At 52.7% G+C, this 69,762-nt stretch overlaps 2 protein-coding genes and 1 long non-coding RNA gene across 10 annotated transcripts; 1 reads left to right on the top strand and 2 right to left on the bottom strand.

Annotated features, from left to right (window-relative positions):
- Positions 1-4,698: 4,698 nt before the first annotated feature.
- Positions 4,699-9,774, bottom strand: MRPS16 (mitochondrial ribosomal protein S16). Of its 6 annotated transcripts, none has more exons than XM_039494989.1 (4): positions 9,729-9,774; positions 7,090-7,120; positions 5,496-5,756; positions 4,699-4,986 (listed from the first exon to the last, which is right to left on the bottom strand). In XM_039494989.1, the coding sequence occupies exons 2-4, from the start codon at positions 7,100-7,102 to the stop codon at positions 4,868-4,870; spliced, it is 393 nt and encodes a 130-aa protein (XP_039350923.1). In that variant the 5' UTR covers positions 7,103-7,120; positions 9,729-9,774; the 3' UTR covers positions 4,699-4,867. The 6 variants fall into 6 exon arrangements, with proteins under 6 accessions (XP_039350923.1, XP_039350922.1, XP_039350925.1 ...); XM_039494988.1 differs by having other exon boundaries at positions 9,619-9,763; XM_039494991.1 differs by lacking the exon at positions 9,729-9,774 and adding an exon at positions 9,425-9,492.
- Positions 9,775-19,857: 10,083 nt separating this feature from the next.
- LOC120374790 (prolactin-releasing peptide-like) lies at positions 19,858-53,760 on the bottom strand. 3 transcript variants are annotated; one of them, XM_039495057.1, is made up of 3 exons: positions 53,482-53,760; positions 22,863-23,023; positions 19,858-21,132 (listed from the first exon to the last, which is right to left on the bottom strand). In XM_039495057.1, exons 1-3 carry the CDS (start codon positions 53,559-53,561, stop codon positions 20,969-20,971), a joined length of 405 nt encoding a protein of 134 aa, XP_039350991.1. In that variant the 5' UTR covers positions 53,562-53,760; the 3' UTR covers positions 19,858-20,968. The 3 variants fall into 3 exon arrangements, with proteins under 3 accessions (XP_039350991.1, XP_039350993.1, XP_039350990.1); XM_039495059.1 differs by lacking the exon at positions 53,482-53,760 and adding an exon at positions 30,016-30,131; XM_039495056.1 differs by lacking the exon at positions 53,482-53,760 and adding an exon at positions 24,852-25,365.
- LOC120374794 lies at positions 48,912-49,904 on the top strand. Its single transcript, XR_005586249.1, has 3 exons — positions 48,912-49,054; positions 49,403-49,545; positions 49,631-49,904. It is a non-coding gene; the product is annotated as an uncharacterized LOC120374794 (long non-coding RNA).
- Positions 53,761-69,762: the final 16,002 nt, after the last annotated feature.

The following is a 69,762-nucleotide window of genomic DNA, read 5'->3' as shown; positions in this document are numbered from 1 at the left end:
TACACCGGTTCTGTTAGGGGAGTGGGAGGTAGGCTGCGGTTTCTTATCTCAGTACATGTGCTCTCTGTCTGCTGTTCTCTGTTCTCTCCACAGGTATACCAAAGATTTGCAGCCTCTCCCGCTGGATGCCCCTGTCCACTCCCTGCAGCCTGGTGACTCCGTTCTCGTTCGTACCTGGAAGAACGAGCCTCTCCAAGAGAAGTGGAAGGGACCTCACACCGTCCTGCTGATCACCCACACAGCAGCAAAGGTCGAGGGATACAAGAACTGAATCCACTACTCCCGTCTAAAAGCAGTGCCAGCTCCTGAACGGTGGACCGTCCAGCCTACGGAGAAGACTGCCAACGACGATCTGGAACTTAAGCTGTTATTCAGGCGACAGTAAGGCCTGCTGGGAATGCCCTGTGATCCCTTTGGACAGTTACAGCGCACTCCCCGTGAACACTCTGAGCGTTGGCTGTGTTTATTTTCACAGGGCCAGCCTAACCTGTGGGCCTGGTCCCTTTTGTTTTTAATCTGCTTGTTGTTAGTGGTAGTAATTTTGTGGGTATTTGGGGAATTGTAATTGTTAGGCCTTAGAATCACTGGCCCAGTATGGATCCAGGCCTAGGGTTTGCCACAATGTTACTCTTTGCTATGGGAACACTCCTCTCGTTGACTCCCGTTTCTCCCCAGGCACATGCGGAATAAAGGGGAGTCCCTAACAAATTAAAGTCAAATACGTATAAAAACCTAAAAATTTGCTTTGCCCAAAAGTTTAATCTCTCTAACTGCTCCTCCGTAAACTTTGTACCCCCCGTGCCCCGAAGGTCCCTATGTACCCTCTCATTGACAGCCCCAGCTCCATAGAACTCAATTACGTTTTGTCCACAGTATATGAGAACACTCAGCCAAAGGTTTGTTGAGTATTCTCAAAGGAGGGAATTGTTGGTGGCACCAGGCATGACCCAGTGTTGACAGAGGGGTGGAAAATGACAGTGCCAATAAAGGCTCCCTGTATTAGGCCTCTGCTTGTCCGAACCGCGTCCATGTTTAGACTTTAATTAACTCCACAGGCTAGATGGAAAGAATGGAATGTGTGGCAACTAGTTATCAGTACCAGGAGGCAATTATACAGCCTGCTTGCACCTGGCTAAAGGGAGTGAAACAGAATGACCGGTCAAGAAAAGTTACTAACGAGATAATATGTTTTTTGCCAAGTATGATCTAACCTGTTTAGAGTAATTGCTGCTTCATAATGTATTTGCTGTATGGGAACTGAAAAGGAGGGAGAAGAGGGGGGGGAGGAGGGAGCTGGGCATTGGGGGTAATAGACATGCTTAGCTAAGATCATGTATAAAGACAAAGAGCTGCTTGTCTGGGGTGTGCTTAATCTGAGGTGTGTTCCTCCAAGCATCCTGCGCTTTAAAATCTCAAATAAACCTTTTTTTTTGCTTCTCCACCCTGGTGTGTCTAATTGGAGCGAGGCACTCCGGGCAACAAATCACTGTTTGCTGTAGCCTCAGGCCTTGTGCCGGCAACAACATCTTACCCCCCACTGCCTCCCCCAGCCCCCATGTATCATCCCAAGCCCCCACTGCCTTCCCCGGTTCCACATCTTACCCCTCCCGCCCATTGCCCCAACCCCCACTGCCTCCCCCAGCCCCCATTTATCACCCTGAGCCCCTACTGCCTTCCCCGGTTCCACATCTTACCCTCCCCATTGCCCCAACCCCGCTGCCTCCCCGGCCCCCATTTATCACCCCGAGCCCCACTGTCTTCCCTGGTTCCACATCTTACCCTCCCCCATTGCCCCAACCCCACTGCCTCCCCAGCCCCCATTTATCACCCCGAGCCCCCACTGTCTTCCCTGGTTCCACATCTTACCCCTCCCGCCCATTGCCCCAACCCCCACTGCCTCCCCCAGCCCCCATTTATCACCCTGAGCCCCTACTGCCTTCCCCGGTTCCACATCTTACCCCTCCCCCCCATTGCCCCAACCCCCCGCTGCCTCCCCCGGCCCCCATTTATCACCCCGAGCCCCCACTGTCTTCCCTGGTTCCACATCTTACCTCTCCCCATTGCCCCAACCCCACTGCCTCCCCAGCCCCCATTTATCACCCCGAGCCCCACTGTCTTCCCTGGTTCCACATCTTACCCTCCCCCATTGCCCCAACCCCACTGCCTCCCCAGCCCCCATTTATCACCCTGAGCCCCTACTGCCTTCCCGGTTCCACATCTATTCCCCCCCTCATTGCCCCAGCCCCCCGCTGCCACCCTCGCCAAACCCTGCATCTAGGGCTTTATTTGTCCCGGGGCTTGCTGAGAAAAGCGATATAAATGAACATGCAAGTGTCACTTTTCCCAGCACACTTACTGGCTACCTGGGAGGCTGTGAAAAGTGATACTTGTATGTTTGTTAATGTCACTTTTCACAGACTCCCAGCTAGCTACTAAGTGTGCTGGGAAGAGCACTATTAAACATACAAATATCACTTTTCACAACATTATTATTGTCTGAAAAAACCCGACATAAATAAATGACAATGATTTGGACCCGTGTATGTGCATATTTGTTTTTCCTAATGTTTAAGTATTTTAGGAAGAAGTGTCAGTGCAGCCACCAGCAAGAACTGGTGGTCACATGCTGAGGCCACACAAGCATTTGTTGTGAGAACCCCTGGTTTAAGTGTACTCCCAGGCAAAATCCAAGCCAGCCATGTCTGCCTGAACCTTTGCAGGCAGGACTTCAGGTAGCACCCAAAAGATCTTACTTTTCTTTGGTTCTGTGTATACATTTGCTCAAATTTTACTTCTCCATTGAAAAAGTAACCAATTCCCAGCTGCCTGTCAACTGAGAGCTGGCTGCGTTTCCACGGGTCTCCTTATAGGGGTGGTGCCAAGGGAACAATGAATCTTCTCAGCCATTTCTCTTGCTATGAGCTGCCCCCCTTTTGAACCCCCACCAGCTTCCTCGCGTGCAGGAACAGCAGCAGACTGCCATCTTGGAGCAACAGCTGAGGAAGGCGGCTTTTCTGTCAGCACTAGAGTGGACTATTGGATTGTGCTCTTCTTAAATAAGCAGGATACTGTGATCTTCAAAAAGAACAAGGAGTATTTGTGGTACCTTAGAGACTAACACATTTATTTGGGCTTAAGCTTTCGTGGGCTAAAACCCACCCTAAAGTGGCCATTCTTCAACAAAAAACCTTCAGAAACAGACTCCAATGAGAAACTGCAGAACTGGAATTAATTTGCAAACTGGACACCATCAATTTAGGCCTGAATAAAACTGGGTCATTACACAAACTAAAAAATATTTCCCCATGCTAATTCCCCCCCGCTCCTGTTACTCACACCTTCTTGTCAACTGTTTGAAATGGGCCATCTTGATTATCACTACAAAATCGATTTTTCCTCCTGCTGCTAATAGCCCAGTTTGATTTGTCTCATTAGAGTTGGTAAGGCAACCCCCATCTTTTCATGTTCTCTGTGTATATGTATCTTCCTACTGTATTTTCCACTCCATGCATCCGATGAAGTGGATTTTAGCCCACAAAAGCTTATGACCAAATACATTTGTTAGTCTCTAAGGTGCCACAAATACTCCTTGTTCTTTTTGCTGATACAGACTAACACAGCTACCACTCTGAAACCTGTGATCTTCAAGTGTGTCTCAGCTTTGTTACGTCAAGTCTTTAAAAGGTGTGATGTGCTGCACGGTGTGGGCTGAGAAAGATCTCATGTGCTCCCCATAGTCAATTCTGAGATTTGCACTGTGAGAGATTGGCGTTAAGGCTTTTGGGGTGACGATTCCATGACTCAAACTCAGTGGCTTTGTTTTGCTACCAAAGTCTGAGGCTGGTGATCTTCGGGGATGGTACAAACCTTACCTAAGACATTTAAGCAAGTTAGAATGAATGATGTGCGAGTTCTTCCAAGTAACAGTGATAGCTGTCTGCCTCTGAACATAGCTCGATTCTTATTGTGCTTATCACACTGGAATATGGGTGGCTGATAACTATGAACATCATGTAGTAATTCCTGGATTTTTAAATTATTGTTTTAGCTGGACACATGTATAATGTTTGAACAAATACTGTTCAGGGAGAAAGGTATAAAAACACCAAAGTATGTGCTGTGCTTAGAGTGGTGATGTTCTGTGGGATACCTTCTGGAAGAACAGTATTGTGGGTAAATAATTCTGGTCACATTCTGTGCTGCACCCCGCACCAAAAAAAAAAGATTTTCTGCTGCTTACGCTATTTGCAGCTTAACTGGGTGAAGATGAAGATAAACAACAGTGGCCACGTCTGAGTGTCCCTCCTCTGCCAAAAATCTTGAAATAGTTAACTGTAAAATTAAAAACCAACTATGGCTGAAGTAATGGCAAGATGACTTTTAGAAGGACAGGGGCATCCAGCACAACTTCCTATACATTAGGCTCTTAGGACAGTCAGTCACGCTCTCTCCACCTCCGCACTAGAGCCATTTAGAACACTGGAGTTTGTATTCCATTTGTATAAATGCTGTCATCTGGAAGGCCCAGATCCACAAAGGTATTTTGGTTCTCGACGTCCACTGGATCTCAGTGCAATTTAGGAGCCTAAATTTTACCTTTGTGGATCTGGGCCTAAGTAAGTGCAGTTTGACATAAACATGAAAGATTACTTCTTATTTTGACACAAATTATTAATTAACAAATGAGGACAATCAGAATCCTTGTCTGAGGCCTCCTAAAGCCTCAAAATATTTTAATGTTCTTATGAAATAATTCACATCCACTATCGTTTTTGCCTATGGTACGTATATTATCTTTTTTAGTTGGCACCCTGTTCTGATCGTTGTCTGTACAGTAATCTTTTGAGTAATTCAGTTCAGATAGATGTTATTGGTCACCTGGAGTTTCTTCCTCAGAAGCTGTTTCAGCCTTCAAGGCTCTTCTCTTCCTTAATCTTTCTGCATTTGTGATCGTCATAGGATGCAATGGGAAAAATCCAGAAAGACCTGAAAGAAAGAGTATTTATGTTTATAACAGGAGTTGCAGTATTACTGTACTAGACTCAGATTCAAAGGCAGCATTGTGATTATCTCATCTGGCCTCCTAGATAACACATAATATAGAACTACCCCAAAATAATTCTCAGAGGAAAAACACCCAATCTTGAGTTAAATTGTCAGTGATGGAGAATCCACCACAACCCTGGGTAAACTATTCCAATAGTTAATGAGACTTTAAGAAATGAGAGTAATTGTCTCTCTCACCAACCCACTAGTGTCTTGAAGTGCCTTTTACTGCTGTCTCGGCCGGCTCAGTGTCTCCATAAACGAGACCCATCCCATTTCCTGTGGCCAAAAGAAGGGTGACTGCATATATAGATATTTTCAAGAATTCATGCAAAGAAATGAAGAAAGGGTCTTTGGTACTCCAAGTATGCGGAGGATCACCAAGGAAAATCTATTATCATTTAAGCGAAATAAGCAAATAGTTCAGATTGAAAAACACCTTGAGTTACCTAGAAGTTTTTCAACTGGTTTTGTGACATGTGCTCCACAACCAATCCAGTGTTTGATCCTCTCGATGTTCAAGCCAACAAGCTTTTCATTATGGCTATTTGGGAGTGGGTCATAGCAGCCCACTTGCTCCAAATACTTGCTGTCCCGTGCTCGCTTGTTATATGCGGCCACTATACGGAAGAAGGGTCTGTTGGCACAGCCGCCAAGAGCCAATCGGATAGCGACGTGTCCTCCATGATAATTTTTCATAAGGAGATGAGCTGAAGGAAAGATCAACAGGTATCACAGTAGATTTGATTATAACAGATGTGTACAGATGTCTAGCCAAAAAATTCCAAAAGGCCTTAGAGAAAAAGTTTGGTTTCACTTAAAATCAATAAAACTGCTGTAACCTTTCCTTACACACCAACAAGAGATTATTTTTTATGATGGAATCGAAGTCTGTACCCTGCCATGAGATTGCTTTAAGACCTCAATTTATTGACAATAAATAAGACAGATTTGCTTTACCAACCCCTAAGAGTTCAGCGGAGAAGGCTGCACATTCTCCACTAAGGCTATGGCTACACTGGCGATTTGCAGCGCTGGAAAGCCTCCACCAGCGCTGCAATTAGTAAGTGGCCACACCTGCAGGGCACTTCCAGCGCTGCAACTCCCTGGCTGCAGCGCTGGCCGTACACCTCACTCAGCATGGGGAATAAGGATTCCAGCGCTGGTGCTGCAGCGCTGGTCATCAAGTGTGGCCACACACCAGCGCTGTGATTGGCCTCCAGGGAATAAGGTGTATCCCAGAATGCTTTTATAAATTACTCTCTTTTGTTTTGTTATGCAGCCTCTCTTTGTTTTGTTGTGAACGAGCTCCGATCGGAGCTCCGTTCTGTACCTGGCTGTAAACAATCAAATGAGAGGCAGGCAGGCAGAGTGAATGAAACAGAACGGAGCCCATCGGAGAGCTCCGTTTGAACTGCTTATCTATAAAAACAAACACTGATCACAGCAAACAGGAGCTATCTGTACCTGGCTGTGAACGATCAAATGAGAGGCAGGGGAAACAGTGTTGGATGCAGGCTGTTAGGGTTCGCAAACATTTTGTGATTTTTCCAATCTCTCTCTTCCCCGCTCCCTGTCACAGTGAAACACGGGGGAGTCCGTGTTGGAGGCAGGCTGTTTGCAATTAGAGTTAAGACTAAGGGCTCATGAACATTTTGTGATTTTTCCAATCCAGGAAGCTAACACACAATGTTGGCTCCAAAAATCCACTCTCTATCTTCCCCGCTCCCTGTCACAGTGCACCACCCTCCACCCCCCTCTTTTGAAAAGCACTTTGGTGCACTTGAATGCTGGGATAGCTGCCCATAATGCAGCACTCCCAACAGCGCTGCAAATGCTCCAAATGTGGCCACACACCAGCGCTGGTAGCTGTGAGTGTGGCCACACACCAGCGCTGCTCCTACACAGCTGGATGACCAGCGCTGCAAACCGTAAGTGTAGCCATACCCTAACTGTAATTGATTTAGAGGGATGCAGAAACTAGGGGTCTGTCAGTACAACATGGTGTGCATGCAACCCTTAACAAACCCTGTCTGCACTTACCAAGGTGCACCATGATGACCCTTGCCTGCACCTGAAAGAGGAAAAAAACCATGAATGAATCCCCTGCCACTCCCAAACACAGAACAAGGGGCCAGCCCACTGAAGCTGTAAATGCTATAGGGTAGACATAGCCTTAGTTGACAGAGATGAGGTATAACTGAAAGTTATAGTTTGAAAATCCTGATGGAAACATGGGTGTTTAATTGCAAGCCCTACCCTGACCCCTGTAGATTCTGTCTCTCATGGCCCATTGGCCATGGCGATCCTGGGAATGGAAGTTTCAAAGCACCTGCCCCCACTCCCACTTTTGTGGTTTGGGGTTTAGGTAACTTTCAACCTCTTAGGAGCACAAGCAAAATTAAATGCATTTTTTTTTTCCTGGTAGCCCTGATAGGCAGCAGCCTCACTGCCTCACCCTGCCTGCTTTTCTGTTTCAATAGCGTTGTTGCTAGGGCAATGCCAACAAGTGCCACATGAGTACATAAAATAACTTGTCATTTTAAGGTAAAAATGTTTGTTTCCACATTATATTGGTGTTCTGAGGATTTGGCGTATATATGTTAGGGCTGTCAATCGCAGTTAATTCACACAATTAACTCAAATCAATTGCGATTAATTGCACTTATAACAATAGAATACCAATTGAAATTTAAAGATTTTTGGATAAATTTTCAATACTGATTTCAATTACAACACAGAATACAAAGTGCACAGTGCTCACTTTATATTATTGTTTTTGATTACAAATATATGCACAGTAAAAATGATAAACAAATTCAGTTCACCTCACACAAGTACTGAAGTGCAAACTCTTTATTGTGAAAGTATAAAAAATGCAGGGTTTTTCCTTTGGTTGCATAACTGCACTCAAAAACAAAACAGTGTAGAATTGTAGAGCCTACAAGTCCACTCAGTCCTACTACTTATTCTGCCAATCGCTAAGACAAACAATTTTGTTTACATTGACGGGAGATACTTCTGCCTGCTTCTTATTTACAATATCACCTGAAAGTGAGAACAGGCGTTCACATGGCACTTTTGTAGCTGGCGTTGCAAGATATGCTAAACATTTGTACGCCCCTTCATGCTTTGGCCACCATTCCAGAGGACATGCTTCTGTGCTGATGATGCTCGTTAAAAAAATAATACGTCAGTTAAATTTGTGACTGTACTCCTTGCAGGGAGAACTGTATGTCTCCTACTCTGTTTTACCTGAATTCTGCATATGTTTCACGTTATAGTAGTCTCAGATGATGACCCAGCACATACTCGTTTTATGAACACTTTTACAGCAGATTTGACAAAATGCAAAGAAGGACCAATGAGAGATTTCTAAAAAATAGCTACAGCACTCGACCCAAGGTTTAAGGATCTGAAGTGCCGTCCAAAATCTGAGAGGGATGAGGTGTGGAGCATGCTTTTAGAAGTCTTAAAAGAGCAACACTCTGATGTAGAAACGACAGAACCTGAACCACCAAAAAAGAAAATCAACCTCCTGCTGGTGATGATGAACCTTCTGACTCAGCTGATGAAAATGAACGTGTCATTGGATCCTTATCAAGCAGAACCCATCATTAGCATGGAAGCATGTCCTCTGGAATGGTGCTTGACGCATGAAGGGACATATGAATCTTTAGTGCATCTGGCATATAAATATCTTGCAATGCCGGCTACAACAGAGTGCATGCGAACGCCTGGTCTCACCTTCAGGTGACATTGTAAACAAGGTGGCGGCAGCAGCATTATTTACTGCAAATTGTAACCAACCTTGTTTGTCTTTGCTCTTGGCTGAACAAGAACTAGGACTGAGTTGACTTGTAGGCTCTAAAGTTTTACATTGTTTTATTTCTGAATGTGGGGTTGGGCTTTTTTACATAATTCTACATTTGTAAGTTCAATTTTCATTTGCACTGCAGTACTTGTATGAGGTGAACAGAAAAATATATTTTTACAGTGCAAATATATATAATACAAATAAACATAAAGTGAGCGCTGTGCACTTTGTACTGTGTTCTAATTGAAATTAGTATACTGGGCAATGTAAACATCCAAACTATTTTAAATAAACGGTGTTCTGCTGTTGTTTAACAGCGTGATTAATTGTGATTATTTTTTAAATCACTTGACAGCCCCCAATACACACACCCCCTGACACAGACACACCCTGACACACCCCCCCTGACACACACCCCCCCCCTGACTTGAGGGTTGCAGCAATTGTTGTTCCCGGGTATTAACTCGCCCAGGGAACCCTCACACCCGGCTGCTGAGCGCAGACGGTTTAAGAAGCAGCCGCGCCCGCAGCTGCCCGGGGGGTGGGGGGGCGGTAATTCACCGGTCCCGCTCGCGGCCCGCGGACCAGTCCCGCCGGCCCAAGGCCGCTCACTCTCCCCCGCGCTCCCCGCTCCCGCGTTGGCCCCGCGCGGCTGGCGGGGCCGAGGGGACGTTACCCCTCCCCCCCCCCGGTGAGGCGGTGGCTCCGGCTCGCGCCGCTCCCGGAGGTGACGCAGCCCCCGCCCCCCGCGGTACCTGCGCGGGCCGGGCCCGGCTCGCGCTCGCGCCGGGCGGGAACAGGCCGCAGCCCGAGGCAGCGGCTGCAGGGCAGAAGTTCGGCGGCCTGAGCCCCGCCCCCTCCGCACCTCACGGGCCGCCGTAGCGCGGCGGCAGGGTCAGGCCGCAACGGTGCATTGTGGGAACTGAGCCCCAGCGCGCCGGCGCCGCGCGTGCCTGCGTCTCGAGACTGCATTTCCCATCGGCCCCTGCGAGGCCTGGTGGCTGTCTGGGGACTACTCCCATCAGCCACTGCGTGGCCCTAGGCACGCTGGGAGACGCAGTGCGCACACGCGCGCGCCCCGCAGGCTCCGTTTCCGCCCCGTCTCTGTCGCGCCGAGATGATGTCACAGCGGGCGACCCCCCCCCCCCAACTTCGGAAAGGGCCACGGGCGCCCTAGCGAGAAGAAGGGGGGGAGGGGAGCCGGGTATTGCGGATGACCCGCCATTTCCCATCAGGCATTGCGGTGCATACGCTGTGCGTGTGGCCCCACCAGGACGTCCCGCTCTCAGAGCGAGGCTGTCGCCGCGGGGAGACGTGACCTCACGGGGGCTGGGCTCCATGGGAGATGTAGTTCGCCTGCGCTAGTCCTCAGCGCATCCCCCAGCGACCCTCCCCACTGGGTGCACCGGGTGCCCCAGGCCGTAAAACCGGGACAACTGCCAGTCCGCGGACTGTACTGGTCTTCCTGGCACCTGCGTAATGAGAGTATTATGGGGAAATAAGTTCCGGTTACTGTTCAGGGGGGACACTTTTAAAGTTCTCCAGAGTAAATGATTTCCGGTCACTGTTCCCGGAGGAACCGTATTAAAGAGCGAGCACACCAGGCTAAATTATTTCCGCTGTGTTCCCTGCGGGACACTATTAAAGAGCACACCAGGGTAAATGATTTCCGGACACTGTTCCCGGGGGGACACTATTAAAGAGCACACCAGGGTAAATGATTTCCGGACACTGTTCCCGGCGGGACACTATTAAAGAGCTCACCAGGGTAAATGATTTCCGGACACTGTTCCCGGAGGGACACTATTAAAGAGCACACCAGGGTAAATGATTTCCGGACACTGTTCCCGGAGGAACGCTGTTCACGAGCGTACCGGGGCACTGACGCTGTACCCGGTCACTAGAGTGGCTCCCCGGGGCAAATAACTTCCGGTCAGTGGCTTTAGTCGAAGACAATTAGCGCGTTTACTGGGCAACTCAGCTTCCGGTTGCTGTCCGCAGCCCGCCGGCCGGGAGGGGCGGGGGCGGGGGTTGCAGGACACGGTGACCCTGACTAGCCACGTGACCCTGCGGGCTGCTGTTTGGGAGCAGGGGCGGGAATTGACGGGCGGGGCTCGAGCAGCTGGAGGCAGCGTCAGGAGAGGGGCTGAAGGCGGGGCTGACCCCTCCCCCCCCTCGCCTGCCGGAGCCGGGGCAGCCGGGCTAGACCGCCCCAACCCCTGGGCGAGCCCCGGCCCGAGCCCCAACCTGAGCCCCAGACCGGCCCGAGCACCGGCCCAGGCCGCTAGCCGGAGCTGAGACCCCACCAGCTTCCGGGGGCAGGGGGGGGAGGAGGAGGTACATGGCGGGGGAGTCTCGTGGGGAAGGGGGACGAGGAGGTACATGGTGGGGGAGTCTCGTGGGGAAGGGGACGAGGAGGTACATGGCGTGGGGAGTCTCGGGGAAGGGGGAGGAGGTACATGGCGGGGGAGTCCTGGGGAAGGGGGAGGAGGAGGTACATGGCGGGGAGTCTCCTGGGGAAGGGGGAGGAGGAGGTACATGGCGGGGAGTCTCGTGGGGAAGGGGGCGAGGAGGGACTTGGCGGGGAGTCTCGTGGGGAAGGGGGAGGAGGAGGTACATGGCGGGGAGTCTCATGGGGGAAGGGGGCGAGGAGGGACTTGGCGGGGAGTCTCGTGGGGGAAGGGGCGAGGCGGGACTTGGCGGGGGAGTCTCGTGGGGAAGGGGGAGGAGGAGGTACATGGTGGGGAGTCTTGTGGGGAAGGGGGAGGAGGAGGTACATGGCGGGGAGTCTCATGGGGAAGGGGGCGAGGAGGGACTTGGCGGGGAGTCTCGTGGGGAAGGGGGCGAGGCGGGACTTGGCGGGGAGTCTCGTGGGGAAGGGGGAGGAGGAGGTACATGGTGGGGAGTCTCGTGGGGAAGGGGGAGGAGGAGGTACATGGTGGGGAGTCTCGTGGGGAAGGGGGACGAGGAGGTACATGGTGGGGAGTCTCGTGGGGAAGGGGGACGAGGAGGTACATGGCGGGGGAGTCTCGTGGGGAAGTGGGGAGGAGGTACATGGCGGGGAGTCTCGGGAAGGGGGAGGAGGTACATGGCGGGGAGTCCCTGGGGAAGGGGGAGGAGGAGGTACATGGCGGGGGAGTCTCGTGGGGAAGGGGGCGAGGAGGTACATGGCGGGGGAGTCTCGTGGGGAAGGGGGCGAGGAGGGACTTGGCGGGGGTCTCGTGGGGGAAGGGGGCGAGGAGGGACTTGGCGGGGGAGTCTCGTGGGGAAGGGGGACGAGGCGGGACTTGGCGGGGAGTCTCGTGGGGAAGGGGGAGGAGGAGGTACATGGCGGGGAGTCTCGTGGGGAAGGGGGACGAGGAGGTACATGGTGGGGAGTCTCGTGGGGAAGGGGGACGAGGAGGTACATGGTGGGGAGTCTCGTGGGGAAGTGGGGAGGAGGTACATGGCGGGGGAGTCTCGGGAAGGGGGAGGAGGTACATGGCGGGGAGTCCCTGGGGAAGGGGGAGGAGGAGGTACATGGCGGGGGGGAGTCTCGTGGGGGAAGGGGGGCGAGGAGGGACTTGGCGGGCAGCAGGGATCTCGGCGGGCGGGCGGGGGGTGGCTGCTGTGCCAGGGGAGCAGGGGCCTTGGGGAAGAGGCGGAGTAGCGGTGGTGAGAGGTGGAACCCAGGTGGGGCTGCCAGGTGTCCAGAGGCGGGTCGGCGGCAGCTGTGCCCCGGGAGGCTTAGCCTTCCTTGGTCTATTAAACCTGCTGCCTGTGCCTGGCCTGGAGTTGCTGTAGGGGGTGGGGAGGCTGCAGGGGAGGGTCAGATTACAGTAGTCTCCCCAGGACTGTTGAACCCCCTTGGCCAGTGACTCCCAGGAGGGCAGCAGCTTCCATCTCCAGTTGACTCCAGCTTGGGGTCTCTCTGATCTGCCGAATGTGGCTTTGTCTACACTATGCACCTTTTAGCAACACAGCTGGGCTGCTGTTCGTCAGCAAGAGAGCGCGCTCCTGTCAACAGAAAACTTCCACCCCCAACGAATGGCGTTAGGGTTGTCAGCAGGAGAGTAAAACTTTTGTCATTTAGGTGTGTGGGTTTTTTTAACACCTCTGAACGACAAAAGCTTTTTCCGACAGAGTTCCAGTGTAGACAAAGCCATAGTGATCTACGGAGGAGCTTTACTCTTGTCCTGGGCAGGTGGCTGTGCTGGGAGTGCCCAACCCAGCTGAAGCAGTTAGCTGGTGGAGGTGCTTTTTCCCTGTTAGACCCAGCTGCCCCAGGGCACCGGCACGGCTTGTTGTGTGAGTAGCTGTTCCCCTGGGGTGGTGCTGTGTCATCGCCATGCAGGGATCCTTATTTAACTAGAGCCTCACCATGTGGCCTCTGAAATGGATTTCTCATTGAGCTACATTATGGTTAATACAAAAAGAGATCGTTGCCAGTATATATTTAAGGTACTCAGTTACCAGACTGTCTCTGATACTCGAGTGTTACCAACTCTCATGATTTTATAGCATGGCTTCAGGTTTGTGGTGTTTTCGTTAAAGCCCCGGCTGCTAGAATCCTAATACAAGAGATTCTTAGATTTCATTCAATAGAGAAAAGTTTGGGGGTGTGAAGCCAGTACATTCTGTGGCATTATGCCCCGTATTCATCATCGTAATATTATCGTGATAAGATTATGGCATAAATATGATGTATTTTACGCGAGATAGGTCATGTAAGATATCATTGAAAAGGTTATGATTCACTGAATATGATTATCCAATTTCATGCATGTATCATTTTGGTATCTGAAGTTAGGCATATCATCTATACGTCGATTACAAATGTGTTTACACGGGGAATGCCCAGTAGGTAGAATGCACTCAGTCCAGATGCCTGGCTGGGAAGGGCCATTAGGGAGAACAATAGGTCTTAGAAGATACTAATCTCCCGACAGGGAACCTTCCTGAGGACGCTACAAGCAGCCTCTCCGTCATGGCTGCTACAGCCCTACCGGCAGGGCCGTCCTTACCCGTATGCAAAGTACGCAGCTGCGTAGGGTACCAGCAAATTTCCTGTTGCCCTGTGCTGCTGCATGCTACTCCAGCCCCTGCCCTGCCTCTTCCCCAGGGCCCCTGTCCCGCCTCTTCCTGCCCCCACTCCACCCCTTCTCCAAGGCTCCTGCCCCGTTCCTGTCCTGCCTCTTCCCGCCCATTGGAAATGCAGCAACCCGGTCCCAGCCGTGCCGCTGGGGAGTGCTGGGGGGCGGTTCTTGCCTGCTCCCCAAGCCAGCCGAGCCCCCACATGCGGAGGCCTGGGGCCCCACAACCCCCCGTGCGGGGGGGGGGCTGCATAGGGCCCCAGAATAACTACGGATGGCCCTGCCTATTGGAACATGTGACCAAGTCACCTGGTACTGGACTCCATCTTGGAATACTAATGTTTTTCCACTGAAAGGGGTGGAACTAAAATTGGAGACAAAGGGTTCCCGCGTATGCAAAAGCTATTTAAGGCAGGAGAGTGACCATCATCATGGATCTTCAGTGACTTCCTGCCGAAGCAGATTGCTGGAAACACCTGAGAAGCAAGGGGAGAAGGGCTATCCCTTATTATCACTTAAAATCTACCTTTTGTGGTTAATAAACTCATTTTGGTTTTGTCTAAAACCAGTGTGGGTGGGCGTCATTACTGGGGGCAAAAAGCTGTATATATTCCTCTCCATGTTGAGGGAGGGGGCCAATGTGATGAGCTTGCACTGTGCAGTTCCCTGTGCAGTGCACAAGGGTGTAACTTGGGGTTTACCCTCAGAGCCGGGGGGGGCAGGGGAGTTGCACTTGAGTAACTGGGCAGCTTCTTAGCTGAGTCTTCAGCATGTGTGTGTAGTTGCGGCTGGGTGTGTCTCTACCTTTGTGTGCGGGAGGGGGTTAGGAGCTTGTCACAGCAGTACAGTGTAAAGGGAGCCTGGGCGGGTGGGTTAGAGAGGCTCACTGGTATGCCAGTTCCAGGTGGTACCCAGGGGAGCCAGTCACACACCCTACAGGCTCAAAAGCCAGAAAGCAAATTTAAAAAAAAAAAAGTTTATTTTGGAAAAAAACTCTCATGATTTCTAAGCCAATCTGATCATTTGTCAGGGGAAACCCTGTCTTTTCCTTGCAGGTTGAAAACAAATGCACCCCAGCACCCAAGTCCCTTATAGTGCCCCCTGTGGTATCCTGCCCCACATCACTGGATACGCATAGAAATCTCAGAAACTGTTCCCAGAGGTCCCAGTTTTACTTCAGCCCACCTCTCCTGTGTTATGCAGAGCGCTGGAGTTAAATTAGAAAATACATGGACATTTCTTTAAGAAAGAACAGAGATTCAAAGAGAAATCAGTATGAGATATGGGAACAAATGGTTACATGTAACACAACCTCATAACACACCTTCTACAGCCCATACTTAGCTAGATACAGAGATTCATAAATTCTAAGGTGAGAAGGGGCAAACAGCGATTATCCAGCCCGACCTCCTGTACAGCACAGGCTGGAGAACGTCTCCAGAATCACCCCTAGAGCAGAGCTGTTAGAAAAACATCTACTTTAGATTTAAACATGGTCAGTGATGGAGAATCTATCACCACCATCGGTAAATTGGGTCTGTGTTCACCATCAAAATGACAGAGAGATCCCCACACTGCCCCTCCCACAGACCCCTGAGCCCCAGGGCCCCATGGCAGAGAGATCCCCACACTGCCCCTCCCACAGACCCCTGAGCCCCAGGGCCCCATGGCAGAGAGATCCCCACACTGCCCATCCCAGAAACCCCTCAGCCCCAGGGCCCCATGGCAGAGAGATCCCCACACTGCCCCTCCCACAGACCCCTCAGCCCCAGGGCCCCATGGCAGAGAGATCCCCACACTGCCCCTCCCACAGACCCCTCAGCCCCAGGCCCCATGGCAGAGAGATCCCCACACTGACCCTTCCACAGACCCCTCAGCCCCAGGGCCCCATGGCAGAGAGATCCCCACACTGACCCTTCCACAGACCCCTCAGCCCCAGGCCCCATGGCAGAGAGATCCCCACACTGCCCCTCCCACAGACCCCTCAGCCCCAGGGCCCCATGGCAGAGAGATCCCCACACTGCCCCTCCCACAGACCCCTCAGCCTTATGGCCCCATGGCAGATGGGCCCCTTCACTGTCCCATCCTCCCTGGGTGTTGCTCCAAAGCATCAGGGACCCACTTCCCAGCAGTTCCCCCCATGCCCCACTGCAGGGGGTGGCTTTGCGACTCCCGCTGAGGTCATTGAGCTCACGTGGCTCAGGCCAGACCCCAGGGCTGGGATCCCCCCAATGACTGTGACAGAGTGACTGGGTGTTAATGGCCCCTTGCTCCTCCCCATGCCCAGGGGGTCTCCTCACCTGCACTGGAGGAGCACTCAGCCTCCGTGTTGCAGGGAGCCTCCAGGGAATGGCCGCTCTCCCCTCTGGCACCAGTTGAGCTCCTGGGGCAGCGATCCCCCATCTCCTGCCCTGGGGATGCCTCCTGCTGGCCCACGCAGCTGGGCTGAGGGCAGGCCTTCCAGCAGAAGCAAACCCAGAAAGTTTATTTTAAAGTAGGGTTGTCGATTAATCACACGTAACTCACGTGATTAAATCAAAAAAATTAATCACAATTAATAGCAGTTTAAATCGCACTGTGAAACAATAGAATACCGATTGAAATGTATTAAATATTTTTAGATATTTTCCTACATTTTCAAATATATTGATTTCAATTACAACACAGAATACGAAGTGCACACTGCTCATTTTATATTATTTTTTATTACAAATATTTGCACTGTAAAAATGATAAAAGAAATAGTATTTTTCAATTCACCTCATACAAGTACTGTAATGCAATCTCTATCATGAAAGTGCAACTTAAAAATGCAGTGGGTTTGTTTTTTTACATAACTGCACTCAAAACCAAAACAATGCAAAACTTTAGAGCCTACAAGTCCACTCAGTCCTACTTCTTGTTCAGCCAGTCGCTAAGACAAACAGGGTTATTTACATTTATGGAAGATAATGCTGCCGGATTCTTATTTGCAATGTCATTTGAAAGTGAGTGAGAACAGGTGTTCACATGGCACTGTTGTATCTGCATTGCAAGGTATTTATGTGCCAGATATGCTAAACATTCGTATGTCCCTTCATGCTTCAGCCTCCATTCCAGAAGACATGCTTCCATGCTGATGACGCTCGTCAAAAAAAAATGCGTTAATTAAATTGTGACTGAACTCCTTGCAGGAGAATTGTATGTCTCCTGCTCTGTTTTACTCGCATTCTGTCATATATTTCATGTTATTGCAGTCTCGGATGACAACCCAGCAGATGTTTGATTTAAAAACACTTTCATGGTAGATTTGACAAAACGCAAAGAAGGTACCAATGTGAGATTTCTAAAGATAGCTACAGCACTTGACCCAAGGTTTAAGAATCTGAAGTGCCTTCCAAAATCTGAGAGGGACGAGGTGTGGCGCATGCTTTCAGAAGTGTTAAAAGAGCAACACTCCAATGCGGAAACTACAGAACCCAAATCACCAAAAAAGAAAATCAACCTTCTGCTGGTGGCATCTGACTCCGATGATGAAAATGAACATGCGTCAGTCCACACTGCTCTGGATTGTTATCGAGCAGAGCCCGTTATCAGCATGGACATGTGTCCCCTGGAATGGTGGTTGAAGCATGAAGGGACATATGAATATTTAGTGCATCTGGCATGTAAATGTCTTGTGATGCCAGCTATAACAGTGCCATGCAAACACCTGTTCTCACTTTCAGGTGACACTGTAAACAAGAGGCAGGCAGCATTATCCCCTGCAAATGTAAACAAACTTGTTTGTCTGAGCGATTGGCTGAACAAGAAATAGGACTGAGTGGACTTATAGGCTCTAAAGTTTTATATTGTTTTGTTTTTGAATGCTGTTATTTTTTGTACATAATTCTACATTTGTGTGTTCAACTTTCATGATAAATAGGTTGCACTACACTACTTGTGTTAGGTGAACTGAAAAATACTATTTCTTTTGTTTTTTACAGTGCAAATATTTGTAATATAAATAAATACAAAGTGAGCACTGTACACCGTATTCTGTGTTATAATCTGAAAATGTTGAAAACATCAAAACATATTTAAATAAATGGTATTCTGTTATTGTTTAACAGTCCTATTTTAAAGCTGATCAACATAAACTCCATTTGAAATAGAAATAATTAAAGTCTATATTGGGAGTCTATTCTCCTATATGCTACTTTTCTCAATGCTTTTGGAGTGAGGTTTTATTTCAGCACTGCTTAATTACATTAAATAACTTTTCAGAATTAGCCACCATTTCCTATAATACTGATGCAAAAAATACCAAAATTAACCCAGCCCCAAACCACAAAATAATTTGTAGTATTATAATTCTGGTTATCACATAATCAGCCTCTTATTCTGTAATAATTAACTTCAATTTTTTATTCCATTATCACTGGTAACAACATATTCAAAGATTACAAAATCTTATCAGATTGGTTAGTTTCCTCTCAGTCCTCATTTCTGCCATGAGCCCTGTGTAATGCTCTGTTCCCCACTCACACGGGTGCCTCCATTTCCGAGAGTTCATTTGTCTCTGGGGTGTGTCTACGCTGAAGCATAGGACCGTGATTGAGCCCAGGCTCAAGCCTAAGCCCCTTTGCATCGTCACTGCAATTGCACTAACCCAGGGCTCGGACCCAGGGTCCCCGGACCCTGCAGGGCTGGAGGGCCCATGCTCGAGTTAAGCTGAGCCCCATTGCTTCGCAATGCAGATGCAGCCCGGCTTCACTGGGGTCCCGGGAGTCAGCTGGAAGTATCCCACAATTCCATGGGACAAATTCCTTAGTCCTCTTTACCACAGGCACCGACTCTGGGGGTGCTCCGGGGCTGGAGCACCCCTGGGGAAAAATTGATGTGTGCAGCTCCCCGCCCCAGCTCACCTCCGCTCCGCCCCACCTCCTCCCCTGAGCGCACCACAGCTCCGCATCTCCCCCCTCCCGCCCAGTGCCTCCCGCCACAAAACAGCTGTTTCATGGTGGCAAGCGCTGGGAGGGAGGGGGAAGAGGGGGAACGTGGTGCACTCGGGGAAGAGGCAGGGCTGGGGCAGGGATTTGGGAAAGGGGTCCAATAGGGGCAGGGAGGGGGTGGTGTTGGGGCAGGGACTCCGGGAAAGGGGTTGGGATGGAGACAGGGCAGGTGCAGGAGGGTGCAGGGTGGGGCAGAAGCGGGGCGGGGCCGGGGGTGAGCACCCACTGGCGCCTGGAAAAGTTGGCGCCTATGCTCTCTACCCCAACAATCTGCAATCCATGCTATTGAATACGGAAGCCATCCCCCCACCCCCCATTACAAATGGCAGCAGCTCAGGTCAGGATTAACCCATTCTCTTCTGACTACGGCTCTGTAAGCCCGCTATCAGAGAGTCTCCTGGCTGTGCAAAGGAGAGCGAACCGATAAAGCCTTTTGCAAAGCAAGATGCTTCCCAACAACAAGCAGGGTGAGCAGTAAATTTTCCCACAGTGCATCATAGTCCCGGAACTAGAGTGACCCCAATTTGGGGGGGGGGAAGGGAACAAGAGAGTCTAAGATGTTACTTTGACTCGGATCTGCGCACTGCCGTGTGGACGCCAGAGCCCTAGGTGCCAGCACAGGTTAGAAAAGTCTAACACAGGGTTAAAATACAGTGCAGACACTCAAGCCCAGGATTTCTTCACACAGGTCATCCGACTCAAGTCCCACTAAGCCTGGGATTACATTGAAGTATAGAAATACCTGCTGTCTCCAGTCTAAAGGAGTTGATAAAGGATGGGAATCACCCCAAAGGGTGAGGGGAAAAAGACAGAGGCAGGCAACTCACGTGGAGCTGAGAGACCACACTGAAGAAAATGGTGCAAACTGTGTGGGAATTCGCTAATGTATTTTACAAAAATCTTTAGGCCCTTGTCAAAACATTTCTGACATTACTCACCTGTGTGGGTTCTCTTACATCTCAGAAAAGCTGAGCTCTGTCTAAAACTCAGGTAAGGTGACCAAATGTCCCGATTTGATAGGGACAGTCCCGATATTTGGGGCTTTTTCTTATATAGGCTCCTATTACCCCCCACCCCCATCCCGATTGTTCACACTTGCTGTCTGGTCACCCTAAGTCAGCATCTTCTAGACTTTTAAGCCAGAAGGGACCATTAGATCATCTGGTCTGACCTGACTAATAGGCAAATCTCATGCAGAGCGGCAGGGGTGGCCCGCAGTGAGTGACTAACAGAGCTGGGAATTAGAGACGCCAGCTCAGGCCTCAGCAGAGCAGTAAGTGTTTGTTGTCCTAGGAGGTGGGTGGAACTGCACAGATGCGCAATGGCAAGATGGCTGCCATCTGGACTGTGCAGAGCCAGCTGTGTGGGGCCTGCTGAAATGGTCATCTTGATTCGCCAGCGTATTACTCCTGCTGGCATGACACATTGGTCAGGGGAGTAGGGCCAGTTATATTCCACCTGCTTTCAGATGGATTCAGAATCCAGACTAAAACGCTGGCTCCTCTGCCCGGTGATCACGTCAAAAGACTTTATTGTGTGGAAGAGAAATTGTTCAGGAAGAGAGACTCAATCTCAGGGGAAAGTGACGCCACTCGGTTCTAAAGATCCTACGGCCCAGGAGAGTTGAGACAAGTCTGATACGTTTCAAGTCACAGCAGACACGTGCCGGGCTCGGTTTCTCAATTTTTTAAATTATTTTTTTGGTTTGTATAAAAGAGCCCATGTTCTAGGAAGATAATTAACATGGGAATTTGTATTTCTTTCCCCCAGCAATTTTCTGGCACAAATCATGTTAGATTTAAGAGCAAAAGCCAGAGATGGGGACAAATGGGGAACAGGGGAGAGAAAAAGAAAAAACAGACAAGAGGGAAATTGTCTGCAAAAATACTGGAGTTATCAACTGCTCTTTGGTTTCTATCATTTATAGCCACAAAGATACTGTACATTGAAATGAGACCAAACATTTTCATGTGCCTAGAAGAGAGGCTGGGATGTGGAAGGGAGAGAGGAGAAGGGTCTTTTCTTATCATCATTCAAATTCATTCTTTGTCTTGGCCATTTCATTCATCTTGAAGGGATTCACTGCTTTCTTCTAGAGGGAAGCAAGCTTGCCTGTGTCCATAGCCCGACTTCCGGGAGCTCTCCACGACAGCTCTCCTCCGGCCAAACCGTCCCACGGGGCTGATCCCACGCCCCGTGTACCAGGAAGGGTCGATATCAGGGTCTAGAAGGCAAAGGCCAGGAAGTCTTTAGAACGTGAGGCTGAGGACTAATTCTCCTGAGCATGTGTCACAGCCACCTGCTTGGGATGGAGAAGGAGGGACTTCCCGAGCTAAAACCATGGACTGGTCCAGCTGGAGTTAAAGCTCCCAAGCTCTAGGCTGTGATCGCTCATATCCTCTGTGGCTCAGGCCCCGACCTGTAACATACACTTGCCAGTGGTTGCATCTGCCTTGTCATTGCCGGTGGTGAGCAGGTGGCGTGGCCTTTGCTTATTTTAAAATGACAATGTCTTTTGCACAGTAATGAAGGAGGGAAGGGGGTAGCCATACAGAGGAGGGACTGGGTGACTCAGGGCACTGGGAATGGGGTGCAACCCTCTTCCCCTGACTGGTTCCCGTTGTGCCAGGCCTATGGCGAAGAACAGGACTCGATTCTCCAGGGACTGCCGTCCAGCCCCTTTCACAACCACCGCTGAAAACCAACAGCAGGCACCCTGAGCCACGCAGCGCAAACAGGGCCCTGCCGGGGTGACGGGAACCAAGGGCCACATTCTCGGCTTGGAGCAGATCCTTTGAAATCAGTGGGGCTCCGCTGATTCACAGCCGCTGAGGATCTGGCCCATGTGCTTAGTTCTCTGGCTCTGCAGTGACTCACTTGCTGACATGCGACCTGTGAATCCTCGCGGCAGTTAGAACATGGGCTTTGTGCTATGAGCACGTGGGGCCCTGTCATCCTGAGACTGCCGACAGCCCGGTGTGTGTATAGGCTGCCCCACCACCAGAGCACCAGGCAACTCCATTGCCCAAGCTAATTCAGGTGGGCTGGGGAGTCAGGAGAGCTGGGTTCTAACCCTGCCTGTGACCTCGAGAAAGTCACCGCCCCTGTGTCTGGTGTGTTTATATTGCAAACTCCTTCAGGAAGGGCTGTTACTGCCAGGGGTGAGGGGGAGGATGGATTGGGTTGCAGAAGATGAGAGGGAAAATGCAGAGGCAGGAGGGGGAAGCTATGCGGAGCAAGAGGGGGATTCTGGAGGGACAAGAACAAAGCCTAGATAATGAAAGGACAGAAAGCTCAGCCATCTCACGCTGCAGCCTCTAGCCTGGCAGTGACCCGCAATGTTGCACGTTCACCGGCAGAGGGCGCTGCTACACAGGCCCGAGCACACTGTGGCTAGCAATGACAGCCTTAACCCAGAGGCCTTTTCAAAAACTTTTGCTGCATTTGAACAACCCCACGTGTTTGGGGTCAGGTTGGGACAAGTCCTTACACAGGTGTGTGCGTGTGTGCAAGGAGACCCTGCTCCTGCCATGCCAGGCCCACGCCCGGCTGCGGTCAGTGTGCACGGGGAGGTACAGGGAGGAGGCAGAGCGTCTTGAGCTGCTCTGAGTGCGGGCAGGCTTCATACACACACAGCGCTGCTCCTGCACCTCGGCACTACACCCTGTTCAACGCCTGGGCGCTCTGGAGACTCTCCACCCTGTGACTAAACCAGGCTCTGAACATAGGCTACCATGGGAGAGAGACAGGAGAAGCCTCTCTATTAAACACTGACCCTGCCATGCCACCCACTGATACCGTCACCGACCTCCTAGGCTCTTCTGTGCTGGGTCCAATTATCTGGGGGAGGGCAGAGATAACGGGGTGGGGGGCAGCAGAGCCATTTGGGGTGGCTCTGTGCCAGTCTGCACCAGCTGAGGAGCTGGCCTGGCTGCTGCAGTTACAGGGACTTACTCCTGATTTCCATGGATCGCTCGTGGAGTCGGCATTCGGCTTTGGGCAGGGCCAGACAGGTGAGCAGCAGGTACATGAAGCAGGCAGCCAGCAGTTTCATTCCCTTCAGCTCCCCCAAGGCTTGTGGCTGGTGCCGGAATTTAGCAAGGTGTGAGTCCAGCCTGCAGAAACAGAGACCAGGAGAGTTAATGAGACGTCATCTTGGGTGGGGGTGGGGTGAGCAAATCAATCCACTCTCTGGAGAGACACTCACTGAATAACAGGAATTACAGCTGTTCCCAGGAAACTGGAGGAAACATGGAAGTGCCAACGTTCTGAAACGGGTTTTTGTTCCAAATTGGACTGAAAAGCTGAAATTGCCCGCAAAATAAAAAATTCCAAGATTTTTTTAAATTTGGAACCATTAAAATGTTTTGTTTAGTTAATGTCAAAGCAATACACACTATTAAACCATCAATCTTAAATACATTACAATTAATGGTTTAATATAAAAGTCAAAACGAAACAAATGAAAATGAGGAGATTCAAAATGCTGTGTTTTGACTATCAATATGAACCACTTCAACATTATCGAAACAAAACCAGAAAGTCAAAACGGTTCATTTTGGTTCTTTATGCATCCAAAATGTTGTCAGAATTGACACATTCCCGCAAAATAGTTGGACTTTGACAAAACTGCATTTTCCAATGGAAAAAAGGTTCCCCTGAAAGTGTTTTGCCCAGCACCAGTGGGAACGGATGCATGATCAGCATTGTCAACCACACCTTAGTCATTCAAAAGTCATGAGTCAGGTTTCTGAGCTGCTACAGTGCACTTGGGTTATATTTTCAAGCTTTTCTCCTCAGCCAGTAGATCGAAAAACCATTTTTGATGAAAGCCAAGACTCTCGTGCGATCTCTGGATTCCGAAAACTGGATAAAACATCTCGAGAGTTGGCATCACTCTCAGCAGTGAGTGAGTAGCTGCCTTTTTGGAGTTGCAAGTAAACCTGAGACCTAAACTTACCTGTGAAACCACACACAGGTGCACACCTGAGCGTCTCCTCTGTGGGCATGTAACAGGGCGGCTTGCCTGGGTTCTGGAGTCTGGGCTAAGCCAGGCCGGAGTACAAGAGGAGCCTCACCTGAGCGGATGCAGGTGATTTAACATAAGAGGCAGGTGTGTGGCTGGCTGAGAGGGAGGAAGGAGCAGGAGGGCAAGCAAAGGAGCCAGAGGGCTGAGACCCGGTGGCTTTGGGTACAAGACTCTCTGGGGTGATTAAGGGGCCCATAAGGGGCTGCTAGAGGCAAGACACTGCAGAGGCATCCCTGGCCACAAGGGGGCTTCGGCAGCAACACTCTAGGGCAGCAAAGGGCAGTGAAAGGGCTGCAAGCCGTACCACCAGAGTGACACGGGCACCGATGCCTTGAGCTGGTAACTGCATCTGTGACATGGGTCCAAGGAGCTGGCTGGGGTAGAGGCAGGCAGTGGGGGGGGGGGCAAAGGGGGCAGTGGGCAGGCCAGCATTGTCCCACCCATTTGCATTGCTCATGGCAGAGATGTAACACAGCCAGGGCTAATACGTTTCTGCTGCCCATCCATCCGTAAAGCCGCCGAGTAGCTGCTGGCTTTGGAAGTCCTGGCAGTGCAGCCACTGGGGAGATCCGTGACCTTTGCTCCCTCCATCAGGGGTGTTGGTGCGAGTGAATGCCCTGGGCCCAGAGTTTTGAGAGTACTCTGCCCTGGAGATGATTGAGCCCTGCACCAAAAGCTACATATTTTGAAGGCACCAAGGACCATAAAAACTCTCTGAGCCCTCGTCATCTCTGGCCTCGATCCTGCAACCTCCTTTCCAGGCCTCCCCGACAGCCAGGTCAAGCCCCTCCCTCCTGTCTGACGGCTGGGATTGTCTTCTGACCTTCTAGCTATGACCACGTCACCCTGCTTCCCTGCAGTCGGTCAAACGTCTTGTTCTCACTGTTAATGTCGTTCATGGCTCGGCTCCTTACCTGCGCTTCTTTTTGTCTGGGCCTACTGCCTCCACTCTGCCGACGATGCCGCCCTTGTCGGCCTGTCTGTCCACTTCTCCCATGCTTCCCCGGTGCAGAGAGTTCCTGTCCCAACTAGCCCTCACAACTGCCACCCCAGGCCTCCTTCTCCTCAAGGCCTACTTGTGTGTCACGAAGCCACTGGTGGTGACAACTGCTAATGGCTCATTAATGGACAGTGGGGATCGCACAGAGTAGAAGTGGGTATTCACCCACAAAAGCTCATGCTGCAAAACGTCTATTAGTCTATAAGGTGCCACAGGATTCTTTGCTGCTTTTACAGAACCAGACTAACACGGCTACCCCTCTGATACTTGACAGAGTATTTTGTGCATTTGTTTGCATCTCAAAATTTATTTGGACTTGTAAGAAGACTCAGACCCATCTACAGTGCACATTCATCAGCTGTGCACCCTTCGGTCACCTTATCTATTGTTCCATCACCTCATTCCCTCACATTGTTTGCTACGCCTGCTCGATTGCTTTTGACTAGGAGCAAGGGGTGAACTCCTGCCCCTCTGGCCATGGTTACTGGAAATGGGAACAAAATGTTTTCCTCATTCCATAAAAGTATTTCAATATTTAAAATTTTTTCCCCATCCTGACTCGGGATGAGAAGTCAAAATCTCAAAAATTTCCTGAACTGAAAATTTGAAAAAAAAAATCAGTTTGGGTCAATCAAAATGTTTCATTTTGATCATTTCAAAGTGTTTTATTTCAGTTTTGACTCTTAATTTCTTTAACTATCGCTAGCTGAAATTTTGAAATGAAAAGTTGTTTAGGAATCAGAACTTTTCATTTCAAAAAATGCTAAAATGAAACATTCTGAACATTTTCAAAAAAAGTCAAGTCAAGAAATTAATCAAAACTGACCCTTTTGCATGAGAAATTTTGGTTTTTGATAAATCAGCATGTTCTGATGAGAAACACTGAGTAAAAATAAATTCCCGACTAGCTCTGATTGCTCTTCCTTTTTGTATACTCCTTGGTGAATGACCATAAGACATTGTAAGAAAAGAATTGCTTTGAAAAGCTTCTTGGTCTATTACTTCTGTTCATTGTTATTTTCTATCCAAGTTCCTGACCTGCTTAAAACACTGAAGTGGTTCAGAAATAGACAGAGGTCTTCAGCCTAGGAAATAAATGACCAAGTCATCTGGCTGCGTGAGGAGTCAACACAAGTGTAAGTGTTCATTGTAACCTCCAGTCTCAGTGCGAAGTCCTACTACCTTGTTAATTCTTTCCCTAGCACATCAGAGAGGGCGTTTTGGAAGCCATTTCTTATTGGTGTGAATAAAAAGGAAACTCGTGCTGAGGGGTGCGGGGGGAAGGCCGGCTGTCATTTAATGAAGCAATGGTTAGAAAAATATAGGGGAAGCTGTAGGGGATCCAAGCTCTGGCCCAATGAGCCCACGTGCATGACTAAGGCCAGCAGAACCTCAAGCTGGGTGGGCTAGTGGTGAGACCATTGGGCTGGGGCCCAGAACTGGTAGATTTCTGGTTCTGGTTCTATCGCTGACCCTTGCCAGGCCCTTACTCTCTTTAGTCCTCACTTTCCTGTCTGTCAAACAGGCATCACAATACTTCCCGACAGCAGGTTCTGAGGCCTAATGAACGTTTGTTAAGCAGGCTGAGATCCTTGGGGGGTGGGCGGGGCTGTACACCCGCAAACTATTGGTCTGAATCATGCTAGGAAATCCATGTAATTGGATGATGCCATGAAGGTGTTCGGTGGGGACGGCTACCTACTGAAAGCTGTGCCTGGGGAAGGAGCCACGCAGTTCCCAGTGACACCGAAGGCAACTGTCAGACTGACTCCTCCTGCACCCCTACGTCTGACACTGCAGACACTGGAGCTCTCGGGCCCAGCTCAAAGCCCACTGGGAGTCTTTCCATGGATGGCAGCAGGCCCTTAGCGGGCATCCTAAGAAGGGTTTCAGGTGCCTTAGTGAAGGGCTGGAAGTCAGGTGCTTTAGGACTTGTCTGCACTTGAAATGCTACAGCAGCACAGTTGTTGCACCGCTGTAGCGCTTTGGTGTAGACGCTCCCGATGCTGACAGGAGAGATTCTCCCATCGGTGTAGTTAATCCACCTCCCTGAGAGGTGGTAGCTAGGTTGATGGTTCCAGCAACCTAACACTGGCTACACGGGAACTTAGGTCAGCTTAACCACCCGCGGAAGGGTGTGCATTTTTCATACCCTTGAGCAACGTAAATTATCTAGTTTAGACTAGCCCTTAGTTGCCACCTCTTTATTTCTCTGAATCGCAAACCATTAATTCCTATGAACTGCAGGAGCACCCCTTTGGGAGAGCAGGAGGAGTCCCATGACAGAGCCGCACAAGCCCTGACTCTCACACCTGTAACTGGCTGAGCCGTCAGTGGATGGCGGTCCTAGGCTCGATTTGCATTTACTCCGATGCCTCCCACCACCGAGCTGGTGTGTGGTTTCAATTTGTCAGCGTGATTTACTCTGACAAAGTCACACAGCCTTTCCCCTTGCCGGGAATCACCCTGGGACTCCAGGTAGAAACGAAGTGACGCTGTTTGGCAATCTCTTACCAGAAAGGCCAGCTGATTGCAGTTATAGCGCTGCCAGCAGGCTGCTGAGTTTGAACCTTATAGCAGCAAATATCCAACGGAAGGAAATGTGCTAATCGTTAGAGAACCTTCTGTCCATCCACACCTGTTCTTTTCCCCTGGGCTGTATCACCATTGATCGCCTCCTTTTTAGCACTCAGGGTTTCTCTCCTGCATGCGGCGATAATTGTACATGAAGTTATGCACCCGCTGGGTGCACTCCATTTTAAAATGTGAAATTCTGTGCTACAGATAACAGATGCATTCTGGAACCTTGGGAGAGACGGACTCTGAGCACTGAGGCTTCTTCACACCCCTTATGGCACAATTTCCACCGTGCTTCTTATGTTCTCATTTAAATTGATGGCAACCATGCAGCCGAACATACCGGGCATGGGAGTCAAAACTCCTCACCAGTGCTTCCCCGTGCAACTGGCACACTCTCAATGCATCGCCCTCACCATTCAAGTGGAGTGTGGACATTTAAAAGACGGCCACTGGAGCCGATGCACTAGGAATGAGAGTGGGATCTGGCTGCAGGTTCTGCTGCATTTGTCCATTGCCCCATTTGGACAAAGACAGACTTTTGGGCAGTCCACACCCCACTGCTGCAGGACATGGCCCGGGGACACCAGTTAATGTGCAGATGTTTAGGTGGTAACTCTGAGTATCAGTGGAAGAACAGCATTCCCACCCAGCCCATTTCTAGTTCCTACGGCTCCTGGGAGGCTCAAGTGTCATGTAGTTGACCTCTCAATGACAGTGATGGCACCTGTGGCTGTTCTAGCTTGAGCAGAGTGCTCAGTTCAATCAAAAGGCCATTTCCCCCTGAAAAGGGCGAGACCTGAACATCCAAGCCAGGCTCTGAAAATCAAAGGGCTTTTTACATCAGCAATAAAGATTCTGCCATCAGGACGTCCAGAATTTGGCAATTCTGCTGCTGATACAACAGACAGAAGAGACTCCACCTTGCTTTTCCAGAGCTGGCTCAATCTGCAGTGGGAACTTCATGCAAAAACTGGGTCAGCGAAGGAAGCAGGTGTGACCTAAGACACACAGGGCACAGTTTTTAACACCGAGCGCACCCAGCTGCGGGTGCCTAACTTCATGCACAATCACCATCCTTGCGGGTGATAATACGATCAGAAACTGAACACATAATTTTACTCTTTTCTGGCTTCCCCACTTTTTATTCCAATTGGGTTTTACTAGAGGTTTCATGGGTCTTAAACAATGAGGTTAATATCTGAGTATAAATGCACAGGCTAGATGCCTAACATGTCCAGTGTTGTTTTCTTCAACCGCCTGGAATTCAGGAGCTAACCGAGCATGTACAACCTACAAGGGATGAGAGGTATTGTTTCAGACGTTCTTAGCATCGGCAGCAGACTCAAAGTCAGTTTTCCTTTGCAGGCCTTTTGAAAATTCTAAGGCTCTGAACTCAATCGACAGAAAATACCTGTTTTGCCATGCAAACAACATTGTAGTAGTGGTTATAGTTCAGTCATGGGAAAACAGAATTAGAAGCCATTTGGATATAAGCTCAAAGGCTCGCACTGTGTATGGACACTTGCCTTTCGTTGCAGGCTTCATGTACTTTCAGCAAAGAACACATTATGGGAAATACTGTTTGCTGAACGTGTAACACTGCTCACATGGATGGATAGGACACAGACATTCATGTGCAGAAAAACTCACACCAAAAACTTCAAACATGCGAACAAGCACATTGCCACAGCACACAAGGGTCACTGCATGAAAACACCTGGCTGCGTCCCCAAGATAACGCATCACACAAGCAAACAAAGAGTGGAGGGAAAAACCAGTGGATTCAAATAAGGTGCAGTTCCAACCCCTTCCAGTTTACCTCTGGCTGCGAGTGTGTGGCTGGCACACAGACATGCTAAAGTACTTACTGTGTGTCAAGCAGGAGTTCTGGAGTGCGATGCTGCTTCCTTCCTCCGATGATTGGACTCTGTGAGCCAAAGAGCCCCTGTTTGCCTGTTTTATGCCTTGCCTTAGTGCTGATGTCACAGACAAAGCCAGCCCTGGACAAAGCCAGGGCATTTTCACATCAGCTCCCCTCCCCATAACCCATTATGTTAATTTGTATCAAATCAAGAAAGGGATTTTCATGACTCATGAGGGCGCCTATTTTATCTTGGGATTCTAATATTTTCTTCATTTGGACAAATCAGATAGCTTGGAAATACACTAATCTTTCCCCCACGTGGGCCATTATTTCCCACGTAAGGAGCTGGACCTCATCAGGGAATGTATGTTGTGCAGACGCATTCCAGAAGGTGCACACTGGTACGTATCTGCATGTGGTTGCTGAATTAAGCTAAGGTGGTGTAAATCCCACTTGGTGCTTCTATGTTAGGAGTTTGTATCAGTGTCAATTTCTTTACTGCCGACAAGCCTGTACAGTTCCTCCATCCCAAACCTAGGCCCAGGCCCGTCCACTCCATTGGGGGTCAGCTCAGCTCCCTGAGGGGCTCTCAAAGTGTCCAGTTCAGGTACTGACCAGCCCCAAAATTTGTCACCTCCTACCCATCTGGAGCTCCTCAGTCTGGGGCACGGTCGCTGGCTTAGCAGATTTCCCTCTGTCTCTGTGTCCAGTTCAGTCAGTCCATCTCTCTCAGGCTTTCATCTCCCAAAGGGGTGGGGGTGGGGAGGAATCCACGTCCCTGCTCTCAGCACCAGCCTTGTAGCCTGGTGCCACATGCAGCTCATTCCCCCTTCCCCTCGGCTACCGGTGTCCTTTTAAATTCTTCCTCCGCTGGGAGCAGGCCCTGCGCCTGTTGAGGGGCAGGGCACCCCTAGTCCAATACTGGATCAGTGAGGGGCCCACACACCCCATCACCGTGAACAGCGTATCCCCCCTTCCTCCTCCACAAATCAGCCTGGGCTGACAAAAGCCAAGAGAGTAACATGCCGTAAGAACAGCTGGTCCAGGGGAGGAAGCTCATTCAGCCTTGAGACAGAGCCTGCTGGGACTTTTAAGAAACTGTTCTGATAGCACTGAACAGCTTAATCTTTAGCAGAATGCTGCGTGTCTAAGGAATGGCAGAGTAGTGATGCTTAGTGCTACAGAGTAACCACCTTTGTGAGGCCAATAAAAGATAAAGTAGCTACAAAGCTAGAAGCAACTGATTTGAACTAACCCCAAACCTGGGAGGGGAGTTAACATGGAAATAGGGTGACCAGATGTCCTGATATTATAGGGACAGTCCCGATATTTCGGGCTTTGTCTTATATAGGCACCTATTACCCCTTACCCCCGTCCCAATTTTTCACACTTGCTGTCAGGTCACCCTACCTGGTAATGAGAAATGTCTAAGAAAAGCTTAACAAAAAGGGATCAATACATTTGCGAAACCAACGGAAGCTGAAGCTGCATTGTCCGGCACTGGAGGCAAGTGTGACGAAATCACTGCGTGTTTTGCCGTTATCAGAATCTGTTAGACCTACTGGCTGAGTAAGTGAATGTCTCTATCCAACAAGCGGAAAACATGCTGGAGAAGGAGGCCTGTTCGTGTATGTAGCGGCAGGACAAAATGACATGGCTGGGATATTGCCCGCCTTTGGAAATCTGTCTTCAGCAAGAGAGACAATGAGAAGATGTTTGGGCAATTAATAAGAAATGGCGACATGTTAGAAACCTAAACAGCAGGTCCTACTTAGCATCAAAGTGGGTCCAAATAGTTAAAATTGCTCCTGCCAGCGAGGCCAGTCCTGTCGTCTGCAATAATGATTTTTCTGTTTGGTTTGCTGATTTTTTTGTGTGTGTGCAAAACTGCCAGTGAAGCAAAAAGTCAGTTATTTGCCCAATACTAAGTGCAACTAAATAGGCTCCAGTGGTGAGAGTATCAATTTCCAAGGAGCAATTCCTTTCCTTTCATAACAACCATGGCTATTCTGGTCCGGTAACAGTCAGTATGGACGTGACTGACATCCATGCCTAAGAGCTATTAAAGTCGCTGGGCATCTGGATCCCGAATCCCCACTGCAGCTTGAGATCCCTTCCGCTCTTGCCGCCTGCCCCAGAGCATTTCCCCTCACAGCACCATTTGGCTTTCACTCTTCAGTTGAGTTTCCCGCCACTTTCTCCAGGCTTCTGCCCTTACACTGGTTTTACTTTATTTTTTCTCTTTTATTCTTTCATTTCTTTCCCCCGGTTTGGGTAAACCTACCCTGTACTTGACCCTCCACACCCTCTAACCGCTTCCCACTAGAGCCTCCCTTCTCTCATGACTTGTAGGTCACACTCTGCAGTTTCTGGGTCTCCCTCTCCCAGGCTCCCTGCTCCTGGGGAGCCTCCAGCTTCTCCCCCAAACCCCAACTCCTAATTCATTCTGTGTCCCTGCCACCCCCACATCTGCCTGTCCCCAGCCCGGCTGTCAATTCTCCTCCTCAACCCTCCCATCACTTCTGCCCCAGCCCCTCCCTCAGTTCTGCCCCTGCAGCCCCACGTCTGCCCTCAGGGCCCCTCTGCTCCTGTTGGGGGGGGAGGGGGCTGCAAGGTGGAAGTTTTGCCTAGGGCGCAAAATCTCCTTGCACCGGCCCTGCTGCTTGGGCTGCTCCATCCCCAGCGGCAGAGACACAGCAATGAAGGGGCCAGAAGCTTTTGGTGAGGAGGGATCAGAAGAGGCAGGTACCAGCTTTAAACCCCAGAGGGAAGCTCCCTCCCCTAATGCAGCCTCAACGCCCAGGCCAGGAAACAGAGACTTATTGGTACTGTTTGAAGACAGGATACTGGACTATGTGGACCTTTGATCTGACCACTCGGGCCATTCTGATGTTCTTATAACTAACCGAGCTGTATCTGCCCCCCACTGTAACCCACTAGACCCCAGTCCCCTCCTAGAGCTGGGATCGAACCCAGGACTCCTGGCAGGGTCTCTCCCGACAGAGTTAGTAACAAAGTAGGGATATACAGTCACATTTTAACCAGTGTCCCTACAGTGATTTTCAGACCACATTAGTATTAGAGCTCAGTGGGTCTAATATCGATTTAATTTTCTTTCTTTTATAAAGAAATTAGATACAGGGCTCCTGCCAGCTCATTGCTAACTTCCCTGCCAAAACACTGGAGTTTTCAGGTGCGCAAGTAGTCCCTGGAATCATGGTTAAATTACCCTCCCCCCCGCCCCACCATTTGAAATGGGGCTCCTGTGTGCACAGTCCCCTACCGTGCTCCCCCAGAAGAGCTGCATTAACAGGCAACTCTGCAATGACCCCCAGGCCTCTCTAGTTCCTTGGCCACATGTATCCTGTCCCTATTCTGGCGGCTAATCCGGAAAAAGAGCTCGCCCCTGCTCCCACCTGAGGGACGTGTTGGGTTGAGATCAGCTGATCCAAGCAGGCAGTAGGGACAGAATCTGAGACTTGAAGCTCCTAGAGTGACCTCTTACCTTTATAGACCTGCCCTTCAGCCATCCCCAGCTATTTTCAAGTGTAACGTGATCGTAACAAGACCCATTTGAAACCCTTCACCACACAAGACAAAGCCCGTAGGATTCCTCATTAACTATTTATTTCTCCTCCCCTGGCTCCCTACAGCCACTAGCCACCTTCGAGCTTTGCCTCTTCTCTCCCAGGCTCTGCTCACTTGATTGCAGCAGCTCAGCGGATGGTCCAGCTTTGCTCTTTCACTTCCATTCTTCACTTCTTTGGGTGGCTGCATTTGCAACGGAGCAGCCTGATGGAAATCCCTGAGTCCTCTGTCTCGGCAGGCAGGCCAAGCAGCCAAGGGAGGTTAGCCTGAACTGTCAGGAGTGGGCGCTTGGCCCATAGGGTAGGGTTACCATATTGGAATTGTCAAAAAAGAGGAGACTCCATGGGCGGGGGAAGGGTTTAAATGCTCCAGACAGATGCCTCGCAGGTAGGGTTGGGGGCTTGTAAGGGTCTGGTGTGGGGGCTCGGCCCTCTCGGGTGTGGCCGGGAGCCAGGCCGCGTCACTACACGGCCTAAATCAGCAGTTCAGTCTCCGAAGGTCCAAGGGCTCAGACCCTCAGGCAGGGCTGAGCAGAAATAAACAGTCAACGAAGCCCAAGCCCTCAGTCAGGGTGGGGCAGCAAACAGCAGTTCTAGGCTCAGACCCTCAGGCAGGGGCTGAGCACCCAGAGTCAGTAAAGCCCTAGCCCTAGTCAGGGCGGGGCAATAAGCAGTAGTTCAAGGGGCTCAGGTCCTTAAGCAGGAGCTGAGCAGCAATAATAGTTCAGGGCTCAGGTCCTCGAAGCAGGAGCTGAGCAGCAACAATAGGTGAGCCCAGACTTCTGGGTCAGAGCTCTGATGTGAGGGGGAGACTGCCACCCGTGAGGCGGTGGCAGGGGGGGACACAGGCCCACCCACTCCACTGTGTCCCAGAGCCAGTTAGTCTGCTGCTGTGTCGGTGGGGTCCTGACCGCAACACACCGACATCGGCTCGAAATCTGAAGTAGCCAGACTGGGGTCAGCTACCCCCGGGCTACTTCCCATCTCCCCCTCCATGGGTACCTGCTCATCGCGGGTGTCCGCAGCGGGGTCCCATACCATGGGCTCCTCGTCGTGCTGAGGGCTGGCTAGGTCGGGCTGCTCCTCAGGACACGGTTCGGGGGGACGCTCGGGCAGCTCCTCGGGGTAACGGGCTCGGGGCAGGCTCGGCCAGTTCTTCTCAGGGTATCGGGCTCGGGGCAGGCTCGGCCAGTTCTCCTCAGGGTACCGGGCTCAGGGCAGGCTCGGCCAGTCTTCTTCAGGGTACCGGGCTTGGGGCAGGCTCGGTCCAGCAGGAGCTCGGTCAGGAGCGTCTGTCCTCTCCAGCCGCCGGGCTGCAACTGAGCGCTGGGCCGGGGCTTTTATACTTCCTGTCCCGCCCCTTGACTTCCGGGGGGGCGGGGACAGGTGGCAGTGGCTCTGCCCACTGTGGCAGCTGTTCTGGCTCCTCCCTCTCGGGTGCGGCCGGGAGCCAGGCCGCCTCACTACACGGCCCCCCACTCAAGGCTGGCTCCCGTGCAGCGGGGCCAGCCCCTTCCATACCCCCCAGCCGGGAGAGGAAGTCCGCGTTAGCATGGTCCTTCCCAGCCCGATGACGCACAGTGAAGGCATAGGGCTGCAGGGCCAAGTACCACCGCTGCAGCCGCATATTATGGTCCTTCATGCGAGCCAACCATTGGAGGGCGGAATGGTCGGTGACCAAGGTGAAGGGGGCTCCCAGGATGTAATACCTCAGGGCTTCACAGGCCCACTTCACAGCGAGGGCTTCCTTTTCGACCACCGCGTAGTTTTTCTCTCGGGGGAACAGCTTCCGGCTGATGTAAAGAACCGGATGCTCTTCCCCCTCTACTTCTTGGGAAAGGACGGCCCCGAGTCCCACTTCCGAGGCGTCTGTCTGTAAAACAAATGTCTGGTGGAAATCAGGACTATACAAGACCGGCTTGCTGCAGAGGCTCGTCTTGAGTGTCTGAAAGGCCTTGTCGCACTCGCGGGTCCATTTCACCTGCCGCGGGCTATCCTTTGTCAAGAGCCCCGGTAAGGGGGCGGCAATTGCCGTGAATTGAGGAATAAATCGTCTGTAATACCCTGCCAGCCCCAGAAACTGGCACACCTGGCGCTTCGTGGCTGGTGGGGGGCAGGTTGCGATGGCCTGGACCTTGCCGACAAGAGGTTTTACCTTCCATGCCCGATAGTATACCCCAGGTACGTGGTCTCTTGTCAGCCGATGCGACATTTCTTAGGGTTGGCTGTTAACCCGGCCTTCCGCAGGGACCTCAGGACCGCTGCGACCCTTTCTAGGTGGTTCTCCCACCGAGGACTGTAAATGACCACGTCATCTAGATAGGCGGCCGCGTAGTCCTGATGTGGCTGGAGGAGGCGGTCCATTAGGCATTGAGAGGTGGCCGGAGCCCCATGGAGGCCGAAGGGCATCCGGGTAAACTGGTATAGGCCCGTGGGTGTGGCGAACGCAGTCTTCTCCCTGGAGGCTGGTTCCAGGGGGATCTGCCAGTACCCTTTGCTTAGATCAAGGGTGGTGATATATCGGGCCTCCCCTAAGCGGGCCAACAGCTCATCTATCCGAGGCATGGGATAGGCATCGAACTTGGAGATAGCATTAACGCGCCTAAAGTCGATACAGAATCTCTGTGAGCCGTCGGGCTTCGGTACCAGCACTACAGGGCTGCGCCACTCACTTTGCGATGGTTCAATCACCACTAGATCCAGCATAGCTCGTACCACCTCCTCAACGACCTGCCTCCTGTGATATGGCAAGGGCCTGGTCGCGCCCCGGATCACCACCCCAGGCTCCGTCTGGATCCTATGGTATACCAGGGTGGTGTATCCCGGTTGGCCCGTAAAGGTGCGGGAAAAGGCTTGCAAGAGGCACCGGGTCTGCTTGAGTTGGTTGTCTGTTAGGGTCTCCCCGAGCTGGGGTTCCCCGGGGTCCTCGGTATGGGCTACCTGGGGTCCTAGCTCAGGTTCTCGCGGGTAGGGGTTGATCAGGAGACCTTCACGTTCCCGCCAGGGCTTGAGGAGGTTGACATGGTACCGTTGGGTCTTCTTTTTCCGGTCCGGCTGATTGATTTCATAATTAACCGGGCCCACCTTCCGAACCACCTCATATGGCCCTTGCCACCAGGCCAGGATCTTCGATTCACTGGAGGGAAGAAGGAGTAATACCCGGTCTCCGGGATGAAAGTCCCAAGTCTGGGCGTCCCGGTTATAAGTCTGGGCCTGCGTGTCCTGGGTGACTTTCAAGTTCTCCTGCGCCAGGGCCCCCGCCTGCTTAAGGCGCTCCTGAAGCTGGAGTACGTACTTTAAGAGGCCCTGGGCTGGCGATGGGGCTTGCTCCCAGGTTTCCCTCATGAGATCCAGCAGGCCCCAAGGTCGCCGACCGTACAGCAACTCAAAGGGTGAGAACTTGGTTGAAGACTGGGGGACTTCCCGCACCGCCAGGAGCAGGGGTGGAAGGAGCTGGTCCCATCGGCGAAGGTCCTCCTGGGGGAACCTACACAACATCTCTTTCAGCGTCCGATTGAATCTTTCAACCAGCCCATCTGTCTGGGGGTGGTAAACGGACGTCCGGAGTTGCTTTATCCCCAAGAGTTCGCACACCTGCTGGAGCAGCCGTGACGTAAAGTTGGTCCCCTGATCCGTGAGGATCTCCCGGGGCAGGCCGACACGGGCGAAGACCTTCACCAGCTCAGCTGCGACGGTGCGGGCTGTGATGGTCCGGAGAGGGATTGCTTCGGGGAACCTGGTAGCATAGTCCATTATCACCAAAATGTATTGGAACCCTGCGCTGCTCTTAGGGAGAGGCCCCACCAGGTCCATGGCCACACGTTCAAAGGGGGTCTCAATCAGAGGCATCGGGACCAGCGGTGCCTTGGGAGTTCGTGCTGGGGCAGCCAAGTTGGCATTCCGGGCAAGAGTTGCAATAATTCTTTACCTCCTGGTGTACCCCTGGCCAGAAGAAGCGCCCCAGGATCCGAGCCAGGGTCTTCTCGTGACCGAGGTGCCCGGCCGCAGGGATGTCGTGGGCCAGTTTCATGACCGCCCAGCGGTGACACCGAGGCACGAGGAGTTGTGTCCGGGTATCCCACGTGCGGGGGTCCCTCTCGACGCGATACAGGCGCTCCTGCCGCAACTCAAAGTGCGGCCACTGCGCCGCTCGATGGGGTTCGAGGACCGTCCCATCCACGGAGGCCAGCTGGTCGTATGTCCGTGTGAGTGTACGGTCGGCCCGTTGATCCCGGCAAAAGTCCGTGGGCGCCGAGGGATCCTCCCCCACTCCGGGGGGAGGATCTTCACGTCCTTCCGTCGGGTTGGTGTGGTCGGGGGCTTCCACCTCGTCTTTCTCAGTCTCTGGGGTCTCCCCTTCCAAGGCTGGCGTGACCTGCGGGCTGCCCTCGGCGTGGCGGCGTAGTACGGCGGGGAACTCGGGCCAGTCCCGACCCAGGATCACCGGGTACGCCAGCCGTGGAGCAAGTCCCACTGTCATCAGCTGGGTGACCCCATCAATAGTCAGTTGGGCCCTGGTACTTGGGTAGGGCCGTATATCCCCGTGGATACACTGCAGCTGAATCTTCCCCAGGTGGTTGTTAGCCTGCGGGCCCATGGTTTGGCAGACCAGTGTCTGGCTGCAGCCTGAATCGAGGAGGGCCACCGTCGGGCGCCCCTCAACGACCACGGGCACGGTGATCTTGGCCGCTTGCCAACGCCGGGCACGGCCTTCCCCTGAGTAAACCTGGCCAAAGGTACACTCCAGTCCTGGGCAGTCCCGCTGTAAATGGCCATACTCTCCACAGGAGAAACAGGGCCCCAGGTCTGCTCGTCCCGTCCGTGACCGGGTCCCGGGGTTACCTCCAGGCAGGTTCCGGTAGTCCCCTCTCGCCACAGGAACCGGGGTCCGAGCGGGTCTCCCAGAGGACGTGGCGGTACGGGTCCGGGCCTCCGCTCCATGGGAGGAAACTTGTACGTCTGTGAGGGTGGGCGCCCCCTTCTTTTCTGGGTTGGGGCGCTCCGTCCGGGGCGGGGCTGTCCGGCCAGCCGAGCCCAGCGGGGTTTCACCCGCGAGGAAGTCCTCCATTAACGTAACGGCCGCGGCCACTGTCGCCGGCCTATGGCGGAGGACCCAGGCTCTTCCTCGCGGCGGGAGTACATGGGCGAACTGCTCCAATACTACCACTCGAAGCTCCTGGGCCACTATCCGAGGTCGGGCCCCTGGAGGATACGCCAGGCTTCTAAACCGCTGTCGGTAGGTCTCTGGACTCACATCCAGGGCGTCTAGGATAGCGGCTTTCACCTGGCTGTAGTCCTGGGCTGCCTCCACAGACAAGCCTCGATAGACCGTCTGAGCAGTCCCCGTTAAGTATGGGGCCAGGATGGTGGCCCATTGGTCCTGGGCCCAGCCCGCGACGATGGCCACCCGCTCGAATGTGACGAGAAAGGCTTCGGGGTCGTCGCCGGGCCCCATCTTCGTCAGCCGAATTGGGGGGCTGGGCCGCGGGGCCCCTGCAGCATCTCCTGGCTGGGGTTCCCCCGGTCGAGTCAGCACCGCTGCGAGCTGCTGGACACATTGCCGCTGGAAGTCCTGGTGCTGGGTAACCAGGTCTTGAATGAGCTGCCGTTGTTGCGAACCTAGCTGCTCGACGAGCTGCTGCTGCTGTTGCGACTGGGCCGCCTGTTGTCGCTCCTGGCTCTCCGTCATGAGGGCAGGAGCTGGGACAGATCCATCTCTCTGGGGGGAGGCCTCTCTCCCGCGGCCCCCTTTTCACCGGCGTCAAGAGCTCGCGCCCACATCCTGGGCGAGAGGTCCTCAGAGAAGGCACCACGTGTAAGAGTCCGGTGTGGGGGCTCGGCCCTCTCGGGTGTGGCCAGGAGCCAGGCTGCGTCTCTACACGGCCTAAATCAGCAGTTCAGTCTCCGAAGGTCCAAGGGCTCAGACCCTCAGGCAGGGCTGAGCAGAAATAAACAGTCAACGAAGCCCAAGCCCTCAGTCAGGGTGGGGCAGCAAACAGCAGTTCTAGGCTCAGACCCTCAGGCAGGGGCTGAGCACCCAGAGTCAGTAAAGCCCTAGCCCTAGTCAGGGCGGGGCAATAAGCAGTAGTTCAAGGGGCTCAGCTCCTTAAGCAGGAGCTGAGCAAACAACAATAGTTCAGGGCTCAGGTCCTTAAAGCAGGAGCTGAGCAAACAACAATAGTTCAGGGCTCAGGTCCTTAAAGCAGGAGCTGAGCAAACAACAATAGTTCAGGGCTCAGGTCCTTAAAGCAGGAGCTGAGCAGCAATAATAGTTCAGGGCTCAGGTCCTTAAAGCAGGAGCTGAGCAGCAATAATAGTTCAGGGCTCAGGTCCTTAAGCAGGAGCTGAGCAGCAATAATAGTTCAGGGCTCAGGTCCTTAAAGCAGGAGCTGAGCAGCAATAATAGTTCAGGGCTCAGGTCCTTAAGCAGGAGCTGAGCAAACAACAATAGTTCAGGGCTCAGGTCCTTAAAGCAGGAGCTGAGCAGCAATAATAGTTCAGGGCTCAGGTCCTTAAAGCAGGAGCTGAGCAGCAACCACAATAGTTCAGGGCTCAGGTCCTTAAGCAGGAGCTGAGCAGCAATAATAGTTCAGGGCTCAGGTCCTTAAAGCAGGAGCTGAGCAGCAACCACAATAGTTCAGGGCTCAGGTCCTTAAAGCAGGAGCTGAGCAGCAACAACAATAGTTCAGGGCTCAGGTCCTTAAGCAGGAGCTGAGCAGCAATAATAGTTCAGGGCTCAGGTCCTTAAAGCAGGAGCTGAGCAGCAATAATAGTTCAGGGCTCAGGTCCTTAAAGCAGGAGCTGAGCAGCAACAATAGGTGAGTCCAGACTTCTGGGTCAGAGCTCTGATGTGAGGGGGAGACTGCCACCCGTGAGGCGGTGGCAGGGGGGACACAGGCCCACCCACTCCACTGTGTCCCAGCCCGGGGCCCTAACAGCAGCAGTCAGTCTGCTGCTGTGTCGGTGGGGTCCTGACCGCAACACACCGACATCGGCTCGAAATCTGCAGTAGCCAGACTGGGGTCAGCTACCCCCGGGCTACTTCCCATCTCCCCCTCCATGGGTACCTGCTCATCGCGGGTGTCCGCAGCGGGGTCCCATACCATGGGCTCCTCGTCGTGCTGAGGGCTGGCTAGGTCGGGCTGCTCCTCAGGACACGGGTCGGGGGGAAGCTCGGGCAGCTCCTCGGGGTAACGGGCTCGGGGCAGGCTCGGCCAGTTCTCCTCTGGATATCGGGCTCGGGGCAGGCTCGGCCAGTCCTCCTCAGGGTACCAGGCTCGGGGAAGGCTCGGCCAGTCTTCTTCAGGGTACCGGGCTTGGGGCAGGCTCGGTCCAGCAGGAGCTCGGTCAGGAGCGTCTGTCGTCTCCGGCCGCCGGGCTGCAACTGAGCGCTGGGCCGGGGCTTTTATACTTCTTGTCCTGCCCCTTGACTTCCGGGGGCGGGGACAGGTGGCAGTGGCTCCGCCCACTGTGGCAGCTGTTCTGGCTCCTCCCTCTCGGGTGCGGCCGGGAGCCAGGCCGCCTCACTACAGGGCTGTACTGTCGCAAGAGGTGGGAGGAGAACACCACCCCATTTTGGACCTGAGCCACAAGCTGTTCCCCAGAGAGACCCGGTATTCCACCACAGAGCGGGAGGCCCTGGGAGTGAAATGGGCATTCGTGGCGCTGAGGTACTGTGATGTTCGTCCATCGTTGTCGATGAAGACCTCAACAACTCATTCGTTCGATGACCGGACTCTGTGAGTCCGGAGATGACTGATCAGTCCGATTCGGGCGTGGAACGTCCTGCCACACCTTGGACAGACATGTGATGGCACTGTCGATGATGTGCGGGCAGCTCTGGACTCGCGCAGCTCACGCTTTCTTTCAGCCTCAGCAGTACGCCTCGCCTCAGAGGTATTACTGCCTGTGTGAATGAGGCTGCGCCATGCTGGACGGTTCAGTGCGAGGGTTTCCCATGTGGCGGTGTTGATCTCGAGGGAGTTCAGAGAGGTCTTCAGCGTGTCCTTGAACCGCTTCTTTTGTCCTCCATGGGGGCGCTTTCCCTGGTGAGCTCTCCGTAGAAGAGCTGTTTAGAAATGCGCTCCTCTGACTTTCTCATGACATGTCCAGCCCATCTGGTCTGGGCTCTCATCAGCAGTGTGTGAACTGATGGCAGACTGGCTCTGGTAAGGACTTCAGTATCGGGCACTTTGTCCTGCCATCTGATTTTTAGAAGCTTTCGCAGACAGGAAATGTGGAAGTGATTGAGCCTTCGTGCATGACTCTGATAGACAGTCCACGGCTCGCAGGCCTACAGCAGAGTTGGAAGCACCACTGCTCGGTAGACCATCAGCTTCGTTGGTAGGCTGATCCCTCAACGTTCCCAGACGTTGGAGCGCAATCGGCCAAATGCAGAGCTGGCTTTAGCAATTCTGCCGTTTACTTCATCATCGACTGACACTGCTTGGGAAAGGGTACTGCCCAGGTATGTGAAGTGCTCCACTGCCTGGAGTCTCTGTCCATTTACAGTGATGGACGGTTCTGAGTACGGAGCGTGGGGAGCTGGCTGGTGCATGACCTCAGTCTTCTTGATGTTAACGGTGAGACCGAAGTTGTTACATGCAGATGAAAACTTGTCCATATTGCCTTTCATTTGTGGCTCTGTACTAGCATTCAGAGCACAATCATCGGCAAAGACAAAGTCTCGAAGTACAGTTTCCTTCACCTTGGTAATGGCACGCAGTCGCCTCGGATTGAATAGTTTCCTGTCAGTTCTGTATTTCAGGCCTACTCCTTCAGTGCAGTGTTGAAAGGCATCAGTCAGAGTGGCAGAGAATATCATGCTGAACAAAGTGGGTGCTAAAACACACCCTTGCTTGATGCCGTTGGTGACTGGGAAGGCCTCAGATGTTTCACTGTCATCCAGGACACGAGCCATCATACCGTGATGAAATTGACGTACCATTGGTATGAATCTGTCTGGACAGCTGAATTTCGACATGATCCTCCACAGGCCCTGGCGACTGACAGAGTCGAACGCTTTCGTGAGGTCCACAAAAGTTGTGTAGAGTTCACAATTCTGTTCTTGACATTTCTCCTGTAGCTGACATGCAGCGAAGATCATGTCAATAGTCCCACGTCCCTTGCGGAAGCCGCACTGTGATTCTGGCAGTAAGCCCTGCTCCAGGTGAGTGATCAATCGGTTCAACAGAACCCGTGCAAGAATTTTCCACGCTGTAGAGAGCAGCGAGATTCCATGGTGATTGTTGCATACCTGGCGATTGCCCTTCCTCTTATAGAGGTGCACCATGGACACATCTCTAAATTCCTGTGGAATGGATCCCTGCTTCCAGAAGGACTGAAACAGCTCAGTGACTTTCCGTAGCAGCACGGGTCCACTGACTTTGTACACCTCTGCTGGTATGGCATCTGACCCTGGGGCTTTGCCACTTGACAGCTGGTTGATGGCTTCCTTCACTTCATCCTCTTTTGGTGAAGCATCCATGGAGTCATGGACTGCAACCTGGGGCATCTTGTCAATGGCCTCATCATTGATGACTGAGGGGCAGTTGAGAACTGCTTCAAAATGTTCAGCCCATCTCTGGAGAATCTGTGTCTTCTCTGTAAGGAGCACAGTGCCATCAGAGCTCAGGAGGGGAAAGCTCCCAGAAGACTGTGGACCATAGACTCTCCCTCACTTTAATCCAATTCACGCGCAAGTCTCGACATCATAACATATCAAGTCCTGTGGTGATGGGCAAGCGACGAAGCAGCAGGTGTGGATACACTGGGAGCTGTTGCCGCGGACCTGCACACAGGCGGCTCAGGTATAATGGTCGTTCCTCACTGACCGAAGCAGCAGTGGAGTGCGGCATCTTCTTGAGCGACTGAGCAGCCCTATTCAGGACTGCACTGCTCACTTGGCTAGAAAAGGTGCCCTAAACATTGCCTGCTTCACCTTACCCTGGCCAGCATACCGCGGCTGGTGGGGATCCCATAAAAGCGGTTGAACAAAAACAAAACTTAGAGTGACACCGATCCCCATTGGCACATGGAATGTGCGCACGCTACTGGACAACATCACGGCAGACAGACCGGAGAGAAGAACAGCACTTGTTGCCAGAGAGCTCGCACGCTACAACATTGACATTGCAGCCCTTAGCGAAACTCGCCTTGCTAATGAAGGACAGCTGTCCGAGTCAGGCGGAGGCTGTACATTCTTCTGGAGTGGCCGCAGCAGTGATGAGCGTCGCGAATCTGGAGTTGGCTTCGCCATCAAGAATCATCTTGTTCGGAAACTTGCCAGTTCCCCCAAGGCTGTGAATGACCGACTCATGACAATGCAGCTTCCGCTTCAAAAAGGAAAACAAGCTACTTTGATCAGCACATACACTCCCACAATGACCAACCCAGAGAATGTGAAGGATAAATTCTACGAAGAACTAGGTGCTCTGTTATCATCAGTGCACCGCAGAGACAAGCTGATCCTGCTTGGCGATTTTAACGCAAGAGTCGGATGCGATGCCGCAGCCTGGGAAGGAGTCATCGGGAAACATGGAGTGGGAAAGTGTAACAGCAATGGCCTGTTACTGCTGAAAACTTGTGCAGCACATGACCTTCTGATCACCGATACGGTCTTCCGCCTCCGTACCCTCAACAGGACATGGTGGATGCATCCCCGTTCCAAGCACTGGCATCTGATCGACTATGTCGTCATCAGGAGAAGGGACAGACAAGATGTCAGGGTTACAAAAGCTATGTGCGGCGGTGACTGTTGGACGGATCACAGGCTCATAGTATCCAAAATGAAGCTCCGTATCATGCCGAAGAGACGACCACAAGGCTGTAAGGCTCTCAAAAGGATCAACGTGTCGAAGCTGAAGAATAGCCGCAAGGCTGAAAATCTAGCAGAAGACCTAGAGAATGAGCTTGCTGATCTTCGTATTGAGGATGACGCTGAGAAAGACTGGGAGCCATTCCGCAACACTGTCCATACAGCTGCATCGAAGGTATTGGGTCCCTCCACACGCAGGCGGCAAGGCTGGTTTGTGAAAATGATGCAGAAATCCAGGTCCTACTTGCAGAGAAGCATCGCCTGCATCGTGCACATCAGAACGACCCATCCTCAGCGGCAAAGAAGACAGCCTTTATCAACGCTCGCAGAACAGTACAGCACCGACTGCACAAAATGCGGGACTTGTGGCTGAGCGCCAAAGCAGATGAAATACAGGCATATGCGGACAGGAATTACTATAAGCAGTTCTACGAAGCCCACCTTCTCCTTGGTAATAGAACACGCACCCCTCAGGTGGATTAACAGCATGAAGGACTCAAACACATGGATCATGTGGTGGTACATGTCCCTCCAACCCTATTCCTTCCGAGTGTTACACCGGCCGGGAAAGGCTCATGCGGATGGGGGGGGGTCGGAGGGGTAGGGGGAAGGGGAGGAGACGACCAAGGGTCAGGCTGCCCCGGGGCCGGGCTGAGGGGGGCGAGGGGGTGATGGGGCAGAGCAGCCCCGCACTGGCATAGCAGGGGTTAACCCTTCCTCCCTGGCAGAGGAAGCCCCGCCCCGGAAGCTCTGCTGGGCATGCTCCAACTGGAGCTCAGATATAAAAGCCTGCACATCAGCTCAGTCTGGGCTGACCGCCAGAGGGGAAGGACACACGCTGTTAGCTCCTGCAGAGAGAGGGCCTGCGAGCCAGGATCCAGGCGTCAGCCCTGTCGAGGCTCCACCGGAGACCCTGACGGAGGACGACCCAGGGGCGGAACAGACCGGAGGACCCCTCGCTGCAGAAGCACTGCCATTCCCAGGGGAAAGTAGAGATAAACGGTGTTAAAGCTGTATTAGCACTCGGCGTGTTGCGGGCAGATCCCTGCCGAGCGAGCGGCAAGTAGAGCTTGCAGCTATCAGGGCCCTGGCTTGGGGCTCAGAGGAGAGGGTGGGCCCGAGTCCAACCGTGGAGGGTTATGTGGACTCTGGCGCTACCCGCCTGAAAGGGGGGATTATATCAGGCCCGCACAACTTGTAAAGCGGCGAGGGCCACATTCCTCCAAAGAAAACAGCCGAGGGCCGAAACCTCCCGGCCCCGCAGAAACACCCTGCCCCAGGGCCGCCCAGCCCTGCGGAAACAAACCCTCCTTCCCCAGCGCCGCCCCACCAAAACTGCTGTGGGCCAAAAAGGAAGGTTGGGCGTGGGGAGGTGATACTTTATTTTAAATCAACCGGGGGCTCCCAACTGAAGAGGTGGCTGGGAGCCCTCAGGGTCAAATTAAAGGGCCCAGGGCTCCGGCGGCTGGGGGAACCCGGCAGGGTCGGCTCTAGGTGTTTTGCTGCCCCAAGCAAAAAAAAAAAAAAACTTGGCTGCCCCCCGTCCCAGCCCTGGGCTCCCCCCTGTACCCTCCTGCTGCCCCAATCCTGGGCTCTCCCCCCACTGACCCACACCCCCTGCCGCCCCAGCGCTGGGCTTCCCCCTTTCCTCCCCACCAGTGCCCTCCCTCCACCCTGCTGCTGCCCCAGCCCTGGGCTTCCCCCACCAGTGCCTCCCCCCGCCCCACACACACCTCCTGCCTCCCCAGCCCTGGGTCACTAGTAACGCTCCCAGGGCAGGTCATTCAACAGGAATTTTGTATGTGCACAAAACACAGACAGGATTGGTTCCCATATGGTTACAGAGCTGCAGTAAAGTGGAACAATTTTCAGCTTGTGTGATTGGAGGATATCTGGATGCATATTATAAGACTGTCCTCCATAAATGAGGAAAAGTTGAGGTGCCTTTATTATTCTTTTGTTCCACTCTTTCTTTCTATGGGGAATTTGCCTATGCAATATCACTGTCTTCCTTAAACAAACAAAAAGGCAATGGCTGCTGAAAATAGCAATTCCAGTCCTAATAAGCATTTCTTGCTCAATTTTATCCTGCTTTTTCTACAGCAAGTGACAGTGGATCAGTATATTTGATTTGGGAGAAATGAAGTAACAGCTGCCCAAACTGAGCTTGAGCACTCCTGAATCCTGAGGTGTTCAAATCTGGAAGGCAGGTGCTGGGGCGGGGCTGTGGGCTCCACGGGGGAGTATGGCAGCAATGTGTCTGGAGCTGCACGGAGCCAGACACGCTGGTCTGAGTGGCACAGTAAGTGGGCTGGAGGTTGGAGAAGGGGTAAGGAGTTCCAGGGGGCAGTCAAGGGACAGGGAGCTGTGGGGGCTGGATGGGGCAGAGGTTCAGGGGGGCAGTCAGGGGACAGGCAGCAGTAGGATAGGCATGGGAGTCCCAGGGGTTTATCAGGGATAGGTAGGGGTGGGGTCCTGGGGAAAGTTGGGCGGGGTCTCAGGAGGGGGCAGTTGGGGACAAGGAGAAGGGAGGCTTAGATAGGGGCTGGGGTCCCAAGGGGCAGTTGGAGCAGGGGTCTTGGGAGGGAGCAATCGGGGGACAAGGATCAGCGGCATTTAGATAGGGGGTGGGGTCCGGGGGGGCAGTTAGGGGCAGGAGTCCCAGGAGACGGGTATCAGGGGACAAGGACCAGCGGTGTTAGATAGGGGGTGGGGGTTCTGGGGGGCAGTTGGGGAGGGTGCAAACAGCGGTCGCATGCCGGGATTCAAACCGCTCTGGGCTGCTGGCAGCCGCGGGGAGCCCAGAGCCCTTTAAATCCCAGCCGCAGCCGGGAATCTGTGGGCAGCCCAGAGCCCTCTGACTCCCAACTCTGGCTGAGATTTAAAGGGCTCTGCGCTCCCCGCGGCTGCCGGCAGCCCAGAGCCCTCTGACTCCCAGCCGCGGCTGGGATTTAAAGGGCTCTGCGCTCCCCGCGACTGCCGGCAGCCCAGAGCCCTCTGGCTCCCGGCCGCGGCTGGGATTTAAAGGGCTCTGGCCTCCCCGCGGCTGCGGGCAGCCCAGAGCCCCCTGACTCCCGTCCGCGGCTGGGATTTAAAGGGCTCTGGGCTCCCCGCCGCTGCGGGCAGACCAGAGCCCTCTGACTCCCGGCCGTGGCTGGGATTTAAAGGGCTCTGGCCTCCCCGCGGCTGCCAGCAGCCCAGAGCCCTCTGACTCCCGGCCGCGGCTGGGATTTAAAGGTCTCTGGGCTCCCCGCCACTGCCAGCAGCCTAGAGTCTTTTGATTCACGGCCACGGCTGGGATTTAAAGGGCTCTGGGCAGCCCAGAGCCCTCTGACTCCCAGCCGCGGCTGAGATTCAAAGGGCTCCCCGCGGTTGCCGGCAGCCCAGAGCTCTCTGCTTCCTGGCCGCAGCCGGGATTCAAAGGGCTCTGGGCTGCCCGCAGAGCTCCGTGTGCGGGGGATTTAGAATCCCCTCGTGGGCCGCACAGTGAGGCTCCGCGGGCCGTATGTTGTGCAGGCCTGGATTATATGAACGTTGGCCGCTAGGCTGTTCTACCCTGCTGCAAAGAGGGATTATATGGACTTTGTCCGCTAGGCTGTGCTACCCCACCCTTAAGAGGGGTTATATAGATGCCGCCCACGAGGTCGCGCTACTGCAAATACTGGGGGAGGGAAGAGCGTAAGACCGAGTGACAGTAACAGACGGCCCGTAGAGAGGCAAACACCGAGACTAGAGAGACGTGAGGCCCCAGCACTGTTCTGGCACCTGCCACAAAGGGGCGCTGCGGTGCCAGGTCCACTACAGACTCCTAGACTTTAAGGTCAGAGGGGACCATTTATGATCATCTAGTCTGACCTCCTGCACAATACAGGCCACAGAAACTCACCCACCCACTCTTGTAATAAACCCCTGACCTATGTCTGAACTACTCAAGTCCTCAAATAATGGTTTCAAGACTTTAAGGTGCAGAGACTCCTCCAGCAAGTGAACCAGGCCCTGTACTGCAGAGGAAGGTGAAAAGCCCAGCTATGGCGATCAGCTAAACCCTGAGCATGTGGGCAAGACTCACCTCGACCCAAGAAGAGCAGGCCTGGGCAGAGCAGGTCTGTACCAGGGAAAGGAGAGTGCTTTCCCCTGGGCGGCACAGCCTGGGGCTTAGCCAAATTGATTACAGAATGAGTCCTACCTCCGAGGGACCATGTATTGGCCCCGAAAGAACCAGACTGCAGCGGCGATAAAGCCTAGCTGGGCTATGCACTGGAATGAGAACTAGGTAGGAAGTTGAAAGCAGTAAGGAAAGCCTAGAAGGGAACTTGAGAAGAGAGGTAGGATTTGCCAAGGGAAACCTGCAGCAAAGAGAAAAGAGCAGACCTAGCTGTTGAGCACAGAGCCCTGGGCTGCTACCAGGTTCAGGATGGGACCGGGTTCCTCTACTGACCCCAAAGAAGGGGGCATAAATGCCCCCAGAGAGGTTACCAAGCCCAGCAAGGGGGCTGCAGGCTGAGCCAGAGCGCCAGTGAGAGGAGAACAACTTTTTTCTCTGGGAAGACCTTTTTGGACTTTTACTGTGTGACAAACTGAGCCCCAGAAGCGATTATTGGCATCGTCAGCAGAAATGAATTCCTCCAGTCATCTGCGATGGCTCATGGAAGTCTTGGATACTGAAGGAAGGTCCGTCCCCACAAGTGGGAATCCCATTTGAGTTCCAGGGACTGGTTAAGCAGGCAAAGCAGGGCTCGGGGTTTCTCCAGCAGCTCCTAGAAACTCCCCAGAAGCAGAAGGAAGTGCAGGCAGAGCTGCAGATGCAGCTGGTAATCTTGAGGGAGCAGCAGCAAGACCTGTCAGAGATCCTGCAAAGGGAAATGAACCTGCTACGCCCATGGACAAACAGAGCAGCCTCGGATCTAGTGGCCAGTGAACTCTGGTACAAAGCTGCTTCCATTATGGAAACAGCCTGGTACTGGCGAGTGGGTGGGGAGACCAGGGAGATGGGAGGGGTTACTGAGGCTGGGGTGGGGAAGAAGCTGTGGGGCTGGGAGGGGAAGGACATGGCCCAGCTTGTGGGAAGGATCCTGCTGGCTGTGTCTGGAGCACTGTGCAGCCTCTTCTGTGGGAAGATACCATGGGTCAGTGTGGCCTGAATCTCTCCTGCTCCTTTGTTCTCTTTGGGCTTCACAGGAGATGTCTGGTGAACGGCCTGTGGACTCTGTGCCCCGCACCGCTCCGAAATTATTCGCTACCTTGAAAGAAACAGGGCACAGCTCAGCCTGGTAGGTAGGCTGGAGACTCACACTTCACTCACACACACAACACTGAGGGGCTTTGGGAAGCACAGTAACAAAGAAGAGATTTAAGTGATACTAAGCAAGAGAAAGAGACAAATTTCAAACAGACAAACAAAACAAAACACACTTTGTAGTGACTCAAACTGAATCATAAGAGTCACAATTGTGGCCTTAGCAGTTTCCAGACTAACATCTCCGCTTTCCTAACAGACCTTATTTGATGTCCCTGTACAGTACAAAAATTCTCTGTCGAATCTGCTGATTTGATTGCTTAGCCTTTCGGTTTCAGACCCTCTGTTCTCTTTCTGGGGTGCCTGGACCCTTCTCTTCCAGTCTCTGGCCCAGCCTCTTCCACAGACGTATGCTGCAGCCAGCCCAGCTCAGAGAGCAGTGGGGACACATGATCTCATCCTGTCAAACCAAGCAACATGGGTCCCATTGAGGCTTAGATGGAAGATCCCAGGTATCTCGTGGAGGTAAAAACCATTCACTCTTCTGGGCACTTTGGGCTTCCTGTTCCATAGCCTAGTTGTCATCATGACTTTGTTTTATTATTCTCAGAGGACGTGTCTGGGATCCTGGAGACTGTTTCCTGCTGGAGGTTTGAGCGGGGAGAGATCACTCAGAAGATCACTCGGGTCTGCAGGGTTCATGGGAGCAGCCACACTCCAGCAGGCCATCTGGAAGCCTACTAAAAACTGCTTACCTACGACTTACAAAGTCCAGACCCAGTTTGAGGCTCCATCCCTGAGGCCTATTGGCAGAGTCCCAGAGCAGCTAATCGGCCCCCGGGACCTCCTTAAACCAACAGCAGGAACAAGAAGCTGTCTGCTCACCGGGGCTCCCTGTCTTCTGGACCATGTGACTCGCTGTGGCTCATCGGATTTGAGGGTCTGAACACAATTTGGTCTTTTGCTTCTGCTCTTCCAGTATCCTGACCCAGCTGACTCTCGACTCCTGTCTTCTGAGTGTAGACTCTGCCTCTGAGCACTAGGTCTGGCTGCTCATGACCCGGCCATGACACTGACTTTTCTACAATTCATCCAATGCCCTTTTCTGCTCTCCAGCTCTGCTCTCCCAGCAAGACACACCAATCCCCTGGCTCCCAAAGTCCTAGTTGCTGCTATTCAAGGGCTCAGGGGTAGTGCTTGTATTGCCCCCTCCCGCACCACAGCTGCTTTTCCTATGAGAATCTCCCTAGCGCAGAGGAGAAATCCGCTCTTCTCTTAGAATCAGTCCTGGCAGCAATTCAGGAAGTCATAGAAGGGACGGTCTGCTAAGCTCCCTCTGCAATGCCACTGTCAGAGACCATTACTGGTGGGTGCCAAGTGAGTGCGCAGGCAGCTCCTTGAGAGACTCCTAGGGGCAGGGTAGTCGTGTTTCACGGTGACCTCTGAAAGCCATGCAAAGAGTGCAGCATTGAAGAGACTCTCCTGCGGTAACAAAGGGTTTCTGTTCTCCTACATAGTCAGCCAGTGAGGCCAGTTTGCAGCATGTGGAAGAGCTGTTTGGTGCCTTGTTGGAGGATTCACCATATAGCTGGCAGCAGCTTCAGATCCTGGAGTCCCTATGATATGGTTACCATGCATCCGGATTTTCCAAGACATGTCCAGCTTTTTGGTTTTTAAATAGCCGTCGGGGAGGAATTTGTAAAAATCTAAAGGTCCGTGATTTCCCTCCCAATGCCCAGGCCACCCAGAGGGGGAGCCAGTGGGGCAATTTGCCCCAGGCCCTGGGCCCTGCAGGGGCCCTCCCTTTTGTTTTTGGGGGCCTCTGGAGAAGGGTCTGTCACTCACGCCGGGGGCCCCAGAAAACTCTCGTGGGGCCCAGGCCCCCGGAGCTTCTTCTGCTCTGGCTCTTCAGTGGCAATTCAGCGGTGGGGGGGGTCCTTCCGCTCCGGGTCCCGCCGCCAAAGACCCCAGGACCCCTGAATCCTCTGGGCGGCCCCACCCAATGCAGAGTGTGACTCAACTGAAACGGCAGCCAGGCCCAATTGAGCCACTCACATCCGGGCCTCCAGTAGTCAGAGCCCCTCCCCTCGTCTCCCCCTCCCCTGGCATCCCTCACACCCATTCATCCAATGTCCATATAAACCTCCATTGCAGGTGGGGTCGCGCGGCCTAGAGAGAAGAGTGTATAAAATCCCCCTTGCAGGCGGGGAGCATGGCCTAGTGGCCAGAGTCCATATAATCCCCTGTACACATGGGGTAGCACGCCTAACAGCCAGAGTCCATATAATCCTTCACGGTTCAGGGTGGGGGTAGGGGCACTCGGGCCCACCCTCTCCACCGAGCCCTAAGCCAGGGCCCTGGTAGCAGCAAGCTCTACTTGCCGCTTGCTCAGCGGGGATCCGCCTGCAACACGCCGAGTGGTAATACAGCATTAACACCATTTATCTCTACTTTCCCCTGGGAATGGCAGTGCTTCTGCCACGAGGGGTCCTCCGGTCTGTTCCTCCCCTGGGTCGTCCTCCGTCAGAGTCTCCGGTGGAGCCTCGACAGGGCTGACGCCTGGATCCTGGCTCACAGCCCCTCTCTCTGCAGGAGCTAACAGCGTGTGTCCTTCCCCTCTGGCGGTCAGCCCAGACTGAGCTGATGTGCAGGCTTTTATATCTGAGCTCCAGTTGGAGCATGCCCAGCAGAACTTCTGGGGCGGGGCTTCCTCTGCCAGGGAGGAAGGGTTAACCCCTGCTATGCCAGTGCGGGGCCGCTCTGCCCCATCACACACTCTCCCCCTTAAGACAGTCCCCTGGGCAGCCTGACCCTTGGTCGTCTCCTCCCTTCCCCTACCCTCCGACTCCCCATCTCGGGAAAAGAAATCTGCATCCACATGAGCCTTTCCCGGCCGGTGTAACACTCGAAAGGAATAGGGTTGGAGGGACATGTACCACCACATGATCCGTGTGTGTGAGTCCTTCATGCTGTTAATCCACCTGAGGGGTGCGTGGTCTGTTACCAAGGAGAAGGGGTTCCCTATTAGATAGAACAGCTTGTGGCTCAGATACCAAAGACCGTATTTTCCCTCGGCCCACCGTATAGCCCGGGTAGATCAGTTCTTTCTGGCCCAGGTGACATTTGGTTCGGTTTGCGGTGAGTCCTGCTCTGCCCAGCGCCCGCAGCTGGAGCTGTTCCTTCCAGTTGGCACTGTAGATGATGATGTCCGCCAGTGTCTCCTGCAGCAAGCCGACCCGTGCGAAGATCTGCAAGAGTTCATTGGCGATAACTGGAGCCGTGGCAGACCATAGTGGTACCACCTCTGGATACCGTGTGGCATAGTCAACCACAACCTGATATACTTATGGCCGGAGCTACTCTTCTCCAAAGGCCCCACTAAGTCCAAGCCCATCCGTTCAAAGGGTGTCCCTCCTGCTCACCCACAAGGGGGCCGTGCCCCCTCCAGGGGTCATGCCCCATCTAGCCCCCCATGTTCCTTGACGCCCTCCCCCAGGACCCCTGACCCATCCACCCCCCTTCCCTGTCCCCTGACTGCCCCCTTGCCATCCCATCCAACCCCTCCTCTCATTCCTGATGGCCCCCCAGGACCCCTGCCCCATCCAACCACCCATCCCATTGGCCAGGAGCGGGACTGATGCAGTGGGGCCCGACTCCACAGGCTGGGCCGAGCCAGGCCAGAGCTGGTCAGTCAGAACCAGGACCGGCACCGCGGGGCCCGACTCCCTGGGCTGGGCCGGGCAGGAGCCGTTCATCCGGGACCAGCACTGGCGCCACGGGGCCGAGCCGGGCAGGAGCCACTGGGGCCAGAGCCGGGGGTGCTTGGCCGGGACTGGGCTGGGCCGCTCGGGCGCCAGGCCAGGGCCAGGGGAAGCCGCTCTGCTGGAGCCAGACAGGGCCGCGCTGTGCCTCCCTGGAGCTGTACTCGCACCCCCCAGCCCCAGCCTACCTGCCTGCTGCTTGTTTCAGGCTCCCAGCGAACATCTGATTCGTGGGAAGCAGGGGTGGGGGAGGAGAAGGAGGGCGGAGCGTTCAGGGAGGAGGGGGAGGTGAGCTGGGGCGGGTGCGGGGGGGGCACTTGCCTGAGATTTTGTTAAATGGAAAAGCTTTTTCAGAACCGGTTGTCCTGGAACAGCTGGTTCTAAAAGGGTTTCTAAATTTAACAACCGGTTCCTGCGAACCGGCTCCAGCTCTCCACTGCCATCTGCCCAAAGCAGTCAATGGCTCTTCCCTCTCAGCCTCTCTGAGAACTAGCACTGCTTGGTTTCCTAGGACAAGGGGACCTGTCCCCACTGCTCCCTGAGGTGGCCCATCTGAGAGGCTGTCACACACCCCAGGGCCTAGCAGACAGGTGGGGAGGAGGTTCCCGTTCATGTCACCCTCTGAGAGCCCACAGAAGGGCTAAAGGAAGAATTAAGGGCAAGAGGTGAAGCCGGCCCTGAGCCTCTGTCCCATCCTCACCTCCTCAAATGTGGAGCTTCCTGAGCTTCAGTTGGGCAGACGGAAAATGTAGCTCTGGCACAAAGGTGCTTCTGCGCCATCTGGGGCAGGGAGAGCTCTGCCTGGGAGCCCGGGGAATGGGAGGGGGTGAGAGCAAGGAAAGAGGGGAGGGGTATGGGAGTGAGGGGAAGAGCTCATGCCCCAGATGAAGGACGTTTGGGGTCAGAGGGAAGGACCCTGCTCCACAGAGAGGGGAGAGAGTTTCTGTCAGTGACAGGGGCCTCCATTTCCCTTCCACTAGCCCCCATTTCCAGGAGACAGAGCAGTACCTGCAGCAGGGAGCAGGAGTTGCTGAGGGGGGCCTTTAAGGGCATCAGGTGAGGCTCAGCCCTTGCAGCACCTCAGGCACCTGGTGCAGCTGCCGGATGCTGCGGAGCTGACCCATCACCTTGGCGGTGGTGTCCTCCAGCTGCAGGGGAAGGAGAACATGTCAGAGACTGAGACACTGCCCAGGAATCAGGGAGGATTAAGGGCACCTGGAACCAGCACCATTTCCACCCAGCAGCTGCTCATGTCTGAGTGGTGGATTCACCCTCCTGATCCTCAGGATGGAGGCTTCTTGTCCTCTCTAGTGACCTCCAGTGCCAGCCCCCCTCCTTGTAGGGTTAGCTCCTGCCGCCTCCCCCTCAGTGCCCCTGAGAGCTGTTCCACCTCCAACCCACCTGGGGACACCGCCTGTTGGTAGAACCCTCTCCTCCACCCCTGCCTCCATCCCCACCCAGGTAGGGCAGGAGGGATTCTGACAGCAGTGAAGTGGCCTGCGGGAGGTTGAGACCTTTCCCAAGTCACCCCAGTGACAAATGCTGAAGCCAGAGGATGGCAGCCCTGGTGAACGGGGCAGGTCAGCAGCCCCTGCTGGCTGAATCCTCCCATTCTCTCTAGAGCGGGTCCAGCCCTGCCAGCAGCAGGACAAGCTTCCCCCACCCATGTGCCTCAGAACTGCCTGGCCGGTCGCCATCACCCATCAGTCCTTGGCCTCCCAGGCTGCCAGTGATGGGAGCAACTCTGGGTGGTGGCTGGGGTGACATGGACACTAGGCCATGGGGAAATGGGTGCAGCTCTGTGGGGCAGGAAAGGTTCACACAGGGCACTTAGGGACTCTCCTGCCCTTCCCAGGAGTGAGAGCAGAGCATCACATCCTAAGAACACAAGTCCATGAAGTCCACAAGTCCCCACTAGGCTCCTTGCTCCCAGGCCAGCAAATGGTGATAGGATGGGAATGAGGCCTGGGCCCCGCCTCCAATCTCCTGAGTCGAATGCAGCTGCTTACCGTGTACCCCAGCAGTTGCTCGGCTTCCCCCAGGATGGCGTACGTGAGGAGAAGCCCAGCCTGGCTAATGCACAGCAGGGGGTTGTAGATCGCTGGCACGGCTGTCTTGAGGAAGCATTTCCTCTGCCCCGCAGAGAAGAATTTTCCAAAGACCTAAAACCAACAGGACAGGAGGCTGTAGCAGATTGCCCAGAGCCAGCCTCCAAGCCCTGGAGATAGAATGGCCTCAGTGTCCGGTGCCCCAAAGGAAGGGTAAGAGAGCTGCTGTAGCCAAGGCCGTTCATTCCCCAGGAGGCTTTCAGGGTCCCGATGGCTCAGGAAGCCCCTTTATGAAAAGGTGGCAGATGCTTAGGGACCAAAGCCTCCAGTGGCTCTTTCTGGAGGGCAATTGATCGCAGGGGCCATGATGGGCTGGAAATAGATCTCTAATGTGGGTGAGCAGGGCCCACTCTGCTGTGCAGCGCACCGAGATGATAGGGGACCCTGTATTGCTTCCAGCAGAGAGATCTCCTGCACCTCAGTGGCTAGAGGAGTGTGCGTGGGGGGGAGGGAAGGGGTTGGAGCTGACAGACCAAAGGTCTATTGCCCCCAAATTAGTGATTTCTCTAGTAGCTGGCTATGGCCTCGGCAGCTCCTTGGTTTCTGCCAAAGGGAATCCCATCTGCAACCTGACCAGGATAAGGAGACTCATGTCCCAGTCCCCATCACAGACACTCCTAGGAAACTTTTCTTCTGCTGCAGCAATTCAGCTTGTGGGAGGCAGGACAAGCTCACAGAGTCTCTCTCACGTGGCGTCTATAGGGCAGCATTCTGTAGATGCACTTGGAGATCCAGGAGCCATTCCAAGGCCTCCTCTGTGATGTTGTGGAAATCACCCATTTCACCTTTGACTCCAATCTGGGGGCACTGGGTTATGGTGTGTTCCAAGGTTGGGATGTTCTCAGCACAGGTGTGAGACAGGGGGCCGGGAGGTCTTTGATTTTCTACTTGTGCAGCAAGTAGTCACAACTTGGGTCAGTGACAATGTGCTTCTTTGGCACAGTGGCTGAGGTCCAGATACTCTGCCATTCCCTGGCCGGGACTGGAGACATGAGGAGGCGCATGTGGTGCCTATTGGCTCTGGAGCTCACTGTGTTCCCTCCCCAGTTCTCGGCTTGGGGCATTCTGCTTCCTGACTGGCAATGGACTTGGGCAAACCCCACCTCCTTTCTCTGCTTCTACAGGGTGCAGGGAAGTAAACAAGGGTCTGCTCAAGCACTAGTGACTGACGGACCCAGTGCTCTTCTCTCAGACACTTGGGGATCAGCCAGGGGACAAGGAGCAGAGAGACACCCAGAGCCATAATCCTCTATTAACTCACCCACCCGGGGATTCGCCTTATGCCACGTAGCAACGGCTCCATGGAAGACACTCAAATCACAGCAACTAGCGAGGTTCCAATGTGGGACCTTTAGCACCAGCCTGTCCCACTGGGTGCTGGGTGAGGAACTCTGAGCTGGAAATAAGGAGTGGGCTCTTGTCCTGTCTCCAGGAGGCATCCACTGCAGGGACCCCAGCCAGCCCCACTCCCTGAGCTGTGTCCTACCCTGCCACAGTGTCCTTACCTCCCCCACCCTGGCTGTGTTTTTATAGCCCAGGAGCCTGCTGTCCTGGTACCAGTTGTGGCACCACAGATCCTCCACCTCGTGTATGCTCAGCCCTGGAAGAGAGAGAGAGAGAGAGACACTTTGATCATTCTGGTTGCAGTTTCTGTGTCCTTCCAATCCCATTGGTGGCTGCCCAGTGGAGTGGAGAAGAACAGAGGTGGAGAGAGACTTGTTCTCCAGCTGGGGTCAGGCTGAGGGAAATTGTCTGGGGTCCCATTATCCACCTGTGGTCCCTTTCAGTCCCCTGATGGGTTCCGTGTCCCAGTGGGTTCCTTACCCCTCTGTTCGAGCAGCAGCTGGTACAGCCGGTAAGTCCCCTCCCTGGCCTGCCGGCTGATGTCCTGGTCTGGGTAACTCACAAAGAGAGCCAGCTGGGCCACGTGCTGACCCAGCCTAGGGAACTCTGCTGAGATCTAATGGAAGGGAGAGGAGAGGAGACTCCATCAGCATTTTCCTGTCAGCTCCCTGTCCCCCCTGGGCCAGAAGGCTCCTTCTGCAGGAGATGCTGGGGGAGAGGAGCCTGAGACAGACCCTTCATTTGCTCTGCTGCCAAGGGAGCCAGGAGCTGCTTTGGGATGCCAAGCAGGGGCTGGAACATGGTCCCTGTCAAGGTTCCTTCCCACTCCGAACTCTAGGGTACAGATGTGGGGACCTGCATGAGAACCTCTAAGCTTAATTACCAGCTTAGATCTGGTTTTTCTGCCACCACCCAAAGCATTTAAGAGTTATTTGGGAAACTCTGTCGACCTCCCCCCTAGAATATCTCCCTCCCAAATACTAGAACCCTTCCCTGGGTAGCCTTGAGAGACTCCTCCACCAATTTCCTGGTGAACACTGATCCAAACCCTTGGATCTTAAAACAAGGAAAAATCAATCAGGTTCTTAAAAAGAAGGCTTTTCATTAAAGAAAGAAAGGTAAAAATCATCTCTGTAAAATCAGGATGGAAAATAACTTTACAGGGTCATCAGATTCAAGGAGCCCAGAGGAACCCCCTCTAGCCTTAGGTTCAAAGTTGCAGCAAACAGAGGTAAATCCTCTTAGCAAAAAGGAACATTTACAAGTTGAGAAAACAAAGAGAAACCTAACACGCCTTGCCTGGCTGGTACTTACAAGTTTGAAATATGAGAGACTGGTTCAGAAAGATTTGGAGAGCCTGGATTGATGGCTGGTCCCTCTTAGTCCCAAGAGCGAACAACCCCCAACACAAAGAGCGCACAAACAAAAGCCTCCCCCTCCCACCAAGATTTGAAAGTATCCTGTCCCCTTATTGGTCCTTTGGGTCAGGTGTCAGCCAGGTTACCTGAGCTTCTTCACCCTTTACAGGGAAAAGGATTTTGGTGTCTCTGGCCAGGAGGGATTGGATAGTATTGTACACAGGAGGGCTGTTCCCTTCCCTTTATAGTTATGACAATCCCCTTCAAGGCCCAGGGACGACACTTGACCAGGACAAGAAGAACTTGACTCAAGCCTATCTCCTTCCCTGCTCTGACTCTGCCTCCCCAAGAGGAACCCTGCGAACCCACAGCCCCTGCAGCAGCAGATCCTACAGCCCGGTGGAGCCAGCCCGCCTGCGCCTGGAGTCAGGAAGCTGGGGTCAGAGGTCACTTACGTCAAACTCGGGGAGGGTGACTGCAAATCTCAGCAGGGCTGTGCTGCTCTTAATGGCCCTGGCTCTCTCCTGGGGCACCCTGGACACGATCCAGCGGTTGACATGCTGTGGGGAAAGGAGGCAGGTCAGGATGAATGGGCAGGTGGTGCTTTGCAAATGAGCCCCACCCCCCGCCCCAGCCCCAGGGGCCCGAGACATTATGCACAGAGAGAATAGCTGAGTCATTGATCGCAGAGCTTTAGAAGGGGATTCTTTCCCCCAGGACGCAGCTTGTATCCTGCAGGTCACAACTTGTCAGGGTCTCTCTAGATTGGTCCCATCCTCCCAGAGCTCCTGATTCCTGAAGAGTTCACCAGAAAGGAGACTGAATCCTCGCCCTTCCCTGCCACTAAAATCCTTGGTGGGATGTAAGGAGTCACTGAGAGCACAATCCCCCCAGGAATTTCAGAGCATATCAGAGAGAAGGGCTGATTCCCTGGGGTCCTCCTGTTTCTCTAGGAAGGAGCGTGTGCCTCTTCTCTGAGAACCATCTCTGGAAACTCGTGGGGTGTGTGTTGGGGGCGGGGAAGGGGGTTTCAGACTCTCACTCCCAAGACAACCAGGGGCCCTGTGATTAGTGTTCAACAGAAGCAGGCAGAGCTCTGGCTTGATGTCCCAGCTCCTTCCTCTGTCCCTCAAGAAAGCAGGACCTGACACTGCATTGCACTGACCTCCCCAGCCAAGGACGCCCCAATGGGGACCCAGCTAGGAGGACAGAATAGAAACTGGATCAGCCAGTCTCTCCTTACCAGCCCCCAAAGAGTTAAGGTAAAATTGGTTCCCACCCCTCCTTATGGGACTCACCTCCAAGATGACGTGGAGCCTGCCTGCGTCTGGGGACTCTGCCAGCAGGTTCCCAGCACAGCATCCAGGAGCTCTGGCATGACTTTGTGTAGAGCCTGCAAAGCATGGGTCAGAGTTAGGAAACTGGGCCGACCCCTGCCACAGGATGGGAAGAGGGGTCTCTGGGAAGCACTGGTGAGACTCCCAAACACATCTCCTGGCCTCGCTCATTCATGTCCCACTGCAGGCAATTAGCAAGGATTGATGACACCTGGATCTTTGATCCATGAGCTTAGCAGGTCTCTGCAGATGGCCTTGTAGGCGGAAGAGTAGGATACAGCCAAGTTGCTATGGATGGAAGCTGGGCTGCTGGGCAAAACACGGCATATGGAAGAGAAAGAAAGAAAGAAAGAAAGAAAGAAAGAAAGAAAGAAAGAAAGGGGTAATCCTCTGGAGGGAAGGATCCAACCCTACAGCTTGTTCCATCTCTGCCTACCCCACCCCTAAATCTGGAGCTCCAGCGAATCAAGGGAGCCCGGACAAGGACCACTCTGGAAGAGGCGGAGGATGTACCTGGATGTCGGTGGCGTCCGTCTCCGTGCCCAGGGTGAAGACCGAGCCAAGGGCAGCTTGCAAGAGGCGGGACTCTAGCTCAGGCTCAAGGGCTGGTTTCATGGTGCTGGCAAGAGAGAGGAGCTGGTATTAGACTGCGCAGTGCGGGGGTGGGACTGTCGCCAACACGGACACGAAACCACAGGGCTACAGGCACAGGCTGGCGAGAATGGAAACTGAGGCACTGAGCTAGGGAATGACAAGGCCGAGGCGTCACAGACAGACAGTGGCAGGGCAGGAATAGCGCCTGGTCCCTGGAGCCTGCTGCCCCTCCTGTATCTGAGCCCGGGAGTGAGCCCCTCCCCAAGGCCCCTGCAATGTTAGTGGGGTGAAAAGAAGAGCCCAGCCAGGAGAGAGTGACCCTTCCCGCCCCACCAGCTCTGCCAGAGGAGCCACTCCTGGGAGGTGAGCGACCTGGGAGTGGGAGGGACAGTCTCCCAGCCTGGGGCCTGAGCAGCACTGGGGGTAGGGGAGCCAGCGGGGGGCAGGTGGGGGGGGAAGAGGGGGCTGTCTCGGTACCTGAGGTTGCCCACAGCAGCCAGGCAGCTGGCGAGGATCTCGCTGGGTGGAGAGTCTTTAGGAAGCTCCTCAATGAGCTCCTGTGAGACGCGAAGGAGACAAAGGAGCATGAGGGATTCGGGCCCTGCTGACACCTCCCCGTGAGGAGACACAGCCAGTGCCCCACATGGCCAGCAGGATCCCCCACTACCTCCCGCTCCTCCCATTTCTTCCTGCCCAGCAAACTGGGCCCCTTCCAGGATTCCTGCCCAGCTCAGTCCCAATCCCCTTCTTCCCTCCTCCCTGTCAAACCTGCCCCCATTCAGCACCATCCCCACAACCGAGCTGGGACCATGTGATTCCTTGTCCCCCAGTCACAGCTGCCCTCCAGCCCCACAATTCCCCCACTGCCCAATCTCACAATTCTCCCTTCTCTTCTCCCTGCCTTCAGCCCCAGCAATCCCTGCCCTCTGCTGCCCCCACCCACACACCCCAGCCCCCACCCATTAGCCCGGCCATACCCCGGCCAATCCCACGTCTCTCTCCCCCCTCCAGCTGCCGGATGACGGGTCTCACTCACCACAATCCTCTCCACCACAGCCGCCTTGCAGCAGCGCGGCTCCAGCGTGTCCTGCCCTCTGTCCTGTGCAGCAAGACACGCGGGGTAGATGGCCCGCAGGAACCTGAGCTGCTGCCCCTCATCCTGTACCCACCGGGAGTGGGGGATAGCGAGAGAGAACCTGTTAGCTAGGGACCTTCCTCCCCACCCACACCAGCTCCAGGGCTCAGGCCTCAGTGGGGGATTGTGGGGAGCCGCCTAGTGTCCAAATCCCCCACGACTCCTACACAAGCAGGACTGGGAACTGGGACAGTGCCTGTGGGGGGAGGAGACCTCGGCTGTTGTGGGACAAACACCCCCATCTTGGGGGTCCCACATCAAGGATGTACAAGGGCCCCATTAGGGGTGGTGGATCATCAGGGACAAGACCCTCGGCAGGGGGTGGGGATGCTGGGAAGGGACAGGACAATCTTGGTTCCAGCCCAGGTGGGGAACATTTGTACCTTGTCTCTGCCCTGGAGCTGCTCTCCGATGACCTTGAGAGCAGCTTCCTCGGTGGTCATCTCCAGCCATTCCTCCGCCGCTGACTCCGTGGGGGTCCCTGCACCCGGGAGAGAAGGGAACAGGGGGATGTCTGCTGCCCCTTGGGGGAAGGACAGGGGTGTGGTGGGGAGCGCAGGGTTAAGGACCCCCCTTCCCACCTCAGGCACCCAGGGCAGATCGGGCCCCACACCTCCCTCTCAGGGCTGCCTTCAGCCCCCAACAGCTTCAGAAGCCCATAGCAGAGCCCCCCCCCGCCACTGTCCAGGACTCCACCGGAGGTGCCGACTCCCCCAGCCCCGGAGCCGCAAGGGACAAAGTGGCAGCAGCGCGTGATGCCCCCACCCCCAGCTCCCCGTGCTGCAGGGGCAGCTGTGTGACTGCTGCTGGTGTCAGTGGGGTTCACGTGGCTCAGGCCAGACACCTGGGCTGGGGACCCCCCCCGCCATATCCCTGGGAGAGTGTCTGGGCCCAGGGTGTTCACATCCCCGTCCTCACCCCTCCCTGAGCCCAGCCTGGCTCCTCACCTGGAACAAAGCAGCAGCGTCCAGAGGCCTCGCTGCTGCTGGAGCCCCAGGCACTGCTGCTGTCCCGTGCTGATCTGATGGTGCTGGTGCTGGGATCTTCCACCTCCTGGTCTGAGGGGGCTGAAAGATCCTCAGAGCCCGGGCAGGGCGATGCCCCCTGCTGGGAATGAGGGCTGGGCTCCTGGGGCCGCTGCTGCCCACATAACAGGCCCCAGAGCCTCCCTGCCCGGTGCCCCTCCTGGGCTGGGTCCTGTCTGCAAATCCTGATCCTGAACCAGCTCCACCTGGGCTTGGTCGGGGTCTCTCCCAGGTCGGCGCCTGCGCCGGGAGCTGGCTTTGTTCTCCAGAAGGCTGGGAACTTCCGCCTTCTGGGCTGGATGGGAGCTGCTTCCCCTCCAGCGGGGACGGAGAGGTGGCTCTGCCCCTTGGGAAGATGGCCGCTCCTTCCCGAAGGCTCTGGGGGCACCTGCAGAGCCTTCCTCCTGAACCTCCGCAGGAGCTTGGCCATCCTGGAATCGAGCGGGGAGCAGGTGTGAGTCTGGGGTCACTCCTGGGCCTTTTCGGTCCCTCCTCAGCCCTGCTCCAACCACAGCAGCCCCTTCACCCCCCATAGGAGTGCAGGGAGTGCAAGCTACACACACTGGCAGGAGTTCATTGCATGATCTGCTCCCCCTCAACGTTCCCCCTCGTCATCCCTGCTGCTGCTGCCAGATCCAGGAAGTCTCATCCTTTTAGAGCAATGGGGTCAGTCCCAAAGACCATCGGTTACTCTGGACAAGCAGCTCCCTCCAGGATCCTGACATGCCAGCACTTTACACACCTTCCTGCAGCCTCCCAACCCCCCTGGCCTGTAGCCATGGGACCCCGACCCTACTGATGGCAAACAGGCCTCAGCTACTGGCTCAGGGTCACACCGAGTGTCAGAGCCATGGATGGACCCTTCCTAACCACTGCTGCACACTCCTCCCACAGCTGGCAATCGCAACCAGGCCCCAGTGTCCGCCTCCCCTGCCTTTGAGAGGAGTGTCACTCCTGGCTCCATTGCTGCCTATTGATCTGTGGGACTGGGCTCTCTGGGCCTCACATCCCGAATGGGCTTTAAAGAAGACAATGGTTAAAGTTTGGCCCCAACTCTTTCTTGTTTCTCTACACTTGCCATTTTAGCAAAGTTTAGAATTCTTGACGTTCAACACCTGGAAACATCCCTTTCTCCTTCGCAGACAGCTTGAGCATCCCTCCTCACCCAGGCTCACTGCTGCCAGGAGTTAGAGAATCCACCCTATTCCCTTGGACCTACTCCAAGGAGTCCCACAGCAAAGCGGGACAGAGCCAGAAAGAGAAGCCAACAGTCCTGACTCCTGGTCTAACTAACAGACAACAACCCCCACAGAGGCAGGGAGAGAGCCCAGGACATGCTCACTCAAGTCGGAATCTTTTCTGCACCCTCTCTCAATTGTTTAACATACTATTCAAAATGAGGACACAAGAACTGGATTCAACATTCCAGTTTCAGGCTCACCAATGCTGGATCACTTGAAGTGGTTTCCCAAGGAATTGAAATTAGGGGGGGTGTTCGAATTTACAGGGGGGGTGTCAGGACCAATGAGATATATAAAAGAGATATGAATAAAGTAAATGTTTTGTTAGGATTATGCAAATTTAACATAAGAATTATGCAAGTTACACCAAAATACATAACAGGTCTAGATTTCTAAAAAAATATACATTTTAAAAAAAAGTATTTAATTTAAATTGACTTTTGAAAAGTAAGCCATCATGGGGTAAGAGGAAAGTCCTCTCATGGATCAGTAACTGGTTAAAAGATGGGAAACAATGGGTAGGAATAAATTAACAGTTTTCAGAATGGAGAGAGATAAATAATGGTATCCCTGAGGGGTCGGTACTGGGACCAGTGCTGTTCAACATATTCATAAATGATCTGGAAAAATGGGTAAACAGTGAGGTGGCAAAATTTGCAGATGATACAAAACTATTCAAGATAGTTAAGTCCCAGGCAGACTGCGAAGAATTACAAAGGGATCTCATAAAACTGGGTGACTGGGCAACAAAAATGGCAGATGAAATTCAGTGTTGATAAATGCAAAGTAATGCACATTGGAAAACAATCTCAACTATGCTTACAAAATGAAGGAGTCTGAATTAGCTGTTAACACTCACAAGAAAGAGATCTTGGAATCATTGTGGATATTTCTCTGAAAACATCCACTCAGTGTGCAGCGGCAGTCAGTGATTCCCAACATTCTGTTTGCTTTTTTAAAAAGAACAGGAGCACTTGTGGCACCTTAGAGACTAACAAAATTATTTGAGCATAAATTTTCGTGGGCTACAGTCCACTTCATCGGATGTAGCCCACGAAAGCTTATGTTCTTTTTGCAATACAGACTAACACGGCTGCTACTCTGAAACCTTTGCTTTTTTAAGAAAGGGATAGATAATAAGACAGAAAATATCATATTGCCTCTATATAAATCCATGGCACATGTACACCTTGAATACTGTGTGCAGCTCTGGTTACCCCATCCCAAAAAAGACATACTGGAAATGCAAAAAGTACAGAGATGGGCAACTAAAATGATTAGGGGTATAAAACAGGAGAAGAAATTAAAATGACTGGGAATTTTCAGCTTAGAAAAGAGACGACTAAGGGGGGATATGCTAAAGGTCTATAAGATCTTGACTGATGTGAAGAAAGTGAATAAAGTAAATGTTTTGTTAGGATAATCCAAATTTAACATAAGGAAAATACAAGTTACACCAAAACACATAACAGATCTAGATTTCTAAAAAAAATATATAATTTAAAAAAATGTATTTAATTTAAATTGACTTTTGAAAAGTAAGCCATCATGGGGTAAGAGGGAAGATCCTCTCATGGATCAGTAACTGGTTAAAAGATGGGAAACAAAGAGTAGGAATAAATTATCAGTTTTCAGAATGGAGAGAGATAAATAGTGGTATCCTTGAGGGGTCAGTACTGGGACCAGTCCTATTCAACATATTCATCTGGAAAAATGGGTAAACAGTGAGGTGGCAAAATTTGCAGATGATACAAAACTATTCAAGATAGTTAAGTCCCAGGCAGACTGCGAAGAGCTACAAAGGGATCTCACAAAACTGGGTGACTGGGCAACAAAATGGCAAATTAAATTCAATGTTGATAAATGCAAAGTAATGCACATTGGAAAACAATCTCAACTATATATACAAAATGAAGGAGTCTGAATTAGCTGTTAACACTCAAGAGAGAGATCTTGGAATCATTGTGGATATTTCTCTGAAAACATCCACTCAGTGATTCTGTTTGCTTTTTTTAAAAGAACAGGAGCACTGTAGATCTCTGAAAACATCCACTCCATGTGCAGCAACAGTCACAAATGCAAACAATGTTGGGAATCATTATGAAAGGGATAGATAATAAGACAGAAAATATCATATTGCCTCTATATAAATCCATGGTACATGCACACCTTGAACAGTGTGTGTAGATCTGGTCACCCATCCTAAAAATATATATATTGGAATTGGAAAAGGTACAGAGATGGGCAACTAAAATGATGAGGGGTATGAAACAGGAGGAGAGATTAAAGTGACTGGGAATTTTCAGCTTAGAAAAGAGATGACTAATGGGGATATGACAGAGGTCTACAAAATCTTGACTGGTGCGAAGAAAGTGAATAAGGAAATTTTATTTAATCCTTCACATAACAGAAGAACTAGCAGTCACCCAATGAAATTAATAGGCAGCAGATTTAAAAAAAAACAAAAGGAAGTATTTCTTCACACAATATAAAGTCAACCCAGGGAACTCTTTGCCAGGGGATGCTGTGAAGACCAAAACTATAACAGGATTTTAAAAAGAACTAGATAAATTCCTGGAGAACAGGTCCATCTGTGGCTATTAGCCAGGATGAGAGGGATGCAACGCCATGCTCTGAGTGTCCCTAGCCTGTTTGCCAGAAGCTGGGAATGGGCGACAGGGGATGGTCACTTGATGATTCCCTGTTCTATTCATTCCCTCTGAAGCACCTGGCCTTGACCACTGTTGTAAGACAGGGTACTGGGCTATCTGGACCACGGGTCTGACCCAGTATGACCATTCTTATGTAAAAATTAATTATAATAAAAATGTTTAGTACAGAAACTCCCCAGCATAATGACCTCCCAAGATAGCAACAATGTGAGATAACAACCTTGGCAAATACTGCATTTTAAAAATCTTGGCCTACTGGGAAACATATTTATATAAGTTTCCATTCCCAGTCACAAATCTAGCATTCTGGAGCAAAGTGACTAAAATATAGTCCAACCATCAAATGTTTATTTAACATGCCCCTCACTTTTCCCTCCACCGCACTCCACTCACCGGTGTGGTCCTTGGTCAGTGGAGACTCAGAGTTCAGAGGTGCTTTCACGTGAGTACACCTTCCAGGTGGGGGACAAAAAGGCACAGTTCGCTCTGGCCATGGCTGTTCGTTGTGCCACCGTTCACTCCACCACTCTGTTGCCAATGGCCCTGCACAGTCACCTTCTGCTGTCACCTACCACAGTGACCTCTGCGAGTTGGTCTCTTGAGGTTCCACCAGCTCTCAGTGATTTCAGCTGAGCCCTCAGTGCGGGAACCTCGCTGCTAGTGCAGTCTGGGCTGTCTCTTACACAAAAACACTGTCCCCACAGGAACACTGTCCCCACAACAGGACTAAGCACTTAGACCTGATTGTCAGTGATTTCAGCTGCAGTGGTCACTTAACAAAACAAAAGACTATCTATGGAGCCTAATCAGCTCTGTCTTTAAACAGTGGAGAGGGACAGGTTCCCCACCCTCTCTCTAGATGCCTTCAAATCATAAGAACATAAGAATGGCCGTACCGGGTCAGACCAAAGTTCCATCTAGCTCAGTATCTGTCTACCGACAGTGGCCAATGCCAGGTGCCCCAGAGGGAGTGAACCTAACAGGCAATGATCAAGTGATCTCTCTCCTGCCATCCATCTCCATCCTTTGACAAACAGAGGCTAGGGACACCATTCTTACCCATCCTGGCTAATAGCCATTTATGGACTTAGCCACCATGAATTTATCCAGTCCCCTTTTAAACAGTGTTATAGTCCTAGCCTTCACAACCTCCTCAGGTAAGGAGTTCCACAAGTTGACTAAGTTCCACATCACAGACTAAGTACAGTTCTACTGCCCTTTATTCATCAATAAGAACAACATTTCATCCCCCCTTTCCCCCACATTCAAGTGGTTTGTAACCCAACCCCAGCCAAAATCTATCACTTGGACAACACAGCTCTGTTTGCTGGATACCTAGGTAGATTAGGTGTAAATGTAAATATAATCTGTCCCTGAAGCCTTAGCCCCCAGCTCATCACTAGCTGTCAGGGAGAACTCATTTAGACTTTGCTTACAAATCATCATTTGAAATTATTAGGTTGGCCAACATCACCGAAATGAATGCACTGACACTGTCATAAAAAACAGCTGTATAAGGAAGCAAGGAAGCTAGTCTATGTTCATACTTTTCAAATCTATTATACTTTTTCAGATACACATATTTTATCATACACTGTATAAGCTTTTAAAGTGTGTATTAATGTTTCAGTTTAAATTCAGATTTCCAAACAGTCACTAAATTGGTATGTAACTAGCTCACAAAACTGGGGGCGGGGGGGAGGTGTTGGGAAAATTCAGGGGGGGTGTAGGGAAATCACTGACCTTTCCATACTCACTACTCTATCCAGCCAAGAATGGCTTTAACCTTTTTTACCACAGTTTCACATTGACAGATTATGGTGAGCAGCTCATCCACTATGGCCCCCAAATCCTTTTCAGAGTCACAGCTTTCCAGCGGACTGTCCCCCATTCTGTAGGGTGCTGCCTGACTCCTCTGTTACTGGCAGGCTGGGTTTGCATGTGGCTTTATTAAAAGCTAATGATTCAGTAAGTAGTTTAGAAGAACTAGCCCATTAGAGAGAGACTCATGAATTGCTCAAAGACAACGAATGGAGAAAAGCAGCAAGAGCAAACAAACACGTTTGGTTCTGGCTTATTTCCTTGGTCTTAAAAGAGAGTAACAAGGACCTGAGTCTCCTCCCTCACAATAGCCCCATGCTCGGCCCAATCAGCATTGAGACTCTGAGACTCAGAAAGCGGAGAGGTCTCACCAGCTGTCGCAGGTCACCACCGGAGGGAGTCACGCTTAGAGCACTATTCCAGCCACATCTTTGGGAGGGCCTCCCGCAAGGAGAGTTGGAGCGCAACCCCCCACCCCTGCCCCCCACTCCACATGCGCACACAGGTCCTGGTGGTGAAAGGAGAGCAGGGGGAAAGGACAAAGATGCAAGAGAAGAAGAGAAAGGAGGGAGAGACAGGAAAAGGGAAAACAAAAAGGAGAAACCCCAATGTCCCCAGTGATTCTAAGGGACAAAGTCCTAGGTCAGAAATAAAATGCTGCCCCCACAATCTAGTGTTTTCCTTTCCTAAAAATCAGCCGGCACCTGATGGATCAGACTGAACAGGTTCCAAATCTTTCAGAGGCTCTTACCTTCTATATAGGGACGTCTGTTTTCTGGCAAAATCAATAATTGAAGTAGAGAAAACTCTGAAGAGGGTCCTCGTTACGCTCACGTAGGTAAAAGTGAATTATCTCGGTACTCAAGGAGAGACCTCGAGATGGAGACGCGCTGAAGCAAAGCCACAGGGATCTCCAAGGTTGCCCCTGTCGTGCACCCCTGTCCTGCCTGGATGATGTCAAGAGCTCTCTGTGAGATCATCGCCTCCCACCACCTTTGTCCAATAGGCTGAGGTCCTGCCAAAGGCCCTTGTGATGTCACTGCCACACCCACCCCTCCCCTGCAGTGCTGATGTCCTGCCCCTGTCCAGCCACATTGGATGTTTGTGCTGCTTCCCCTGGATCACCCCACTCAATGACTCTTCATTGTGGGGATGACACCGACTATACAGTAGAACACGAGACGCTCTTCCCCATGCTACGCTCAGTTGTTCATAAATTAGTAGACTTTATGGACAGAAGAGACAATTAGACCATGGAATCTGACACCCTGCATATCACTTGCTTTCTGTATAGCATAGTAGCTAGTTTTTGACTAAACACGTTCCAGAAAGGCATCTAGTCTTCATTAGAAGACCTCAAGAAATGGGGAATTCCCACCACTTCCCTTTCTAGTTTATTCCTTTGGTGATTCATCCTCACTGTTGACTATTTGTGCCCTATTTCTAATAGGAATTGGTCTCTTTTGAGTTTCCAGCCACTGGGACTTGTTATGCTTTTCTCTGCTAGATTAATGAGCCCTTTAATATCAGCTATTTTCTCTCCATGAAGTCACTTCAACACTTCAATGACATCACCTCCTGATCTTTTTGATAATCTAAACATGCTGAGCTCTTTCACTAGTTCACTAGCAGGCATTTTTCTCCAGCCCTCAAAACGTTTCATTGCTTTTTGCTGCCCCATCTCCAATATTTCAAAATCTTTTTCAAAGGCGGACGCCAAAACTGGATGCAGTATTCCAGGGTCAGTCTTACCGATGGTGCGTCACCTCCCTGTGCTCCTCACTGCTCTTTTCATCCAGCCAATGATGGCGTTAGCCCTGGGCACCACAGCATCACACTGGCTGCTCATGTTGAATGGCTTGCCCAGCATGGCCTCTCAATCCTCTTCACAGTTAGTGCTTTCCTGGATACACTTCCCCATTCTGCAGGTGTGGCCTGCATGCTTTGCTGCTAGGTGTAGGACCTTTCCTTTGGTTCTTTCAAACTTGTTTTCTTTGAATGGGTCCAGCTTATCACGGATCCGATTGCTCTGCGTCACTGCCCTGTCCTCAGCATTAATTACCGCTCTGCTAGTATTTGATCACCCACCCACGTTAGTGGCAGTGATTTTATATTGCGTTGCAGTTCACTGATATTTATTTTCAAGAATTAATCCTTGAGAGATGTTAGGGGGCTTATTCCTTCACCCTCTCACTTCCCTGGTCCTTCTCGCATGAACAGAGAGCAACAATACCCAAGTCTGAAGGTGCAAACAATTTGATGTTTATTGGGGTCAACTTCCAGCAAGCATGATTCCAGTTTCCTTCCTTAGTGTCTCCTTCCCAGCTCTGACACCACAGAGCCTTG

Source organism: Mauremys reevesii, linkage group 11 (assembly GCF_016161935.1).
Source record: "Mauremys reevesii isolate NIE-2019 linkage group 11, ASM1616193v1, whole genome shotgun sequence".
NCBI classification, from domain to species: domain Eukaryota; kingdom Metazoa; phylum Chordata; order Testudines; family Geoemydidae; genus Mauremys; species Mauremys reevesii.
This window is presented reverse-complemented; position numbering and strand designations above follow the sequence as displayed.

Bases quoted from the DNA above. Each gene is read 5' to 3' on its own strand.
- MRPS16 (XM_039494993.1), bottom strand. From the start codon at position 7,141: ATGGTTTTTTTCCTCTTTCAGGTGCAGGCAAGGGTCATCATGGTGCAC. The intron at 5,757-7,089 runs GTAAGTGCAGAC...TCTTTCCTTCAG, and splicing joins GGTCATCATGGTGCACCTTG to CTCATCTCCTTATGAAAAAT. The intron at 4,987-5,495 runs GTAACTCAAGGT...TCTTTCTTTCAG, and splicing joins ACCAGTTGAAAAACTTCTAG to GTCTTTCTGGATTTTTCCCA.
- LOC120374790 (XM_039495056.1), bottom strand. From the start codon at position 24,934: ATGGGAGAAGTGGACAGACAGGCCGACAAGGGCGGCATCGTCGGCAGA. The intron at 23,024-24,851 runs GTAAGGAGCCGA...CTGTTTCTGCAG, and splicing joins CCAGACAAAAAGAAGCGCAG to GCTGGACTCACACCTTGCTA. The intron at 21,133-22,862 runs GTAAGTCCCTGT...TTTGCCTTCTAG, and splicing joins GCGATCCATGGAAATCAGGA to ACCCTGATATCGACCCTTCC.